Raw genomic sequence first — 60,813 nt, 5'->3', positions numbered from 1 at the left:
ATATGGTTATTCTATCATGTATTCAAACTCGAATATGCTATTCCGTGAATGGGGTTGTTGATCAATACAGTCGGCCCCGCTTAATAGGATATCAACGATTTCATCACACATTATATCCAATTATTCGGGGAACAAATCGCTCGCCAATTTACAACGTTAGTAGTTTTTTTGAACATTGAAAAACTGATGAAGGATAAAATTTTAATAAAGCTTGATCAGACATCAAAAATGAAATACAAGACCACAACAAGTATAATGCCAACAAGGTGGCTGAGAGAATGAAAATTATGTTTAATTACAATGATCAATTGATCACAATACTCAAGATTTTACTTTTCATTAGGAAAGTTAGCACCCTCTATTGGCTCAACAGAGAACAAAAATAAAATAATTAAATGTAAGTATTGAAGACAACTCGAACGCTTGGAGGCTGGAACCTACTCTCAAATGTATTTATGTCAACCTAGTAACACATTTTCATTAATTCCAAAAGTTTCGTTTAATAAAATCATTATGTGCATAGTGGTTGATGTGTATTAACAGTTGACGTGTGAAACGTAATGTTCGATTAAGTGAGGAAAATCGTTGAAATTATTTTATTAAGCGAAGAACTTTAACATTGCATCTATGGAAGAAATTCTGATGCCAGAGGATTTTATTGGCGTATCCGTTATCCGAATAAGCGGGGCAGGGTGTATTCTCCCGATTCCGAAATTTTGTAGTTGAGCATTTATGAGTGTTGCAATGAGCAGTGGTGCTGGCGAGGTAATGATTTTTACCCAATATATACTATGTGTTTTTTCTTTACCATTAAATTTCAGTATGCTACTTTTTTACTGACCCGATTGATTGAAATAAATTCAAAATAATACTTTAATTTCATACAATAAATAAAGAAGTATTGAAATAAAATATTAATGAACTGCGCCAGAAACTTTGTATCATGAACTGTTGATAAATTTCTCGGTGAACGTTTAATAAATTGCTTTATATGCTGTTGATAAAGTGCAAGTGAAACTGTTGATAAATTATAAAGGGTTGAACGAACAAAAAATTGTTCTTTTTTTGTCTTCCTCTCAGCGCACAATAAGTATAGGAAAAAAAAACTGCTTGAATATAAAGCTGAGGTTAACTTTGGAAAGAAAAGTTTGTTGTCAAGAACTGAACCAGGGTCTCTTTTGTATTACGCTTGTAGGAATAAAAGGGTTACGTCTCTTTCGTGTATCGATTGGTTTGATTGCTCGGATCGCCAGATGACCAAGTTTCGATTCCAGTGGTATTGAGAACAAACTTTGTTCCCAAAGTTTGCTTCGGCATGTAATCCAGAAAAGTTCCTTTCCCAGATGTTAACAAATTATCAATAAATTACTCTATAAACTTTTGAAAAATTAATGTCGATAATGAGATATAAAGATTATTGTTGATAAATTAGTGGCAAATTATGTTTCAACTGTAGGTAAAATGTGAATAAATTTTTGTGATGAATTTCTTATGAATTATTCAGTGAATTGCCAATAAACTTTTAAACCATAAACTCACCTACACCACCCAGGCTCTGCCAAAAAACCCGTCAATTTTAGCCATTATCCCATTTAAGGGGCTGGAATTGTCAATAAACTATAGGGAAAGAACTTTTTATCTAAAATGTTATTCCCCCGGGGTCGAACCCACGGATCTAACGATAACTTTCATGGTGGTAGACGAGCATCTCATCACAGCACTACTCGGGCGTTGTCAATGAACTGCTCAGTAAACTTCAATGGATTGCTCGACGACAAAGCTGGATAAATTATCGCGTTCGAATTCGTAGCCTTGTTATCGTGAAATCGACAACGATCTGAAATTTTCATATTATTACGAATAGACGCCTACTTTATCATCAGTAGGCCTGTCTAATGTGAAATATAGGACATTTGATTTCAAAAATCTTCATTAAAAAAAAAACTCTGAAGAGCCTATTCTCTAAAGCAGGAATGACATCCCTTTCAGTCCGTGGACCAGATATGCGGCATTTTTGTCGCTTGCGGTGCCCAAAAACAGGTGATGACCATATGACTTGTATTTTACGGGACATTCCCGTAAATTTGAAAATCCCTAACTTTTTTGAAATGTCCCGTTTTTTCCCTTGATTTTAACAAGGCTTACTTGAATTTTTGAAATCAATAATTAAAATTACAGGATTTTCATAATTTATTAATTTCATTATGATAATTATGAATCTATGATAATTGGTTATAGTAGTATAAATATATTCTTCTTAAATATTAGTAAAAAATATACGGTTTTTTCTTTTTTTTCTGGTGAATTACATTTTAACCTGCTGCGCTTTGCAGTAGCTCTTTATTTCCACCATTAGCGATTTTTCAGCGATAGATGGCAATTTTACTTTCTTTTCGCAATTTTTGTTTTTGGCTGTATGGGCAACTTTACTTGATATTGACAACTGTTTTGGTCATTATTGGCAACTTTCCTATGACAATTTTTTTTGTTGTGATAATTGGTGATAGGCGAGGGGTTGTCAAACTGTGCGCCGCGGAGCGAAGGTTTTTCGAAAATATCCTTTGTTAAACAGCTCTGGGGAGCCAGCAGAGCTCGAGGATAATCATTGAATAGGGGGCACCATAGGCGTACGCAGAATTTTCTCCGGGGGGGGGGGCTCATTTTTTTTTTCTTCTCAAGGGGGAAGGGGTTTACGTTTTTTTCTTGCAAAATAGAACGATAATCTCGTCTTGAAGCCGAGGCTCCCGTTTTGCGTACGCCAATGGTGATGGCACAGGTTGGAAAAAGTTTGAGAACCTCTGCTGTACGCTATAGATACGATATAATATATAAATTTCCCGTATTTTTATATGAGAAAAGAAATGAATATGGTCCACCGAGGCATTTATTCGTGTGCATTGATAATTTTTTACAAGAACACCTTTCACGGGTCGGATAGACATCCCACATTGGCGAGACGCATCTGGTCCGCGGGCCAGAGGTTGTGCACCCCCTGCCCTAAAGGATTTGAAATCAACGTGTATTCAAATTTTTACCGAGCCGATCGCTGTTTCAAATCTCACACTACACAAAAGATGCCATATCCTACATAAAAAAAAAAGTCACTCAATTAAAACCGATAAAAGTTTGTTTTGACTGAAAAAAAACCGCCACTGACACAGGGCAGATCATTCACCCCGACGTGAATTTAAACAACAGCGCGTCAACTTCCTGGTCTTATCGCACTCCCTTTGTTGAAATTATACACGCGATAACTAATTTAATGGCTGCTAATACCCGGGATTAAATATATATCTACACACAACACCGTACTGGGCTATCATCATCATCATCATCATCGGCGTGGTCAGCATTTGAGGAGCACTTGAAAAAAGGGGGATTGGACGATTTATTTCATTTTTTTTTTTTGCTTTCCCCTCCCCTATAATGTCATCCACCCCCGCTTTTACATCCTCTTAAATTTCAACACCTCCGTCGAGCGACAAATAGACAAACGGGATCCATCCTTGATCGCATTCCATTCGGCTGGACTTCGGAAGCATCCGTATTCCCATTGGAGGATGAGTGACAAAAGGCGTGGCTTAGTGACGTTTGCTTTTTTTTTCTCTCTCTCTCTCTTCTCTCTCCTCCTTCCTATTTTCTCTTTCTCTCTCCGTCTCTATACACTTTTTACTACTTTTTTTTTTCCTATCTAAATCTCCCGCTGTGACGTCAAGGTGAGCAACTGAGCAACAACTCTCGGTGAGCGAGATTTTGAGGCTAGGCGATCTGTTGATGTTTCAGCATTTACTGTGAGCGGACGGTTTTTTTTTTCCCCCTCGTACATCAATAATCATTGAGACAGATTTGTTATCTTTTAAGCAAAAATAATAATAATAATAATAACATCGGCGTGAACAAATTAAAAAAGTGATCTTGACCAATTCCGACGAATTATCCTGAAGAAGAGAAGATATTTGATGTTTATCTGTGCATAATCATCAATTTGCATGTTCAAGTGATCTGGAATAATAGTCGGCGACACACCAGCCAGTAAGACAGTAATCCTATTAGCCCGGAGAGAGAGAGAGAGAGATCATCCGTAATTACAATCATTTTCGTTTAATAACTTGAGCGGGTTATCAAGTATCCGAAACTGCTGCACAACAACGGTAAGTACCTAATAATTCCTTGAAATCTGATTCCATGCTAATTCTGGACTTACGCGTAGATTTTGTTTCAATTCTCCAGTAATTACAAGTTTATTCTACTTATTTGTTTGATTCTTCTTTTTTTTGCGGACGAAACTAAAGATAACGCTTTCGTTATGGGGGAGAATTATTTTGGAATTATCATAAATGGATTGTAAAACTTCAGATGTATTCGATTTATGTAATTTTCTACTAGGTCTGGAACGGTACTGGGATGATAATTTTTTTTTTCAAGTGTTTCGCTGATCTTTTATAAACATAATTTAAAAACCATAATTAATTACAAAAATACAAATACAAAGGTCACAAGGATCCAACGGGGTATCCCAATGTGTAATTTTTATAGCACCTCCACCGTTGCACATGAGAACATCCTTTATTATATTTATCTTTAACATATTTTATTTATTTTCTGTTAATTATACTATTTTTATTCGTAACTACTATCTTTCTTTTTGTATTGTTTTTTTCCCCATCATATATCTAAAAATAATTTCACTGAACTATATTTTATAAACCCATTCATTGTAACAACCAGTATGGGACATTTCGTCTCCTTGGTTGCCAATGGAGGTGGCTGAAAAAATTATGCCCATAAAAAATATGGATGCCAAATAAGACCAAAATACAGCAACCCAATGTAAAACCATATATATCATCAAAAAAAAATTAATACTATATAATAGACTGCCTAAAAAATAGGTTATGGTTGTCTTAATCTAAGTATGAATAACTTCTCGCTTTATCCCATCTATGTCTATCGTACTTCGTAAACGTATCAATTGTGTTAGAATTCACGACCCCCGGAGGTGAGCTATTCCATTTATTAACAACCCTATTAGTGAAAAACTCCTTGATCTTTCGGATTCCTCTGGCATCTTGTATGATCGGCAAAAATCTTTATCACACATGAATCTTTAGTGCACACGAAATTTTCCACACAATAAGAATGAAATTAAAGTTTAAAAAAATTTATATAGTTGATAAATTTAAATTCTAATACTGTATATGCATTTCTCAAAAATGCTTTCAATCGATTATTTTCATCGTACATCGATTTAAATTTAAATAAGATAAAAAAAATGTATGTATAATTTTTAACAACCATTGTATAATTCCATAAAGTAAATAGCAGGCTATTACTACTACTAAAACGCACATGCGCCTCGCAACCCTCTTGTAGTAGTAGACCTAAGCTATGTAATCAACACAAATTAAAAGATTTAATTTCGATGATATGCACCCTAGCACGGGGTGCATATCATCAATCAATGCATTCTATAAATTTACTACAAAGAGCCCTTTTAAGATTCCAGCATATGGACTGTAGGATGTGGGGAACGTAACACCCCTGACCGAGGCGTCGGAATTGTTTTGGACCCGTGGATGCTCAACTTGAGTTTCTCGTTAGAAACTTTGATTCCTTAATCATTCCTCTCGCATGATATGAAATTCGGTAGGATGCTCGAACACCCACACCACCGCATTTCACGTATTTTACACATATTTTCAATCGTATATGCTATGCTAAGCCAACACAATGTTTTACAAATCTTATATAGGCCACTTGAATTATTATTTTCTTAATTTCAAATTAGTAAGCCTACTAAAAAAAAAATGTATTGTTAATACTGCACGCTTGATAAAATAAAATGACATTAATGTGATTCGATACAACTGATTTAAAATAAATCAAACTGTTTAGATCAGCGTTTCTCAATGACCAGAGGTGCTCTGCAAAGATGGAACAAGTAGTCCCTAGGCAGACATGAAAACTTATTATTCCTTTATTTGAAACATATAACAAAAACCACGTTGCTTTTGAGAGCAATACGTCAAAATAAAGGATTAAAAAATATTTTTGCTATTTTAGTTTTCATTAAGCAATATTTACTAGACTACCATGAAAAAGAAAACATTTCTGGGAAGAGGGGGGGGGGGGGGTTCTCCACTCAAGTGTCATTGCTTTGGGTATAATTTTCGACATCATTAAAGATAGTAATGTCAGAAATGTATTCAGATCAAATAGCGCGCTCAAAAAGAAGAAAGAAAGAAAGAAAACAAAAACACAAAGAAAATAGAAATTTTTGTGAATTTAGCCCAAGGGATTTTTTTGATGCGATTAACTTATATGTATTCGCATTAGTGTAGGCCTATAGAGTACAAATCTCTTTCTCCGGGTCACCAACGAGTGATAAAATCGATCGTTTTGCTTGAAAAAGTGCAAGGCCTATCATCATAAACGTTTAAGACTCACTGATTCCTCTTTTTTTCCCCCCAAATCTTTCTCCATTTGTATAACCTATCGGTGAATCAAATCAAAGAATCGACGTTATATGGGAAATCGCTGTTATCACAAATGCAAAGTTTCCCGACGTGCTCGAAATTTGTAAAGCGCGACTTTGATGATTACTGGCGAATTTTGTTTACGGATATGATTTTTGAATTCCATCGTCAGATCGATTTTATTAGTGATTTTTCTATATTTGATTATTGCACTATAAATTCTTCCTTTTCTTCGCTCTTCATTTCACTAGAAAATTTCTTTCTTCTGGGTACAATGAGCAATTTTTTAATCTCCCCTTTTCCATTCACTATAACATTTCTCCTATAATCACAGCAAAATATGTGGTTCGATTTAACATGAAAACAAATAAAAAAAATTTGAAATTCTATTTATGAGTTTTTATACTCTTTGGCCGGGTCTCTGCCTCACATTCCAATAAAACAAAATAATTAGGAAAATGAAATAAAAATATTAATAATTTGAAATTAATATTTAAATTTTTAGTAATTGATTATTATTGAATGATTAATTTTCCGACAGCCGTATAGTGTTGATGATTTTCTCAAATTTCTAATTAAACCTACAATTGACACAGCAGAAGCCGTATCTTTTTTAATGAAGTAAGCTCTGCTTTTCAGTAGGTGCAAAGTAAGGGGTGTAGGAAAAAGTGTTCCATTGAGAAATCAACTTTAAAAATATCCGAACTTGTCAATGCTAAAATAAGAGGATTTTAACGAGGCGAGGTATCTCGTCGATGCCGCTTAAATGGTTAAGTTGTCTGTGGCTTATGGAGAAACACAATCTCAAAGGTGCCCATCCGCAGCGAAAATGCGATCTCAAGGGAGTTGTTGTGTAAACCATGTTCCATGTTTGGATGTGAAAAGAAAGACCTGTCATCTAGCATTTTAATTTTTTTCTTTCGCTTTAAGCACTAAGTTTTTTCCCCCACATCGATTTGTGAATCCTTTTATAAAATTAAACCTTTTCGCTCCAGAGCTACATTTAATAGCTTTAAATGGTTCTAATGATTATTTTTCAGGTTAAGACTCGAGGTATGCGTAAGGGTAGACCTAACACTACACAAATAGTCCAAGTGAGGATATCGACTAAAATTAATTAATTTTTTTCTTAAAGGGAATTTCGACATACAATAAACACAAATGAATAAAAAAATATATTAATGGTTAATTTTGGCTCAGGTTTGAGCCAAAGGTTATTATAAATAATAATTGTAAGTATGTAATAATAACTTATTAAGTAATAAGTAAGAATTTTAATCGAATATTTTCAACTGATAATCATTCATAGCAAACGTATTATTGGTAACTATATAATAATAATTGATGGTAAAAAATATATTTATTCTATTCATTTCACACATCTATCTACTGAATGGATGTGAACAAACAAGGAAATAGTTTGAGAAAGGAAGGTCGCCCGAAGTAATTTTTTAACTTGGATCTTGTCTTATTTTTTTTAATTAATTATTTTAGGTAAATCACTGATTTCGAAACTAATTTCGATGTTCATACTGTTAATTTTTTTTTAATTTTGGAAAACTCCCAAATGGTACTGGTGAGGAAGGGGAAGACGATGTTTCCCGTATAAGAAAAACGCTGTTCCCAGCGGAGACAGTGCATTTTGGTCTGAAACTCCCATCTAACTCAGTTTGAAACTGAAATTATGATGTCCCCAGTTTTTTATTGAATCGATTTGCATATCCCCATATCAAAATATTGATCCGAAATTTTTTTTCCATAGTCACTTTTCTGAAATGTTATGTAGGCTTATGGGAACATAATTTAAGCCATCTAATCGGTTTAGTCAAATTGATCAAGTTAAATTGAAAAATTTCAATAAAAATTTTAATCGGATTGATCGAGTCGATTAACTCAACTGAAATTTTTAACTGTGATTAACAATTGATCGATTAGCTGACTCGACATATTATAGGCCTACCTATGAAACAAAAAGTATGAAGTTGGTTTCGAAAATTTTTACATCTAACAGAAAAGCACATGGTTTTAGCAAAAGAGCATTTAACTGACAAACCTGTGAAGGATATTGATGCCAGCACCATATATCATATAAGCAATATATAGAAAATACTTCCATCATTATAGATAGAGCAAAAATTTAAACACAGAATCCGAAAATTTTAAAATACTTGGAAATATAAAAATTGAAATATTTGTTGTTTGGTCAATTTCCGAACACCATTCCTTTGAAAAACATTTTTGCACACCCAGATTTACTCATTGAATTCTGTCTGCTAAGTTACAATTGTTGTAAAAAAATTTTGTAGTTGCAAAATATAATTTCATTCACAATTCTTAGTCTACTTTCTGTGTGTGTGTAAGAGCTTCCAAATTATTATTTTTTATCACTTAGCTCTGAGATACTGTATAGAGAATTTAGAACTTCATAAAATCTAATTAACTAAAAAATTTTCACGATTAAAAATCGGTATAAATGCCAGGAAATATTAACTTGCTCCACTGGTCCTATGATTGAGTGCATTGTTGGGGAAAAAGGTCGCAGTCCTTTAATCATGAAGTTATTCATTTATTTTAACATTGGCAATCACGGATAATGGGTATTTTATATTTATAATCTTATTATCTCTTTTTATCTTCACTTGATAAATTAAGTTTCAATATTTTTTCTATCAAAAACTCAGTTTTTTTTCATGATTCATTTTTACTCGTGCAGTATATTTTATAAATGGTCATTCAATAAAATATACTGCACGAGTAAAAATGAGTCATGAAAAACTGAGTTTTGATAGAAAAAATATTGAAATTTATTTTATCAAGTGAAGTTTCAATTAAAAGAAAATTAAGTTTTGCTCTGCACGGGTACAATCGGACACAGATTTAACGCCACCATCTATTTTGCATAATTCTGGCGGGCACTATAACAAATTTACGGTTATATCGAATCTCTGTTTCACACGTGTAATGCCTACAAATGGAAGATTTGTTCACTGAAAATTTCTGAGACTGAGGGGGTTTGGCGCGACATGGAGGAAGGAGGGGGTGCTACAGTGGGGTTCGGTTGTATCGGGTCTAGGTCAATTCGTCGCGATCAACTTGTCGCACGACAATTCGTCGCAATCAATTTGTCGCAGCGTCAATTCGTCGTGCTACAAACTCGTCGCGGTACAAATTTGTCGCAGAGTCAGTTCGTCGCGGTACAAATTTGTCGCAGAGTCAGTTCGTCGCGGTGAAAATTTGTCGCAGACTCATTTCGTCGCGGTACAAATTTGTCGCAGAGTCAGTTCGTCGCGGTACAAATTTGTCGCAGAATCAGTTCGTCGCGGTACGAATTTGTCGCAGAATCAGTTCGTCGCGGTACAAATTTGTCGCAGAGTCAGTACGCCGATCAAATAAATTTTCAAAATTAAATTTTCACCGTATAAGCCGCACTCCCGCTTTCTGGCGGGATCTCCATTTCTCGCAGCGAGGGGCGTTGGGCGAACACACCAAGATGATAAATTACGATAAAATAAATTTTCAAAATTAAATTTTCACCGTATAAGCCGCACTCCCGCTTTCTGGCGGGAACTCCATTTCTCACAGCGAGTGGCGTTGGGCGAACACACCAAGATGATAAATTACGATAAAATAAATTTTCAAAATTAAATTTTCACCGTATAAGCCGCACTCCCGCTTTCTGGCGGGATCTCCATTTCTCGCAGCGAGTGGCGTTGGGCGAACACACCAAGATGATAAATTACGATAAAATAAATTTTCAAAATTAAATTTTCACCGTATAAGCCGCACTCCCGCTTTCTGGCGGGATCTCCATTTCTCACAGCGAGTGGCGTTGGGCGAACACACCAAGATGATAAATTACGATAAAATAAATTTTCAAAATTAAATTTTCACCGTATAAGCCGCACTCCCGCTTTCTGGCGGGATCTCCATTTCTCGCAGCGAGTGGCGTTGGGCGAACACACCAAGATGATAAATTACGATAAAATAAATTTTCAAAATTAAATTTTCACCGTATAAGCCGCACTCCCGCTTTCTGGCGGGATCTCCATTTCTCGCAGCGAGGGGTGTTGCGGGAACACACCAAGATGATAAATTAGGATCAATGCCCATCCCAAAGCACAATTTGCCTAAGGGGTCATTCAAGTATTACGTCAGGATCGGGGAGGGAGTTTCGGATTTGTTGACTTTTGATGGCGGGGGGGGGGGGGGGTTGAAGGTCGCTTACGTCATCAACCACCCCTTTTTGAAGATATGAAATATTCTAAGCTTCTGGTGAAATTTTGCTGACGGGGGAGGGGATGGGGGTCAGTGTTTTGCTGATTTTTGCTGACAAGGGGGAGGGGGTCAAAAATGGCTGAAAATCTGCTCACGTAATACTTGAATGGCCCTAATTCACTATTGAATATGTATCTGCCATGTAGGGAATACATCTTTGAGGAATTTTTTACCGACAATATATCTAAGGCTAGCATTACACTATGAAAGTGTTCTAAAAGTCCTTTTATAAAACTTGAAAAATTCAACCAATAAGATTATCGGTTGCATTTGCTCGAATGTAACCTATGAACTTTATTGGTTGGATTTTTTGAGTTTTTAACTTGAGCAACTTATCCGGTGCAAATTAAATTTTGAAAATGTATGTGATCGCAATTTATCATCTCGGTGTGCGCCCCAACTCCCCTCGCTACGAGTAATGCAAATCTCGAGAGAAAGCGACAAGTGTGGCTTATCCGGTGAAAATGAAATATTAATTAAATTAAATTATTAATTATTTCAGGTTCTTGTGGAGATACTGTAGTGGTTAATGTTGGTGGGAGTCTCGATTCCACATGGGACAGATACAAGTTTACACTTAAAGACAGCCTCCGCTGTACTGTAATTTGGGGAATATCATAAACACCGACATTTTTTTACAGAATTTTAAAATTTTATCATAGAAAAAATGATTTTTTTAACATTTACAATAATTAAATAATAAAACATTAATATCAATTGTAATTTTAATTTCGATGTAATTTCGATGATTTTTTTCGAAATGACAAAAAAAAAAATTTAGTAAACTGTGTGCATTTCTTGATGGAAAAAAACTTTTCTTCATGTTTATTTTTTCACGTATGAGACAAAAAAACCTACATACAGATCGCGTGACGAGTTGACTCTGCGATAAATTGACGTCCCGACGAATTGGTTACACGACAAATTGTCACTGCGACGAATTTGTACCGCGACGAATTGGCTCTGCGACGAATTTGTACCGCGACGAATTGGCTCTGCGACGAATTTGTACCGCGACGAATTTGTATCGCGACGAATTTGTACCGCGACGAATTTGTATCGCGACGAATTGGCTCTGCGACGAATTTGTACCGCGACGAATTGGCACTGCGACAAATTGATGCGCGACGAGTTGAGCGCGACAAGTTGATTGCGACAAATTGACCGGCTACGGGTTGTATCTTTAGAATAGTGCTTGTCAAAGTATGCGTCGCGGCTTCTAGGGCATCACCAACCTTTCTCAGGGGTGTCGCAGCAAGCTGGAGATATTGATTTTCTTTCCTATTTATGCTTTGGAGTGGTTATATTACATGGGAAAATATCTACCAAACTATTCTGGGAAGCCGCGGGTGAACCATGAATTGGGTAAGAAAGTCGTTTAGCCACTGCTTTAATTGTGCAATGTGATAAAATGCTTTATCAGACAACACATTTTTACGTTTTAAATTTTTTTTAGTGACATTTTTTAATGAAATTTTATTTAACAATGTTTATCATGGAGAAATGCGTAATTTTGAAACTTTATCAACGCTCAAATAGTTACAGAATGTTTTAATGAATTTTCCCAAAAAGAAAAACAATATGAAGCACATGCACCGGGTAAGCGTTATAGTAAAATCAGCGATTCCCAGACGGTATGCCATAAAATTAGTCAAAGATACCATCAGTCTGATGGTAGTCCCCAAAATATCTGATGCCATGAGATATTTTGGGGACGCAATGATATTGAAAGTAATAATGAAGCTGCAATTCCAAACCGGTGTCTCACAGCAATTCAAGCTGCCACCGAAGTTCTTCGATACCGGGCAGGAGTGGCTACGAGAATTAAAATATTAAAATGGCAATCTCATTCCAAAAACGGTATTTTTGCAGTAAAAAGTTTGGGAATCCCTTGACAAAGCATTTACAGTCAAACCTCTCTTTCTCGAAACCTATTTTTCGAAAAACTCTATACCTCGAAAAATAAAATAATCCTTGCATTTGCAGTTCTAAATCAATGCGTTTTCATCTCTCTGTCTCGAAGAAATTTTCGAAAAACCCTTTATCTCGAAGGCCAAGCCCAATGATGGTAAAAAGAAAACACGAATATTCCTTTCCTTTCGGGTAAAATCTAGCTTTTCTTCGGAAGTGAAAGAAACTGATAGAAAGGGTTGGTTATTCGTACAGTCCATTGTGTTTGATGTATCTTGTCAATCATAGACGATACTATGATTGACGGGGGGGGGGGGGGGGGTTGAATGAAATGTGGATAGCTTTTTCAGCATAGCAAAAAGTCAGCCAACAGAAAACATAAATTTGCTTCACGAAAGCTGCGGATTTGGAATCAGTCATCTCAGTGATGATGATGATCAGATCTGGTGGGCTCACTTGAATTTCAATGATTCTCAGAACAAAACTGAAGATGAAATTTCAGAACATTAGGACATGCGTTTTTAGTAATGTCCTGGACTACTAAAACACTTGAAGCTAGAAATTTAATTTCCCGATTTTGTGGAAATAATTTGCGACAAACTTTCAGCACCTTAACTGATACCGAATATATGGACGACTCGAGTAACGAAAATACACCGAAAAATGCTCCAGAGGAATAAGAAAAATGCTAAACAAATGCTGTGAAAATGCTGCGTCGTTTTCTGGGCAAACTGAGATAAAAGGGCTCGAAATATTTGCAGTTCTTGCTGGTATAGATGAATTTGTGAAGGCTCAGAGCTCAAAGAACAAAAAATATGCATCAATCCAAGCTTACGGATTATTTTAAATAAAGTGTTAAATAAAATTTTAATTGTAAAAAAAAAACCGAACGTATAATCAGTGTATTTGCATAGTGTGATTGAACATTTTGAACAATAATTTCGTTAGTATGTAGTAGTAAATATTACGGTATTTTTATAGTTTTTATCAATCGAGTTTTTTGCCATTTCTGGCGTGTTTTTCCTTTCTTACTCAAGAGAGAGAGACAGAAAACTCTATTTCTCAAGACCTCATTATCTCGAAATTTTTTTCAGTATCGTCAGTTTCGAGATAGAGAGATTTGACTGTATCCATATATATTAAAAAATTTTCATTGAAGTTTCACAGGAGGTCCTTGTTAACTTCACTTTACTTGAATAAATCCGTCTCCCCAATATTTCCTAAACTTTTTTTAGGAAATAGCTTAATGTACGGAATTTTGTGTCAATTAATAATCATTACATTTTCATAAGAACTTAACATAAATATTACTAGTACATATTTTTTGTGGGGTTGGTTTATTTGATAAAAGAATGCTTAAAATTCGACTTTTAAAATACAGTTGTTCAATAAGCAATTTATTTTCAATTCCAGTAATGGAAATAATCACAATTGTTTGAGACCCATGGAAGACCTATGCACGCCTCACGAAACACAGTTTAAAGAAACACTGTCTTACTCATCTCCAATAGAACTTTTTTTTTCTTTACCGGATGTTAGCGTAAAGAGTTATTGCACATCCTTATCAGAGATTTGCATATATTTTCACATTAATGTGTGAAAAAGAATGATTTAGCTAAACGTTTATGCATTAATTTCTGTGATTTCGCCGTGTGTACGATGATATCAATACAGATTTCAGGCCATCTCACAATTACAATAAGGTTGAATCCCCATAATATATATAATACAATAAACTAACATCAATTGTATAATAAAAAAGGTATTTAGTGGGGCGTAACGCAAGCATATATGTATTAAAAAAAGCGTATGTGAAGTAGGAAATACGCTTTGACACATTAAAAAGTGGGGAGAGCGTTTGTTGAAAGGATCAATAATTTTTTTTTTCTCACGCATTGCGAACGTGTGAACATCGATAGTTAATTAAATGTATCCGATTATAGACAGATTTATGTTCCGTTACAAATGGGTGCTTGTTCGATGTGGTCCATCATTGAAGATAATTTATAGCCTCTACTATACGAGAACCCATCTTTCAAATAACGGCAATTTGGGAATATCGCGCTGTATCTCTTTGCATAAAAACAGACTGCATTTGAATCATTCTGGCAGTCAGTGATGAAATTGTTCAAGATAGGAGTTTTTGAACCCTGGGTCCTTTGAGAGATTTCAAGGGGATCTGTGAGCTTGGATGAGAAAAAAATTAACTAATTAAACAATTACATTGAAAATTATTTCGTATAGGGGATCCTTGGCTTTCATTTTATTGGCACGGTGTGGGGGGGGGGGGGGGTCCATGGAACACAAAAGGTTAAGAACCCTTTGTTTAAAAAAAAATCGAGCTGCTAGTCAATTGACTGAAATGAAATCCGTTATTCGTTTCCTGAAATTTGATGCCGATCCATCGCTTTATAGCGATCTGAACAGTGCAAATGTCATGAAATGATGAAAAGCTCCATTAATGGGCGCATAGGCGTACGCAGGATTTTCCCAAGGATGGGGAAGGTTAAAAATTTTTTTTTCTTCTGAAAAGAGAGGTTTTTACGTTTTTTTTCACTGCAAAAAAACACTATAATTTCGGCTCGGGTACGGTTAGACCCCGCCTCCCCTTTTGCGCACGTCAATAAATGGGTGAGATTTTTAAAGGAATGTTATAAGAACATGTGAATAATGCTGTTTCAAAGGCACACGCAAATTCATCGGTAGACAGCCGCTTCGAGAATGGTTCCTGGTGCATGGGGCCGCAACTGGATGCTCGGGCCAAGCATGTGATTTTGTGACACCGTGAGGTTGTAAAAGCGAAATGAATTAGAAAATTCGGTGCTCTCAGTGAGTGGTCTTGCTCCTGGGAACAGAAAATTCATCTGCCCCTCCCAGTTACGGTGATGAACCTGGTTCTCTTGGTTATCTTTGAACAATGTTGTTCGTTTGTGAACCTTGGCAGCAGCCTACTCATGCCATTCACACCATATATATATAGGTGTGACGGGGATGTTTATCACACTTTTTACCTTTCCAGAAAAATTCTGGTATATAATTAAAATCAATCCAAATATTTGACGTGTCTACGTCAAGTTTGAACAATTGGCATACAATGAAAAATTGAATTTTCTGGATGTTATGCCGAAACTTGTATTTGGAAAGAAAAGGGATTTGTGTGTTTCTCGTCCGGGAGTCGAACCCGGGTCATCTTGCGTAACGAGCAAGTGCACTAACCATGCAAGAGGGAGCCTGGTATGCAAGGGGAGCCGGGCTCGATTCCCGGAGGATAGAGACACACATAAATCACTTTTCTTCCCAAATACTAGTTTCGGCATAACATCCAGAAAATTCAATTTCTTATTATGTTTCGGGCCGAAAAAAATACCGTCTTTTAATACAATTGGCATATACTAGAGCTGTTTTGCGAATATGCAAAATCACTCTTTAAATGAAATATAAATTTTTGAAAATTTCTTGTCAAGTGTGACAACCAACCCCATACACGGGGCAAGTTGTCAAAGACCATGACGTACGTTGTTTGAAATCCCAGGTTGCGGTCTCCGGCCTTTATGTACCACACTGGACGCACGTGCAATTTTTCTCCCTAGTCATTGGGTTCAGCTATCAATTTTAGTCAAATGGCTTGTATGTTGCATTGAGTTGATGGCTGTCTTCATGGGGAGAACGACGCGAGGGATTCGATACTTGCGAGCACAGGGCGATCGCTATAAATATTTGCTAACTTTTCCGACACAACTATGCCTCTTTTCAGGTAACGGGAGTAAGGTTGTTAATATCAGTCGGGAGTTGTTAGCGGTTCTATCTATCTATCTGTCGCACAACATTAATTATATATTCACACTCATTATAAAACATTGAAAGTGATAGAACTAAATTAGCTTTATGAAACTGATCACGAGTTTTACCTTGTTCAACTCTATTTTATTTTCAATATGCCCATCAGCCCATCACATTGGGGGAAAAAATTGAAATAATTGATTACTTAAGTTTATATAGTTTTTTATATATCCTATTTCTTGTGCTTGTTACACTCGAAAATTATGAGTAGTGATAATGTAATTAAACTTCAGTTTATCTGAATTTTACTTTGTGGCAGCTTTTGAATAGTAATTTTGTGACAAGCGTTACCACTTGTACACACACAGTGGTGTCTTAACAGAAAGTGGGGGTTAGGGTACAGCGGATCCCGTACTGCACAGGCTGATATAAGAGAATTCAGCCAAATTATTGAGAATTTTTATTAATACACACACATGCAACTTTTTCAATAAATGAATTCGAGGGGCTCCAATGAAAGCTCGGGGCCCCCATGCCCCTTGACTCACTTTTGAAATCAACGCTGAGAGAATGTACTAGATTATTCCCTGAAATCGCGTAATTTCTCAGGCTACATTGAAATAAATTTTATAAATTTTCACTGTAATATAAACTACTATATATTCCTTCATTTTTCATATATATTGAGAAAAATCAACTGAAGGTAAACCAACACACTCTAATTCCCGTAAGGGTTAAGTTGTCACGTGAGAAAGCTAACCTCGTTTCGTCTGGGACAACTAGCCCCAGATCCACATGGCTAAAAACTTAATCCAAAACAATCTTTTTTGTTAACAAGGAAGTTTGCAACTAGACACACTCGATCAATGAAGGGGCATGTCATTGAAATAAAACAAAAAGTGAGGCAATGAAAATTACTAATCTCCAGCTAAAATTCAGAAACATCTTTCTAAAACTTTACGAAAGTGTGCTAAGGAAACGAATATACTATGAAGAAGAAGAAAATCCCCTTAATTAGATGAACAAAGTGTACCATTATGGACATTGGGCACCTTGATCATTTGATCATTTTTGTCGCACCGCGGTCATTTTCTGCACACGAGGGCTAATTATACCGGGACCTACAATTTATTGCCGATTCCGAACGGCAGGCTTGTTTTTCATACTCATCGAGACGTTGGTGCGCTAACCCCTCGATGGGGGACTCCCTGCGGTAGCAATTTTTGCTGAGGTCAAGTCGCCGTTTTTTGTTGTACCCCTGTGTCAGGAAAGTTTTCTGACAAGGACGAACTGGGTATCGAACTCGCGACACCTCTAAACATCCTTTGGCACTTTAGGCGAGCATCTTATCGACCGGGCTACCGCGCCCTCCATAATAGATAAATTGTATTGTGATAATTATCACAATAAATACCCAGTCCCCCCCCCCCCAACTCCACACATCTAGTGATGAAACTCTCTGCCAATCTTGCCGTCAAGAAGCTAATAACAAACCTTTTTTCCCAGGCAGCGGGCAGCTCAATCCCTTGATAATTCTTGCCGTATAAGGCCGGCATTACACTTTAAAAGTTTTAGAAAAGTTATTTTATAAAACGTGAAAATGCCGCCAATAAGAGCATCGGTTACATTAGCTCGAATGTAACCGATGCTCTTATTGGCTGTTTTTTTTTTCAAGTTTTGTAAAAGGTATTTTATCAAACTTTTATAGCGTAATCCCGCCCTAAGATACAGAATGTGCACAATTTTAACGAAAATAAGTCTTTTTGCATGCAAGAGCTGGCGATAGACACTGCATTTGACAAAATTATGAACGCGTACGAAAAAAAAATATTATAGAATGGTCTTCACACTAAAAATAAGCAAACGTGAGAATCCGTGAAACTAGGCAAACTCGATTAGAACAATATCGAAGATTCCAAGAAATATTTTGGTTATAACCGAGATGTCGTTACAACCAACGTTGACGTTTTCAAGACCCTTTATTTGACGAAAAATATAATCGGAGGCATCAAAACTTTGCATGAAATTTTTATTTCCTTATGATTGCGGGGGGGGGGGGGGGTGTGACCAGTTTGACTGAGCAAAATACGGGAAAATGGGATAATTAATACATGACATTACCGCTTGTTGCGAAACATGATGCCAAATGTCGACGAAATTACCAAATATTTGTTATAACCAACACCCCCTTGGCGGGAAAAACAATGATAAAGCAAATCTAAATGAAAAAAACCCGGCATATGAGATGAATATTTATAGTTATATTCATAATACAATTTATAAATTATGTAAATTACCTTCATTCATGATTATAGTAAATATTGAAAATCGAAGCAAACTTCGTTGAAAAAACGGGACATTTTTTTAAAAAATGGTCGGGAAGGAAAAAATACGAGAATGCTTTTTATAATGGTCAGTGAGCAAGTCGGAACGTCAAACATATTGTTTTCAACGTTAGGCATAAATAGAAAACAGACAAACATTCAAAATGGACGCGATCAGCTCTAAGCTTAGGAATTTCTTAAAGAAAAACCATTGAAACTAAAAAAAAAACCATTTGACAAAAAAGTTGTCGTTATACCCAAGGTGGCTGTTTTTCATCAACGTTATAAGTAAGTTTCATTAACATTACTCTCTGTGGGAATCAGTCCAAACCGCCATATTGATGATATAGCCGATGTGCCGTTACAACCGAGGTCGTTTTAACCGAGTTTGACTATTTCATAATATACTCCATATCTCTGTATATCTTTTCACTCCCACCATACTCTACCTCCTAACCACATGTTTTGATTCGATCGGGAATTTTTTCACGTTTTCCATTTTCGTAATTTCTTGATGTCACTGAATTTTGAAAATATCCGGAAGTAAGCTTATGATTTCTGTTGCTGTTTCTTCCGTGTCTTGACAAGCTTATTTCCGGTGTCTCCTCGATCGGATCGAAATGTCTCTGGCGTTTTCTTTTGAGAAACAAATGTCGTGTGTCCAACTCGACGACGACATACACGACCTACGACCTTCCACTGGACACAAATGAACTGCTGAAAGAATGAGCAAATTGTCAAAAAGGATTTCTTTTTTTCTTTTCTCATTACAAGACGGACTTTTTCTCCTTGATTGTCTTTGGTAGGGGGTTCTTTTCTGTTTCGTATCCTTCTTTTATAGTTAATGGTTCCAAAGCACGAACTTTGCTGCTTCAGCTGTACATTTAATATAGTCAACTAAGTTTCCATTCTTTATCATTTTCTTTTCTTTCTGTGGCAACATTTGTCACTGGATGCCATCACTTCTTCGTTACATTGTAATCTTCGAGGGAGGACAATGGCGTCTACTTGGATGACATGGATTTCGTGATGAGAGGATAGTTCACAAGCAATATAGCAGCGTATACGGGAGAACGGAGGTTTAGAGGAAAAGAAATGAATGCGTCCTTTGAGAAAAATAAAAAAAAACAAGTTTGAAATATTACCATTCATGGACGGTTTCTGATAAACATGGAACTTCCGGGCCATTGGCCATGGTCTGGGAAGTACATTTCTCAAATTTTTATCTCTAGCCATGATGAGGCCTCTTTAGAGGTGTTACGTACGATTGCGCCAAGTTGCTCGATACATACAGTTTCAATATCTTAAATAACGATAAGTGCATGTGCGGCAAGAGCGGAAGCCCATTGCACTATGCTACGGAATGTCAAAGAACAACACAATACCACCTGCTGCAGCCATTTCCACAGCTAGAGAAAAGCATGGCTTCAAAGAATGGTGCGGGATGAAAAATCACTCAAAAAATTAAAAGACTTAGTAATTTTCCTCGAGAATAATGTAGAGTAGCTTCATAATAAGACCGCACCATCTAGGTGCTTGTCCATTCATGAGAAAACATTGTGAGCAGGAAAAAGCTTCAAACGGGAAATATTAATGTGTATTAGCAAGAACTAGGACCAGGAAAATAAGTCCTACTAAGAGGGAGACATTTTCTAAGAGGGAACGTTATAAGTGGTATCTGCTACCATACTCACTAAGAGAAACAAAAATTATCCGATCCCCCCGTTTTAGTCGGTGGTTTCCAAATTGGGCATCTCCAAATTTTGACAAGTTGAGCTGAGAATACCTCCCAGAAGTTAGAAGAAACCAGAGTTCACTAGATTTATTCACTCATTATTTTCATGAGAGCCAAGGGAGCCACGGACGGTACGGTTAAGACCCTTTGCATTAGATGCCTTTGCAAATAGATAATGAATTCCTAATTCTTTCTCAGGGTTGAATCTCTTCGGTATGAGAATAAAAGACAAGTTTGTGAAAAATGAATAAATAGATATAAGAGGTTATGCATTACTTATTTTTTTTTGCATACTCGAATTTAAAAAAGATAAGAGCTTGAAACATATATTTTCCTAAAATTTGGATTAATGCAACGTACTGTATCAATATGGTACAGTAGCCTACTATGTTTAAAAAATTGTATTTGAAATTTTATATTGATATTACTATTTTATATAGTATACATTTGACGTATAATATAACGTAACTGAACATGAATTTAGAAACACGCTGTGTTTCTAAATTCATGGGACAAACTTTAACACTCCTAAACAAGCAATTTTAATCATAGAATGTGCGGTCGAATCGCAATAGCAAAAAGGCGGTAGAGAGGGTTTTCAGAGCGTGCACAACAGCACTTCACTAAAAGCAAATATCATGGATTTGCTGCTTAAATGCAATCAACCATTCGAGGGTGCAGGGTATTGTAATGTGGTGAACCTTCTCATTGTGCAATCTGGATAATGCAAATTCTACCGCATGTCATTATACCGCTTATTCATTGTTTTGGCCCATAACCTTGCTGGCCCTGGCGCACCAAATAAAATACGAACTCCAATCCATTCCGAAACAGCATGTGCACCCTCGAATGATTAGTAGCATATCACAAAAAGTTCCTCAAATTAATTAAGTAACTATAGACATATTTGTTAATAATAAAAATTACCTTTATCTCCAATTGTAGTAAAAATTATGCCTTAAATAATACGCTTCCTTAAAAAAACGGGACATTTTTATAGGAAAAAAAAGTGGGAAAGATTCAAATATATATATACGGGAATGTGTCTTGTGTACTCAACTCAATGATCGAGTTGGGACTATCGCTACACTTCACTCACAAATTGAAATATAGATGGCAGCACAAACAATTCACACACACACACACCACTATATAGGCACTCAGAATATTAGGTACACACACTTACACTTCCGGCACAACTCAATCGATAGTAAACTGTTCATAGCAATAACCCGGATTCATGCTCGTTTAAAAGACAGATCAAGTCAAACATGTAATGAATCTTTTTTTTTTTTTTTTTTTGAACGCTTGAGTATGAATAGAGCAGCAGAGAAAAATTGCCTCAATGTGCAGATCTTGAATTCCCGATATTTTTTGGCAAAACGTTATAGAAATGGAAGCAAAACCGACAAAAAAAATTGCCTTTATATCCAAGGTCCTCGCGTTTCCATAGACGTTATAAGCATTCTCGGACTCACTCTCCAACAAGTCTCATACGTTATTTTTAAAAAAAGATCCTTCATCTCTTTTTTTTCTCCGGAAGTCATCAATCCATTTCTAAAATATCTTATCAAGGAGACAGCTTCTTCACCCAACCTTCCTTTTTATAACACGTTTCATTGTGCTGAAATGTATCCATTCCTCATCCTCTCTCTCTCTCTCTCACCCTTTTGGTCAAGTTCATGTCGCCCTTTAATGAAGAAGATGAAGCTGTGCTTCTCATCATCATGTTGCGTGATGTTCATCTAGAAGCCGCCTAACGACCCCGGTTATGAGCAACATCAGTGCTGTTATATTGTTATTTTTTCGCTGTTGCTTTTTCATTTTTCTTTTTCTTAATGCTCTTTCATTTTTCTTTTTTCACTTCGCCCATCACTGGTTGTATTTAATATACCTTCAAACCTTAAGGGTCGTTATTCTATGTCCTTATAACCGCTTCTACAAAAAGCAAAGCAAAACTCTTTTTACCTTCCTTGTTTTTTAAAACTCTCTGTTACCACAAGCGAGATACTTAAAAGATATTACTCGTGCTTCGGAGAAAGCCTTCCATACTGTGATGTCCATGACGTGATGGAGGATTTATAGTCAATTGTTGGTACTTGGAAAAAACCTGTTTCATATATTTTTCATTCTTTTGTGTGTGTGTGTGTGTGTGTGTGTGAAGGGGTATTTTGGGATATAGCTGCTGTTTTTCTGCGACAACTGGACATTAAAATTACGTGCTCTGGTGCTCGGTTATGAAGAGCAACGCGCATATTTCTTTCTTTTCTCTGCAATATACTTGGACATTTGATGGGCAGTAATAAATAAAAGATGTGTTTTAACACTTGTAAATAAGCATATTAACAATTCGGCTTATCTCCGAGGCTTATTCTTCTCTTAAACGGTTCGAATGCCGGCTGAATTATGGGAAATAATTCATTCGAATACCGTATATATTATTATTACCGTAAATATATTTTATTATTACAGCGGAACTCTGTTAATTCGAACTTTTACGAACTCCCAGTTTTCTATATAATTTAGTGTAAAAATTTAGCTTTTAATTCGAATGTTTTGGGTAGTTTGAAGTTGTTATACAGAAAATCTTTAAACACAAATAAAAGCTTGGAAATATAATTCAGACGTAATTTTGGCACACTATGGAGGCTGTTTTTTTAAATCTTGACTTCCGGTTTGAACTGCCATGCTAACATTCTGTCCGCTGAGCAACGTGTTAAGAAATGTGAAGCCGGTGCTGAAGGCGTTTGATGAATTCAATTTGCTTTTTTGCATTGCATTTATTGGAACAGTTAGGACAGGCAAACAAAACTGCTCAGCACTGTGGATGGAGGCTTTGTTTCTTCGTTTCCCGTCACAGTCGAGGAGCTGTATATATGTAATTTGTATATATTGTGTATTTTGACCATTCTAAAAGCTCTCCCACTTCAACATGCCAGCTTCTTCTTCTTCTTTCTTGCCCACAAGTCTTTTCCACATTTCTTTCGGAATCCCAGACTGTGGTCTCCTTCTCTTATGTGCCACTGGACGCACGTGCAATTTTTCTCCCTAGTCATTGAATTCAGTTACCCATTTTTGTCAAATGACTTGTATGTTGCATTGGTTGATGGCTGTCTTCATGGGTTCTATCTATCTATCTATCAACCGGTGCTCCGTGTGAACTTCCAGGGGCTCCGCGGCCCCTCGAGAAAAATAAAAAACCCAGTAAATTTGAAAAAAATAATTATTAATATTTTTGAAAAAATAAAATAAAAAAAATGAAAAAAAAAATCTATATATATAAAATGGATTTTCTGTGTGTATGTTCTCTATACAAATCTACAATTTTAGATCTATCGTCACCAAATTTTGCATATATACCAAATGGGACCCGACTTGAACGATAGGCTACTTTAAAATTTCGTCAGCCCAGGGCAAATGCCCCAAACGGGCAAAAAACTGTCCGGCAACAATCAGACGTGTATATGCCTTTACAACGGTTTGTCACTTCTTTAATCCTGTTAGTATATGTATAATAGTTTATGCCTTTATAATGGTTTGCCACATTTTCAATATACTCTCAGTAATGAGGCTTTTTGAATAGACGTCATAATCATCATCAGCATTAGTTTGAGGGTCAGGCCAAGGATGATTCCCATAGAAATCTGTGTTAAAATTGCCGATTTTACTGTAGAAATGCGGAAATTTGGTGGGGTTTTCCACCCCATCAATAATTTTAAAAGTTGCATTTTATCCTCGATTTTTGAAATATTGAGTTCGCTTAGAGATATACGGAGCCCAGGAGATTAAATATGAAGTGATTAGCCAGACCTACTTTCGAGTTCGATATTCATGCAATAACATTGATTTCAACTTTTTATTTACAAATTACTCAAGCATGAAAATTAATGTCTCCGTATTGTCTTTTGATATTTATTTGCATAAATTCATATAGTTTAGGATGTTTTTAAAATTAGTTATGGGCCCCGTAAAGTGCATCGAAAAAATTCCACAGCTTTAATTAAGCATTTTTGGAAGCTGAAACAGGCAGAAATAGATAACTTGAAGTTCAGGGGGGGGAGGGAATCAAAATACCTAACACCCATAAAAAAAAAGGGGGGGGGGACTATTCATTTCTACGTTTCTTTAAATTTAGATTTGTTTATTTCATGAGTCGCGCAGGACGTCGCCATATTGGTTAACTTAGACATGGTTTGCATGTCCCTCAAAGAAAGAGGGAGATATCACGTGTTTCTAACAGCCCCATTGAAGAAAACCCGGGCAACGCCGGGTATTATAGCTAGTTATTAATATTTTTGAATAATAAGTCAGAAACATTGATGAATGAATACAAAATAGGTGTCCGGGGCTCCGCCATAGATAGATAGATAGAACCGCTCACAACCCCGGACTGATGCAAAGCACCTTACTTCCGTTCCCTCAAAAGAGGCAGAGTTGTGTCGGAAAAGTTAGCAAAGATTTATAGTGGTGGCTCCCCTTGCCCCGTGCCCGCAAGTTTCGAATTACTCGCGTCGTTCTCCCCAGGAAGACAGCCATCAACCAATGCAACATACAAGCCATTTGACAGAAATGGGTGACTGAATCCAATGACTAGGGAGAAAAATTGCACGTGCGCCCAGTGGCACGTAAGGGCCGGAGACCGCAGCCTGAGATTCTGAAAGAAATGTGGAAAAGACTTGTGGGCAAGAAAGAAGAGGAAGAAGCTGGCAAGTTGAAGTGGGAGAGCTTTGAGAATGATCAAAATACACAATACACAATGTGGGCTCCGCCATAGAAATTGCATACCGGAAAGGGCTCCGTGGGTCAAAAAAGTTTGGGAACCGCTGCTTTAGAGGGCTTTTTTCCCCATAATTTAATGCCCATTTTAATATTGTTCAGCTGGAATGCATCGAGAATGCGGACGACTTGATATACGAATCACGTTGTTCAACCTATGGATCAAGGTGTTCCATTCAGAATCTGAAACTTTTTGCGGTCATTAAGAGTATGGAAAGTATCAGAATATATCAGTTGCATAATACGTCAATTAAAATATATTTCCTTGATGAGCCAAATTTGGAAAACAGTTTCGTAACTGATTATCGTGACCTGTTTCCGTTGTTGAGGTTTTGAGCATGGAAAAGAAATTCTGCAGTGATGCCGATTCCAGAACAGCGGAATGGTGTAGCAGCTAAGATAAATTATTATAATTATCGATTTTTTTTTTAAAATTTGAGAACGTTTCGTAACTGATGGTCAAATTTTAATAACTGATAATTATTATCCTGCGTGAATAACGATGATTAAGTTGCAATTTTTAGTCATTTTACGGATTCGAGATAAATGAATTGGGTAATTCCAACTTTTTCCCAGTGTTTTTGGGCTCCGAATCAACCAAGTTCGACTGTATGTATAATTTATCTCAGCTGTTGATTCCTGTTCTGGAATCAGCATCACTACAGAATTTTTTGACCATGTTCAAAGCCTGATTTACGGAAAAAGTTCATGATCACCCGTTACGAAACTGTCTTCCAAATTTTGTTCTTATGCTCTCAAGACAGTACACTTTCATCAACGTATTACAAAATCTCAACTTTCCGATACTTTCCATTCTTATGAGGACGACAAAAGATTCAGATTCTGAATGCGACATACCTTGATCTATAGCAGTATTTCATAAAGTTGTAGCGCCGTCATTACAACTTTTTCCGGGGTGGGGGGCAAAGAACATGTACTCAATGTATTTATAATTATATATATATATATATATATATATATATATATATATATATATATATATATATATATATCATTTTTAGTGTTTCTTCAAAAGCCAGACCCCCGACGGGCCTGTAAAGTTGCCAATATCACCACATAAGTTGCAGTTTGTAGTCATTTTACTAATCCAGGAAAAGTTAATTGAATAATTCAACATTTTTTAGTGGCTCTGTACTTCGAAGTAACTAAGTTCAATTGCATCACTAAGGGTATTTTTTGTACAGAAAAAATAGTTACAATTTTTTGTCGATAGAGGGCGCTGTACGAAAGCAAGTCACTGGAAATAAGCAAATCAGAGTCCTATAAAATGCAGGGTATACAATCAACAGTTCATGTCTGAATTTTCCTGTTAATGGCGCTTACATAAGGTTTTCATTGTGATGTTGACATTCGTGGACATTGTTGACACTATTGGAGAAGTTGTTTTATCTCAGCCACGAATCGTCGGCTAAAGCTTTGCATACGTTTTGGAAACAGAAGAGATTCTGCGAAGGAATTCTGATATCTGCTTTTCCGTAGCACTGTATTCTGACAAAAATTTGAAATAACTTTTTCTGCGCACACACAGAAAAAAAGATTCCCTTTCTTGAGAATAAATTTTCGCCATTTACCAATTTTTATGAATTTTTTAACTATTTACGAATTCATCGGACAACCTGTGCATTCCAATGTTTATTCGCTCACTGCGGCGCTTCCGTCCACCTGAGACTTTTTTCCGATAAAAGTACGATACGTGTAGCGAATTTCTTCAGTGTGCTTGGAAGCATTTCGGCCGCGCACGTGACCGCAACTGGGGGGGGGGGGGGACATTTTTCTCAACTCCAATTAGATATTCAACAAGAAAACATATCTATTCAGTCTCGCGTCTTAAATTGATGATCAATACTATTTAACGTAACATATATTTATGTATATGTCACAGCCCCTACAAAACAGAGGAACAGGGTTTTAGTGTAGGCCAACGGATCTCGACATTGTTATTTTTTAATTCATTAAGGCCTATAAGCAGGCCGAAAATCCCAGCCTGATGGCTCTTCTCCGGGATCCGGGACCTACGCTTATCGATAGAATAGGTAAAAATAATACATCTCTATTACTTTAATATTTTATCATTTACACTCTTACGACGCAAGTAATCTGAAGTTGCAAACTTGTATTTTAAGTGTGTGAATATATGTTGTAAGTTTTTAAATAACCTAATTTACGAACGAATCAAATACTTTAATTAGTGGGTATTTTTTACTTTTGGTGCGAACTCAAATACAATATAATAATGCGATGTTCCGCTCAAAAATCACTCTAAAATTGTCTAATTGATGTCATAATGCGATCTTAAAACATTGCAGCGTCTGCAGATTATTTAGTGTTGTAGAGTCGAATCCCGCTATAACGAACTCCAAGAGACCGGAGAAATCACTTCGTTATAACGATTTTTCGTTATAAAGGAATCCCAGGTTTTTGCATTTTATTCCTATGTAAACTTATCTGGAGGATTAGAAAAGTGTTCGTTAAAACGAGATTTTCGCTATAACGGTATTCGTCAAAACGGGATTCGACTGTAATAATACTACAAAAAAGTTTCCAAGGAAATTGTAATGGGTTCATTGTATATTGGGGCTGCTGATTTTAAAACTGGTGTTGGTTTTGCCGAATCGACTTTATTTTTTGAGATAATTGCATAGGCCTACTCTCAACAGTGTGATTTGTATGCTGCTTATGTATTAGTATTGAAATTTAAATTTTCACTTCACCCCAAAAACGAGAGCAAATATGACAAAACTAATGCCAGATTCGCAATCAGCACCCTGTAATCAATGAAATATCTTGGGGAACCAAAACGGTGTTCAGCAGTGTAATCTTATCAGGTGTGATTTTGGGAAAACGTTGAGAAATTCTCTCTTTAAAACCTTGAAATCCTTACAATACTTGAAAATTCGCTCCATTTGTATGCACGTTTATGTTCTTAATCACCCCCCTACCCTAAAATATCTATAGGGGTCATTCAAGTATTACGTCAGCGTCGATGGGGGTTTCGGGTTTAGTAACTTATGATGGGTGGGGGTGAGAATAATGTTTACGTCATCAACCACCCTTTATAAAAATGAGATATTCTTAATGACATTTTACTGGGTATACCAAAAAACGAGAACGTTTCGCTAGTTTGTGGGCGCAGTGGTAAAGATGCTCGTCTTCCACTATGAAGGTTACCATCAAGGTTCATGGGTTCGAATCCGGGCATAGAACATCAGAAGCAAGTTCTTTACCTACCCAACCTAGGGCGACCACCGATGGATGGAGCCTTCATTTCCCCCACCCAACTCCACTGGTTGGAAATTGCTGTATGGCGATATATGACCGGAGTTGGTGTGCGTTGAAGAAGTTTGTGGGCACGTGAACTAACATTATTCCTATTGATAAGTCTTCTATAGAACCACTTTTGCGATCTCTAATGTCCCGCTGATCCTTCGAGCTGGAAATGTGTCCGGGCCGCTTAAAGTGTTCTAGAAATGTGTAGCGGGCCGCTTAAAGTGTTCTAGAAATGTGTAGCGGGCCGCTTAAAGTGCTCTGAAACTGTGTCGCGCGTCACTCAAATGATCTGTAATTATGTCGTTGATCACTTAAATAAAATGAGAATGTCCCGCGGGTGATTTGATTGATGGAGAACTGCACTGCGGGCCACTTAAATGCACCAAAACTGGGCCACATTCCACATGAGAGATCTCTAAATGTGCCACAGACAACTTAAGTGTTCTGGAACTGTGCCGTAGGTCATCACTCAAGTGATCTGAAAATGTGTCACGTGGCACTTGAATACTCTGGAATTGCACCACGGGTCACTTAAGTGATCTGAGCCGCCTTAGTATTCATTTCCACCAGAATTAGGGTTCATCAGATATCCCCGAGGGCCACCACAAGTTTGGCATTTGTAGCTTAAAGGGTGGGTCGCCTTCCCAAATTTACTAAATACTGCCTACGGGAAAAAACTGATGTTTAATACATGTTATTACTGATGGAAATATTTGCCGACTGGGGCAGTATATCAGTGTACAGTAGTTGCCCCCCCCCCCCATATTTCCGGCCCTGAAGCTCAGTGTCATAAAGTTCCTTTTTTTACATTTGTGTTCCACCCCCTCAATAATCACAAAGTGGACAAATCGTGGTTCCCCTCAGCCTTTCCAACACCCCCTCTTCTTTAGGGGGTGTTGGCCTTTCTTAACACCCAGATACCTTATTTACTACAAAAAATATATTTGGTGTATGTGTATTGTTTCACTTCTACTATCGTAAGTTCGGGTCGTCCGCCCCACCCACCCACTTAAACCGCGTATAGCTATCAAAGGATACTATTACCACTTCTCTCACAAAATTGCTCGTGATTACGCGAGCGGGATATTCCCGAAACTCCCGTGGAGAAGGACTTGGCACGCGGTTCGTTTTCCTAGAAAATTCATAATAAAGAGACGCGTTATCGCGTTCTGCAAGTCATGGGCGGAGATACGGGGGGCATGGGGGAGGAGGAAATACGCCCCAGTGTCAAAGGTGGAGTCCACTGATCTAATGTGTGTGTGTCCATGAATTGACATCATGCCCGCCCTCCCCAGACTTTTAAGTCTATCTCCGTCCAAAGTCGCTTGAAATGTCTCTTCAGTGATGGTAACTAGTGGGAAATTTCCCATATTCGTGGGAAAAATTGGCCAAAATTGGTCCACGTGGAAAATTTCTTGGCGTTTGTGGGAAATTTTGAGAATTCATGAAACAAAAGAATTTTTATTGAAAAAAATATATAAATGCAAAACACACACACACACAAACAAAATGATTTTCTTGTGTAAAATACTTGACTGCATATTTCCACCGATGGATGGCATCGCAATCTTCGGAATGTGTGGGGAAATTTATTCGAAAGGGAAATTTTTTCGAGGGAAATTTTGCGTGACGAGGTTACCATCACTGGGTCTCTTAATGCAGCTTTGATCTCCATCTAAAAGTGTTCAACTACAGTATGAGTTAGTGTATCTGTATTTTCTAGGAATTGTCGTTGAGCATGAGCGTGGGAAAAGGTACAAGCATTCATAATAACTACACTTTGATCTTAGCCAAAACGCCGAGAAGCGATCATTCATAATAACTGTCACACAACATATTAATTGGTCACAAGTTTTTGGTGAAACTTCGGTATGGCATACATACTGTGTGCCTCTCGGAATCATTTGATGCGACGCGCAGCCTCAAACCTAATTTTGTAAAAATTTCGAAAGCGGCACATTTCCAGATCGATTAAGTGACCCGCGGAACAGTTCCAACTCATTTAAGAGACCCTCGATATTAACAGACCACTTAAGTAGCCTACGGCGTTGTTCCATATCACGGAATTAAGTGGCCCGTGACATGTTTTAAAATATCAATGAAGGGGCCCCGCACTCTCTTAGATGTTTATTACCTTTGTGATACGGGCTTTTCGCTTTTCGAACGGGTGTGTGTGGGGAGGGGGGAGGGTTGAATCGAGAGCAGGGCAGGCCTGGCTTTTGAAAATACACTAAAAATGATATATATATATACACACACACACATTGAGTACGTATCTTTGCTCCCCCCCCCCCGGAAAAAAGTTGAAATGACGGCCCTGAGAGCAGGGGTGACCTAAGCGAGGGTGCAAGGGGGTGTGGTGCACCTGATCGGCAGGCTGTAGGGGGGGGGGGGGTAGCCTAAGCTTTTGTGTAGACACAATTTTTTTTACAATTTTAAAATAATAAAATTTACACTTTACCACGTGCTGTCACGCTTTTCTCTCTGAGCCATACTTTGACAACAAGAATGTCGAGAAAACTTGAGAGGACAGACACGGCGTGGAGTTGTAATACTAGAAACAAGAATGGGATGGTGGATCTACCACACGGGTCAAGTGTGCAGTTTGGTTCCCCCCCCCCCCCCTGTAATTTTTCGGGAGCGAAAAAGGAAATTATTTGTGTTTTCACTTGTCCAGCGCCTTGAGCACCAGAAACCTCTCGCACTTCCCTAGTTTCCACTTTAGGTACCTCGAAGTGGATATTTTGGCCAGGGGCATCCGAACAGTATGGAACCTCTCGGCGCTCGTCTTGAGCTTTGTGTAGAATATTTCGATTTCTGAATCAATTTTGGGGGTGCTTAAACCCCATGCCACAAATTATCGTGGGTGCTCGAGCACCGAGGGGCTCCGACGCCACTGATTTTGGCATAACAAGGTTTAATTGTATTTTATGCCAATAAACGGGGGGGGGGGGAAAGGGTGATAAACTCTATCTAGAGTCACCATCATGAAGAGAACACGGGGGGTGCTGATTGTCGCTGGTCATCCCGTACATACGGGACTCGAGCGCGTACGCAGGAGAAGGAGGGTGCATTGCATTGTTTTTTCAGAAATTATTGGGGGCGAGCTCAAATAGCCCTTAGGGGGCTCAGTCCCTAGGTTCTAATGACTATGACCATATCTTCTTCCTGTAGTCACGGCTCAACCCATGGTACCAATTCATTTTATTTTTTCAACGAACCTGTGCTTACAAACTGCTCAAAATCCAGTGCAGATAAAATAATCCCAGATGAAAAGATTCAAATTTGATCTTATTTGCGATCTGGACCAGCGCACACCGCATTTTTACTGGTGAAATCCTGTTTAACTCCATTTATCCTGTTTTTTCCCAACTTTCCTCCGTTAGTTAAAATCGAATATCTGAGTGAAAATTGCACTCAGAAACATGGATTTTTTTTTTTTTTTGGCATAACGAGAGACGTTACAACTGTCTAATTTGGTTTGTGAGAATAGGGCGTCCGTACAAAAGGTTAACACTTTAATTTTAATAACTATACATACAGCCCCTTGCGGAATGAATGACGTATCTGACGTATCTGCATACTTTTCTAGTTGGAAATACGCCAATCGTTCGTATTTCCAACGTTGGAATTTCGACGAACAAAATCGTTGAAAATCAAAATCACGTTCTATTGATACATATCCCGGGAAAAAAAATATTTATTGCATTTTTGACACTCCCACTTGCTTATTGACATGATCCGTATACAAGACATTCCATATATAAATGTATATATATTTAATATAACGTGTGATCTTCACGTATTCCCAATAGGTCAGCATGTTCTATCCAGGGAATTTGATAGCGTTAGTCGTAGATATACAATATAGCCAATATAATGTAATCTTATGTCTATGGTGTTAGTAGACATCAATCCCCGCTCTGGGATTAGTTATTTATCAGGAATATTGCCTTTCCCGACTTTTTTTCCGAAAAAAGAATGCCCTGTTTCTTCATAGAAGCTTACATTGCTTAATGTTAATCTTTTCAGGGCCATCATTTCAACTTTTTCCGGGGGGGGCAAAGCACATGTACTCAGTGTATGTATGTGTGTATATATATATATATATACCATTTTTAGTGTATTTTCGAAAGCCAGGACCCCCCCTAAATGACGGTCCTGAATCTTTGCTAGAATCGGGAGTATAGGTAATTTGCATAATTCATAGATTAGGTTATGACAGTGGTTCACAAATTTCTGTCACCCACTGCTCCTTTGCTATATTAATGGTTCATCTGTAGCTCCCAGAATAGGTTAGTGGATATTTTACCTTATAAAAGAACCACTTCAAAGCATAAATAGGCACACAATTCAGTATCTCCAGCTCAGCGCGACGTCCCCTAGGAGCCACGACGCGCTCTTTGAGAAACACGACATTATGATAATGAATACGAATGCAGCATAAATATTCATCTCGCATATTTTCTGCGAAATACATTTCAACTACTGCAGACTTGCTTCAGAAGTGCATTTCTCGCTAAGCGTTACTAATACATAATTGCGACAATTTCGCCGACAATTCGCAATGTTTTTGGCGACAATTGGCGCTGTCCCGTATTTATGCTCTCAATTTCCCGTATTTTTATCGATCAAATATGATCACTATTCTTCATGATAAAATCAAAACTTTATTAATTGGCATTATGTGATTGCATCGGATTATATTTTGCATCAAAAAAAGAGAAATATTTTTCGACAAAATATCGTGGAATCTTCGTTGCAACCAAGTTTGACTGTAATTAAAATTTTCTACCAAATAATCAATGAATTAATAAACATATTCATTTACACTAGTGATGGGCAAATTACGGCCCACCGGAGATGAAAAAATAATAGGCCTATAGGATATTTTTTTCAATTTCAGTGTTTTAAAAATAATTCATTTAAGGAGGGTGATCTTTTTTTTCCATACGGGAAACATAGTGGTGAGAATTTAAATATAAACTTCCATTTTTTTGCATATGCTAAAGTTTTTAAATCGAACACATGGTGTAAATATGCATAAAGTTATTAAAATAGACTTATTTGCATTTTCACAGTTGTAAAGGATAAATCATTCTCTCATTTTCAATGGAACCTGTAGCAATCTTCAGAGCAGGGCCGTAACTAGGATTTTTGCCGCCCGGGACAAACATTTTTTTGTTGCCCTCATAACTTTAAAATTCGTTAATTTTGCAACGATTTTCTTTATTCCCACCTATAATTGCCGCCCCCTAAATTTAGCCGTCCCGAGCAGTTCCCCCTCTAGTTACGGTCCTGCTCCAGAGTATACAACGCATCCCACCACTTATGTCTAAGTATAAAAATTCCAATTATGAATCAGTGTCCGAATACCGGCACGCCAAAAATTTTTTTTTGACCCGTTCATAAAAAAAGTTTGCTTATCACTGCTTTTTACACCTTTTTGAAATAAATACTCTCCAGCTAAATCTATTCTCCAACTCAGATCTCCTACCGGATTAAGGGCCATCGATACGTTACCGCTTGAATAGGATCAATCGCCCATTCCTAAAAAAACAGTTGAAACTATTTGTCCATCTTCGAATAGCACTAATAATAGGTCATGATGAGTTTGCGCCATTTTCAATGGGGGGGTATTTTCAGTCTCCAAAAAAAGTACACTGACTTGCTTATCAGTGGACATCGAAATCTCGAATTCACATTCACGCAGAACAATGGCTCCACCGTTGTTCACAAGAGGGTGGACAAGAAAAAAAAATTTAAACAGGAAGATAGTCACATCCGGGAATGAACCCACAAAAGTGGTGGATCTGTTTTCTGGAGACCGCTGTTTTCTTTCGCCCCTTTGTAGAAGTGTTAAAATTGACAATGACCACATTCGGGGAAACCCCCTCGTGTTTTCCTGTCCCCTCGACCTCGAGTCGTTTTCATTCCCAGGTACCTGTCCTGATGTACCTGCTATAATACTGTTGAAGGACCAGTATCCCTCTCTGCCCCTCCAGTCAGCGATTCATACACAGTTGAATCGTTTGTTCTAGGAAAAAAAGAAATTGGAATATCGCTTGTAAAAAAAAACAGCAGCAGCAACCACTCCTTCTACCAGCATTATTTGTTGTATTTTGCCTACTTACCACCACTGATTGACTGACAATCGGGAGTGGACCTCCTGCTAATACGAGGGTGGGTTCGTAATAATTGTTAACAAGAGTCTTCGACAGAAACGTTTAGTAGATATCGCACACGCACGTCTTGTGTGGGCAGCCTAAAGAGAGGATAGAAATTACTGTATGAAAGTAACCTGTTTGTGTGTGTGTTGTCCCTCCTTGTTTAATGTGCATTGCTCTTACATTGATTTTACTTTATTAAATGGATAACGGTTGCGTTTGTGATCTTTGCCTAGAATCCACTGTGTGGCAGCATTTGGATGACATGTCACCCAGGACGGGTGCGGGATCAAGCAGTTTCCTGTCCTACGCAGCAGTTCGCAGTGGTAACAGTGCAACGCCGTCCGATATGTCGTCCCTGCAGAGCCACCAGCCCGTCACTTGCAGTCCTTACGGGTCGAGCCACGTAGGAACTACGTCCATGGTCAGTCCGCCGTCTGGCTGCGGGATGCCGCCGTCGTCGTTCTTCCGGACTAGTCCGTATTCGGTGGGACCTATGGCCAATGGAGGACATTTCGAGAGAATTTCTTGTCATCCGTCTTTGGGATATCCAGGTGAGTGATCGTTTTTCATGCACCTATGTTTTCGGTATATAGAGTGAAAGTCTTCTATTTAACGATATTATTCTTTTATGTAGAGAATTTCCCGTAACGTATCGTGTAGTACAGTATAATGTAGATCAATGCTCTTCAACTGCTAACTAAGCAACCGCGTGATGGCTACTGGTTTGCGGACCGGTGCCAGTCCGTGAGAACTTTCTGCTGATACGCGAGAAATTTTGACTTATTCTTTGACTGAAATTTTGACTTATTCTTTGACTGAAATTTTGACTTATTCTTTGACTGAAATTTTGACTTATTCTTTGACTGAAATTTTGACTTATTCTTTGACTAAAATTTTTATTAAGGCCGGTATTACACTATGAAAGTTTGATAAAATCCATTTTATAAAATTTGAAAAATCTAACCAATAAGGTTATTGGTTACATTCTAGAAAATGCAACCGTTGACTTTATTGGCTGCATTTTTCAAGTTTTATAATAGGACTTTTATCAAACTTTTATAGCGTAATACCGGCCTAATATGTATAGGAGCCTACACATAAATTTTTGATTCAATATTTAAACATTATACCATCTCTTATGCTGGCTTTTATTTGTCTTTGCCATGAGCATATCTGCGAATCATTTTTCCTATTTCTAGTTTGCCCATCCGTAAATTATTTTTCTGCCATTTATTTATTTTTTGCCAGTCAGCATATTATTTCTTTCCTTTACGATATTTATTTCTGGTTTGCAAATTGTTTCTCATTTATTTTTTGCTGTCCAGAAATTATTTCGCACAATTATTTGAAAGTTTAAATTATATTATTTATAATTATTTGCCAGTCTACAAATTATATATTTCTCCCATAATTTTATTTTTTTATCAGTCTGCAAATTATTTCTCTTTTTCTTCCATTTTTTGCCGGTCCTCAAATTATTTCTCCCACTATAATTTTTTGCCGGTCTACGGATTTCCCTCCATTTATTTATTGTCGGTCCTCCAATTATTCCCTCCCAATTGTTTGCAAGTTTTATTAATTATCAACAATATCTACAATTAATTGCCGGTCCAAAAATTATATATTTCTTTTCCATTCATTTTTTACTGGTCTGTAAATTATTTCTCCCATTTTCTCAGGTCAGTCAAATTGTTCAAAAATTTTCCCCGGTCCGTAGTTGTAAAAAGCTTAAAAAACACTGCTGCAGATAGTCAAATCGAATGAATTCCATCAATAAAGATAAATCCCCTTATAACGATAATTTTCTTCGGTCCCTTGAAAAACGTAATACAGGAATTTCATTGTACGTACGAATTTCATTTTTCATTTCAAAGTTTATTTTCATATTTGATAGTTTCAAAATTGAACAGAGATACATGTATTTGCTGATGTAAGAGTAAATTAAGTCCACACGAATACAGAAGTGGTGTTAAAAAAATTAATATATATATTAATGAAGTTTTGGAAATAATTACTATTATATATCCAATTGTTATTAATTTTAAAAATGTAATTATCGAATGAAAATTTTTTTATTATAATTTTTGGTTTTATAGACTCTTACGTGTATAATAAAAAATCAATTTAAAGATTAAAAGATGTCAGACATCTTTCCCCGCCCGGGAGGCTACCAGGGCAACACTTACTAAAGAATTTTCAAGATAATCCTATTTTCTAGTGGGTGTTGACCAGGGCCCTTTCTCGCAAGAGCAAACGGGGAGTGTTTCCGGGGCTCATAAATTTTTGGGGCCCATTCGGATGATAAAATTGACATCTTTCGATATTTTGATTTTTTAATAACAAATATTTTTAATTCTTGGTTGTCTTGGGGGACGAGCCGTTCTACCCCTGCGTACGCCTCTGACTAATGGAATGTTATATAAACGAAGAGTCTCAAAAAATCTTATTTACCCAAGCCCTAAATTTATGAGTAACAGGTCCTGGAAAGGGCTTTCCGTTTACAAAGTACCTGTCAAAGACTTCGGAGCCTGTTTCATGAATTTCATAACATGATCATTTAATTATTATCGGGAATAACTGTATTCGATAGGTATGAAAGTATATTGTTTTAGAGGACATTCAAGTACTACGTCAGCAAATTTTTAGCAATTTTAGACGCCCCCTCCCCCCCCCCCCCGGTCAGCAAAAAACTCCGTTAGCTTTGCCTCCCCAGTTCCTAACGTGCATTGGGATCAGAGATGTGCGCTGGCGGGGGGGGGGGACACGAGCCCTCTATGCACTGCCCCCCAAGACGATCAAAAATTAATTTTTTTTATTCAAAAGATATTTAAAAAAAATTAAAACTTCTGAAGAATGGTACAAAAATGGGTACTGGAGTAAGCCATGCTAAAACACGTATTTCTTTAATATTGATGTTCGCACAAAAAAGACTGACTATTTTAGCATGTTTTGCAATCATATTAGTTAAATATCTCTATAGAGGACATTTGGACCATTACCGTCGTTCTAGGTAGAACCAGGGCCGTCAAGATCATCATAGGCCCCCCGGGAAAAGTGATTATTCTGAGGTTGTACCTGGCAAATTCTCGAAAATTTGAACCAGTTCTCATTTTTATGAGGCCCCCCGAGGCGTGCCCGGGTTGGGGCCATGCGTTAAGACGGCATTGCTTCTAAAGGTCGATCTTGCTTACGTTCCTGTTGAAAGGCGTCACCAATTCGAAAATGAGATAGGCTTACTGAATTTTAGCTTGAACTTAGAATTAATATAGGTTTTTATGATAATCAGGAGACTTGACTAGTGCCAGTTCACCAAAGCGTCTGAAAAACTCGGATTGGTGCCTAAACATTGGTACAAATAAAAAAAAAAATCCACATTTCTAATTGTGATTATTCACTGAGATATTTCAATTCAAACAACGGAGAAAAGTTGGGAAAGAACAGCAAAAAACGAGGATAAGAAGCGTCCATTAGTTTATGCCGCCCTTTCCCAACTTTTCTCCGGTTTTTGAAAATTCAAATATTTCGGCGAACATTGCACATAGAACTGGAATTTTTTGTTCGCATCAGGGGAACAACTTTCCGATTGAGTTTTTGAGGATAGGGTGTAAATATAAACAGAGTTAATTTCCATATTTTAATAACTATAAAAAAAAATTTTCAACATGAATGATGTATCGGAGTTCTACACATTATTTGGATAATTTTTCCAATTGGAAACATGCCGCTAGGATCACAATGGTTCACCAGTAAAATGCGGCATAAAGGGGGTATTGATCGAAATGCACATTATTATGAGAATTCGAACCGTCTCGGATTAGTTATTGAGACGTCGTTGGTCAGAAATCGTATTCACTCTACAGTACAATAAATTCTTTCTCGATGACCACCGGATATCTTGGGAAATGGGGGGGGGGGGGACCTGTGAAAAATAGGTATATCATTCACAAGGACCTATTCAAATTTATTCCTGAGAGAAATTCACGAATTAATCCTCACGTTCAAGACCATAGAAAATTCTTTCAGAAAACTCGTTTTTTTTATATCTCGCCGCCACCAGAACTCTCGTGGAGGTCCTCGACAGTGGAAAAAAAAAGGAGTGAAAAGCTCAATCAGTCCATAAGTAAATTTGCATCCTGACGGATTGGGACCCCATTGTGTGTCGGGAAATTGGTTAGGCGGTTAAAAGCGTGGTCAGGCATGTCAAGAAGGGTAGATAAAGTTGAACTTTGAAAATAAAGAATCAAGTTAAGCAGATACTGTTAAGGGTTTATAGACCACCTGGACGATAGATTGAACCACCCCCAACTCCTTTATCCTATTTTTCACCGTTGTTGATGTACTATGTAGCACCTGAGGGAGGTCGCGGGGACCCCCCTCTCGTATATATCCACACATCCATTTTTTTTTTCTTGTAGGGTTGTGCACCTACTGCGTAGGAGTTGATGGGTTGACTACCGCATCCCCAACTGCAAAACCTCGCACGCAAAATAGACACGTCTGTCGTTGGCTTTTCAATTGACACTCAGTTGCGGACGGTGCTGTTGATCCCCTCACTAGGGGGGGGGTTTTTATAACGGGGGATTATTTTTGGGTCTCGCACTGTATGTACTGTTACACACAATGTTTTATTTGCTCTGGATATTCCTATGGGCAACTGTTGCTTTTTCATTGCTCCTTTTTTCATTTCCAGCAATCGCTTCCACAAAATTCCTGTCTCTAATTAATGGATATTTTGCATAGAATTTTTTTTATCTTAAGCTTCGATTAATCGTTCTATGATCCAATTATTTAAGACCCGATTTTCCTACCACCCAATCATGGATAATATTTTTGGTTGATATTATTTGAATAACTTTCGATAATTGATTTACAGAGAAAATACAGTAAAAAATTTTAAGTAATTTTGAAACCTCATCATTAATGTTTCTTATAGTATATCCACTTCCATTTTTTTTTTTTTGCTATTCATTGGTAACTTCTACAGTTTTATCCTTGTAGAACTTGTGTTTTTACGTGCTCAATTTATTAAGCGCAGTGATTTTGAACTTTGAACCTCCTTTATTAACCAAAGTTTTTGAACCCCCCCCCCCCCTTCTTCACCTTTACCAAAGCCCACAACATCCGGAATGCTCACAAAAATTTTGTAAATAGCGTAGAGCTCCATATACTATGGGCTTACCTTCTTATACCCATTAATCTTTCTGATTTTGGATAAAAAAAATTCAACAAGTGCATTCCAAATTAATAAAATACAGCTTAACGAATGTCGTTTTTAGGTGTTTGTAGCATTAAAAACAATTTAGTGGTTCGGGGCATTTATAATTTAACGTTTAGAGGCCAGCGGGATTTAAATTTGGAGTGGAATAATTCGCGTGATATTTAAATTGTTAGTCAAGTTGCTCATGCGATCAAAAATTAAGCCCTTTAACTTTTTGTTACCACAGATTATAAAATTTAATGAGTTAATAAAGTTACAGGGCCTGATTTTCCCATGCGCAAGTGGGGCATGTGCACCCAGGACCTCTTAGAACCCCAAAATTTAAACACCGTATATTGACTAACAAAGTACGTTTAACCCTAATGGCGGGACCATTTCACCCACATCCTAGAGCAGGGCCCTAGGCTGGGATCTTCGGTGGGCTTCCATGTCGGACTTTTCGCGGACACTTCCATAGTGAATTTATAGCGTGAAAAAAACAAAAAATTATGATAATTGTTCCGAGCCCTGTCAGCCCCACCCGTGGGGGGGGGGGAGATTAGATTTTATTTTGTGACACTGTATTTTCACTCTCAAAACTGGTACAGGGTAATTTTTGAATGCTTTAGCCTTATGAACATTTCATAAATTGGAATCTTACTTCTACGACTCACGGTTGATGAGATAAAGACCGCATTAGCACTTACAGGACACCCTGTATATCTCTTCATTGAACTAATGTGTTAGGAGTTGCTAGAGAAATATCAATAAATATTAAGACCAAAAAAGACATTCAATGTCCAAAATAGGACCTACCCCAACCGGAAATACAGTAAATACGCAGCAGCTGGGATCGTTGCTCACAATATTATCATTACCGTATACTCATGTCATATAATTAGTATGATCTAATACCAGCTGTCTATTGATTGACTCGTAAAAAAAAACCAATGAATATAAAGGTGATTATCAGGAATATAAATGTTTTAGCAGATATCAATTAACTTTACTGAAGACATTGTTATTCTTGGTAAATATACAGTTATGCTGCTGTAACGATTATTCCCGTAGCGTAAAGCACAACCTGTTTGCTCCTTCTGGGAGTTGGTGGCTGACCAAGCCCATCTCTATTATCGATATTACCATCTTACATGACTTTAATAGTAAATAGATGAAAGAAAGAAGAAGGGGGGAGGAAAAAAAGGTCTTTATATAATTCTATTAGGCAGTATTCCGATCGCGGTCAACAACAGTTCTGTGATAACGATCTCTCTTAATTCACCGTGTACCTCCCTCAACGCAACAGCAGCCTGTCTCCTACAACATCATGTACTATACGTGAGTGTGTGTGGCTCATCCGGTCTTGGTAGAGAACCTTGTAATTACCCCACGGTGATTTTTTTTATTTTTATTCCGTTAAGCTAGAGTAGGCATTTTCAACCTGGTGCTCAATGCCTGTGCCTGATTTCGAAGTTTGAAAGACATTTTGATTGACACTGTGATCAAACGCTCTCATTCATGTGCATTCAAAGATGCTGATTTAACCCCTTTAAATATTTCGAGTTGCCATATAGGTGCTCTTCTGATGACGGGCTGAAACGATGTTAGCGAGTTTGAAAAGAACCCTCCCCCCAAAAAAAATTAAAATAAAACCGTTCTCTCAATTTTAAATTCTGTCTTGAATTATCATCGATTTGCATTAGGCATCGCAGAGCAAAGATTTTTCCATGTTTTGACTTTTGACTTTACAGTGGATCCTGCTTATAGCGTTCACACTTGGAACGCTTTCTCCTTAGAATGACTTATTTTCTTAGTCCCAACGCTTAGTTATGACCATTTCTCGTTTAAAGCGTTTTCCCGCTGACAACGTCTTTCCTTGACGGTTTTTTGAAGATTGTTATAAGTAGAATGCACTGTATGTAAGAATGAGATTAGGATTTTTAAAATATCTTGCGGCAACTCGTGTTCAATATTCAAAGATTTTCCGTAAATCTAATCACGGTGACATTTACGGTTGGGAATCACTATGCTATAATTTTGTAGAACAAAAAATGCCTCGTCGGGGAGGGAAGTCCGACGGCACAGTGTCTGGGAATCACTATCTCAGCGGATGCGATTAGAATATTATCGGAAAACATGAAGCTTTTTATTTTAGTACTAAAAATTTAAGCAGCAACATTTTTTAATGCCTTCATATGTTCAATTGATGCATCTCAGCCTGTATATATATATAATGTTCAAGATATTTTTTTTCCGAAAAAAAAATGTAAGGATAGTGAATGATTGTAGATAGACACGTGCGGATATGTCATATTTTGTGGCTCTGGCGGACAACGTTCCCCATTCCTGTGTATGATCTCCGTTTTTCCTTTATAACGAGAAAACTATAGAAAAATTCCGACATAACGAGTACGACTTACAACGAGAATCTCGCTATAATGAGTGATTTGTAAGAGATTGTCAAACAGCTAATGTTAAAGATATAAATATATTCGGTTATAGGGAGGTCAGAATTAGGAAGCATTTACTATAGCGTCCACGTATTTTCAAAAATGCCAGTCTTTCCTTCTCTTTCTTCGAGAATCGAACATGATGACTAGAGCCCGGAAGTTCAGGCAGAATGCCTTTTTTTCGCCTATTTTCAACCTTTTTTCTTTTGTGAAAATGGCCTTTTTTTTAATTTTTCTGCAATAAATGCCTATTTCGATTCGTGAATTTTAGAGTCCTTATTCTGTAGAACTGCAAAATAATTTTTGTTTAAAATCTCCAATCTTTAGTACCAATCGAGGTGTTCGATCGATTGCCATCAAAATATAAAAGTTTAAATTTTCGTATTCCCGCCGACAAGGCGATTGCCCTCAGTCGGATTTTCGTCATGGTAGGTGATGGAGGAGGGAATTTCAAAACTTCCGAAATGTTTTGTATTTTATCAATAATAATATAAAAAAATTTAGGTGTAATATTTGGTTAAGAAATTGGAAGAGCGATGTGTTGATGCATGTATAGATGAGAAGAAATGTTTTTACTAGCGGCCTCTGCTGCTGAATTAAAGCATTAATTTCTGAATTGATGCATATCGTAGGAATATGATCTCTTATTTTTGAAAAATGGATGTTTTAAGTCCTTATTTTTGATGAAATTTATTATAATTAAGCTCAATTGAGAATTTTGACGCAGTCAAATACCGGTTAATATATTTTTGTTATTTTATTATCGTGCACAAATTTTATTCCGTTTCGAGATAGTTTCGATTTTGTGCGTAGCGATTTTTTTAGCGTCATCTATCATTAAGTTTAGACATCATTTTCCAACTTCACACGCGTAAAAAATTCTGTGGCCATACTTTTTCAATTTTTATCGTTTTTGTTTTATCTGAGAAATCAATTTCTCAATAAAATGCGGAAAAAGGGGAGGGGGCAGATATATATTTCTCCTGATGCATGTATAAATTTTCAAAAATATCATATAAATTCATATATCATATTAAATATTTTCAAAATATATTAAATTTTGACCGGACATACATTTTTATATGCCTATACCTTCGCATGAGTTCAACAGAGACGGGTGGGATGAGATGCGTGATGATTTCATTCGACCTTTGTCGCGTCCAGTGACTAACTTTAACAACGGGACCAGAAGCTGAAAATAGTTTCCGAATGATTGAAAAAATTGTGAAAAAATGAAGCTTCCATGAAGGGAAGTGATCAATGATATGATAATTGGGAATTTTTTAATTGTTTAGTTGGTCGGCTAAATTTCTTTGATAATGCTAAATTCTATGTAAAAATTGCTTTAAGAATAAGCTGCTGTTTCACCAAAAATCTGTTTCAAGTCTAGAGTTCAGATCATTCGTTAATATTAGAACGAAATGATATTAAAGGCGTTTAAACGCGGAAAAAGTGAAAATTTTCTACAATTTCATAACCTCGCAGAGCAAAAATTGGAAATTCGTTTATAACGAGAAGTCCGTTATAACGACAGATTTCCCTGTGATTTAAAAAAAACCTGTCGTTATATCATATGTTTTACTCTATAAGTCACAAGCCATGTTCACACAAAGTTACTTAACGCTAGCAACAACGCCGTAAGCTGCCAGGTTTTCTATGTTCATATGCTGGAAGCATTAACAAGGTTCCAAGCAACCTGGAAAGTCAGAGAAATAAAAAATTGGTCATGAAAAATGTAAAATATTTAGCAAAAGTCATGGAAATATGCGAATATTTGATTGGAACCCCTATTCGGGGGTTCCCAGCAAAATCGGTTTCATCATTTCGTTAACTTTCCCTGACAAAAAACCTCCGGAAGAAAGAATTCAAAATCGTAACCTTACAAATCTCGAGTTTTTGGTTAACATGATGGTTCCTGTTCCCAAGAACCATCATGTGACTAACGCGTTGACATGGGTTATACCAGTCGTATAATAGTACCAAATAAAAATGTGAAAATTTATGACCGATCTGTAAGACAACTGAACATTGTTTTACTGTGGAAACGCAATCCTTAAATGGTACCCATAAAAAAAAGAAGCGTGTGTGAGATTGGTAATGAATTTCCGAAGCGTGCCACGGTACGCCATTTTAGGGCACACGCCATGGAAGAACGTTTGCAGCGTTACTATGTCGAAATAAACGTAACACGAAACGAGCTTGTAGATTAAATTCGAATAATATTTATTTTCGTACAGACTGTATTTGAAAAATGTTACCTCTCCGATCACTGAGCGTAACCCTCCGAATATATTCCCACGGGTATTAGAACCAATACTCGAAAACGACGCCATTTCTTTCTCGTTCCATAACCCCTTTCAAACATTTCAGACCTTGTTAGTGGGAAATAAATGAGTTTAAACGATAAACGCCAACAGCTACAAGAAGAAGGAACAGCTTTCGGCCAATTTATTATTTGTGAGTAATGTTTGGAGTGGATACGCCATCATGCAGAGATTCTCTGATTACGACACAAATATATATTTATTTTCTTCTGATTTGTATATTTCCTCCTACCGTAAAAAAAAAAATGTAATGATTAATGATGACTTCTTATTTTGCTTTCCTCTTTGAAGTTTTGTTTTGAAACCCTGTGCACATTTTCATCTATAGTCGCCTGGTACATTCGAATAAATAGTTTGAAAGAGCAACTTGAAAAACGATCGCGTCCAAAATTGACACTGGCGGAGGGGGGGGGGGGGGGGAGGTGCGCATCAAAGCAAACCTCGGTGCAGGTGCTTTCAGACACGGTGGACCAAACTGAAACTTCCCACGAAGCTCGCGGGCCACCAACGCGTGTAATTTAGTGATATCTCAATAGAAAGGCCAACGGGGGGCCCCCAAGTTTAGCAGGAACATAAACAATTGAAGACTTTCATTGTTATTCCGAAATTATTTCTTTTTGATTAATTATAAATTTTGATTAATTCTGAATTTTTTTTTCACAAATTCTGAATTTTTTTTCACAAATACTGAAATTTTTTGATTAATTGTTCTGAGATTGATTTTAATCTGAAATCACTTTAAATGATTCTTTATTCATTTCAATAATTCCAAAATTGTTTTCCTTCTCAATATATAGAGCATCTTGAAAAATCACTTCTTTCAATAATTATGCAGTTATTTTTTCATAGACTGAAATAATTTCTATCAGAAATTACGAAATTATTTTTCTCATTCATTTAGAAGTTATTTTTTCACCAATTCTGAAATTATGTGTTTCAAAAATTCTAGTTATTTCTTTCATTTATTCTAGAATTAATCGTTTTTCAATGTTTTCAACCATGTTCTGAAAAGGATAGGCGGGCCAAGCTTCAAGCTCCGAGGGACAAATGTGGCCCCGCGGGGCATGCGTTGACGAACCCCCTGCCTTAGTGTTTAACCCTTTTTCGTTCATGGCCCCCATGGCTTATCCGGTTACCTCTCCACTCTTATCTAGGGTGAAGAAATATTAGGTCAATCTCGGTACCCCTGGAAGAATTTCAATGAGCTTTCCTCTTAAAAGGGTTCTATGATGGTCCGTCTCAACATTCTGTGGCTCCGTTGGGCAAAGTGATGTTCTGTGGAACCCGTACTTTATCTGGTAGTGTAACAACTTGACATTTACAAACTTACTCTCGAAAATCATAGTACTGTACCAGATCTCATCATGTATTGAGATTACTTAGTCTTTCTAATTAGACGGAAGTCCCCGGGCAGTGCTTGGATGGGCAATTTCGTAATGATGGACCTGGTTCCATGGACGGCTCTGCTTGATTTTGAAAGTAGTCCCATTTCCCCCTCACAATATTTCACTTGAAAGCTTCATTTCATAAAACGTCTGCATTTTTTTCAAATATCTCATTGTGTCCTTCCCCTCCAACTTTCTGTCATGACTGCTCTTCCATGTCTTTCATTTTATTTTCACCTGTACCTTCATTAGAAATATTCTAGGACAACAAGGGATTATATTGCTCCAAGCCGAGAACCACGGCCTTGGATGGATCAAAGACGTTTTGGATAGTCAGTCAAAGTTTATTTAGTTTTATTTGAATTAATTTTCAAACCCCCCCCCCCCACGCGTACATTTCGAGGCCTTGGGGAAATGCACCAATCTCCTATATCAGCGTTTCTCAAAGAGAGCGTCGCGGCTCCTAGGCGTGTAACCAAACTTTGTCAGGGGCGTCACGGTAAGCTGTCGATATTGATATGTGCCGTGGTCGGTGCTTTTAAGCGGCTCTTTGTTAGATTATTCTGCAGATAGAAGTTGAGGATGACAAGGGAGACGCGGCTGATAAAAGTTTGAGAACCACAGTCCTATGTGGAAATGAAGAACAACAGTTGATACATATACCATTGAAAATTATTTCGCTAGTTTTTGACTAAAAAATTGCACTCGCTAATTTTCTAACTCAAAATTTTCTGCTAAAAATATTTCTTGAATTCCTATGAAAGAGTTCTTTAAATTATCGTAAGAATGTACAACTTTAAAAATACATGTTTTTTCAATTACATTAATTATAATTTTTAGAGTTTTTATACATTTGATCGTCGTAAAAATTATTACCATTTTCCACTAACTTTATCTCTTTATGGCCAATTCATGTTAGATTAATTGAACTAGCATCTTCGGTTTCAATTGCACAGGCATCTCGTAAACATTCCACTAAGGAATTAATGTTTAGAAAGCTACTGAACATCTTAAATGAGCCCGATTTCCGCATGAGCTAGCCAATTGCTCCAATAAAAATGAAGCTTCCAAAAGTTTATAACATTTCTTCGTCATTTCTTCAACTTAACATTTTTTACTTCAGCCATGGAGTCCCAACTCCTTCCTCGCCTTTATCATAATGTCTATTTTGCTAAGGGCCCCGTCCAGTTTTCTTGTATATTTTCCGGACTCACTTTAGTCCGTTGAAACTACATTAAAAACACAAAACAACAAAAATGATTTTCTTCCTGGTGATTTTCGGAGTATAAATTTGGGACATAAGGGAAGAAATTTATGTATTAAAATTTTCTAAATTAAGTTCAGAATCTAATACCTTTCCAGAAAAAAAAATAGTGCTCTCAGAAAAGAATATACACATTTTTTTAAATTAATCGAACAAAATTGTGGCTTTTATCAATCTTGCAGAAGGCCAAACTTCTTTAAGCCTTTGTGCAGTCAAATATTTTAGCCTCACTGCTTAACGCAACGACTAAAAAAATTTAAGAAAATACAACAATTTTTTTTTTTTGTACAAGCCAATATATTTGCACCATACCATAAATTTTTTTGCTCTGTGCTATTCATACCCCACACAGCCATGAGTAAGAGTAAATATTCTCTGTCATGATGGATCATTATTCCATACGAGTTAGATTTTAGTAATTTGAAATACGAAAAGAACGTGTAAATACAAAGCAACTGACGTATTAAATAATACGTGCTTCAGCGCAAAAAATCAAAACAAAAAAAAAATATTATTTTGATGACCGGACACACGTACTAAACAGCGGTTTTTCTTCAGTAGGTACGGATGGAGGAAGCGCATAGAATTTCAGTGATAATAATAACTACAATGGTTTCTTCTTTTTTTTTTCACTAATGTGTAATTGCCCGGCGTGACCGACGCTGCAGAACGCATTTCAAACAGCGTTTATACTTTTTCTCTATTTTTTGGAAATTCGACTCTCTGCAATATTAGCGACGATAACAATAATAATAATGAGAGAGAAGAAAAGAGGTGAAGCTCACGTGCGCTCACCCTTAGATCGACTCTAGATAGCTAACATTAAAAAAAAAAAGATAATAATCGGTGTCCTTTTTTCTAAGCGTGTCCGAAGTACAGACGTACGTATCACTCAACGGACCGTACAGGGTGAAAGAAAAGAATGATTTCCGGAATAATTATTCGCGGTGAATATTGTACATATTACATTGTAAAAAAACCGACTGCGAATTTTATTCAAAAAAATTTCTATCGCTTTAAGATGGTGACTGAAAATAAACTTTTGAATCGGAAATATTTATCTTGTTTTCCCCAAGAGTATGCGAGGCTATGCTTAAGCATTTTAAAACCAAGTTTGGAAACAGTTTTGCAGCCTCCTGCAAGAAAGAGACGACTAACATTACGAAAGTTGCAAATCCCCCCCCTCCTCAACCCCACGTTTCAGTTGAAATTGGTTTCGGTTTCGTCACAATAACATTCTGGCCCATCCCGAATGTAACTTGGACAGAGAAGTTTTGTACTGTTCAAGTCATTTCCTCGTTTACTTAAATTAATTTTCTTCGTAAAATCAGCGTATTTTAACCCCGCTCTACGGCCAGTATTCTGCTGTTACACCCTCCGCACTTGCCCAAGTCCGGCGCTCCATACGTCATTCATGCCAATATGGGTCTCGCGTTGTCCACGGGTTATTTCGGACTTAGGAAATCATCGGGTCGGGTTGGTGTAATCGATGTTAAGATGCTGCCGCATACCACAAACTTGCGCAGCAATGGAGTAAACGCTGTTTTGTTGGGATGACTGGGTCCGGAATCAGTCGTAACCATGTTAGAGCCAATCAGTCCGTAAAATGTCGAGCCTTGTTTCGTCATGCAAGTTGCTTGAGTCACGCGTCGTTGGCATTTATGTTCGACTTTTAAGTTTCCTTCAACATAACTTCTTGGTCTTGATCAACAACTGCTCCAGCAAAGTTCTTCCTTATATATGCACTTCGTTGAACTGTCATTTACTTTTTTTTTTGTTGTCCCGGGAGGGAGAAGGTAGTATGTACATATTTTGGAAACTTCACAAAAATAGAATCATTTCTCGACTACTAGACCAGACCAAATCCGCGTGAAAAAATGGAAAAAACAACAACTAAATGTACCGAATTGGAAAGAAAAAAAAAAGACATTTACAGACATTCACATTCAAAAACATTCCATTTATGAATCGGTTACAAATGGAATAACAATTGTATAATCATTTACATAAATTTCTCGCATGTTAACATGCTGCTTGTTGTTTCATTGCTCCCACATCTTTTAAAGGAGTCCCTTTTTTGGTCAACTAAGACGTAGGTTCTCAACCTGGGCCTCCCTTGTGGTTCTGGGATAATCTAAGGGGGCCACTGGTGAAAATCAGATGAAGGGAGGAGCCACGACATGTGATGACGGAGGCCACAGAGCTGTGAAGAAATAGAGACGAAGAATAAATTATTTGTTCTTTGTCTATGCAAGAAATAAAGTTTTGTAGTGAAATATATGGAGGAGGAATGTGTGACTGCTTTCAGAATCCAGCAGAGCTACGCATATACAAGGACTATCATAACCCGTGGGCCTAACACAGGGCTTCATCTCCAAAGGGGGGGGGGGGTCTACCTGAGATCTGGGCCTGTTGCTCTCTATCGTGAGACTTTTTAATGGGGAGATCGGCTTGCATTCGCGCCTCGAAGTTGGGAGCCACAGAAAACCAACTTCAGCCGACCGCCACTGGTGCCGGTGGAGTTTAAACCCGGAACCTCGCGATGCGAGTCTGTCACTATGACCACTCGACTACCACAGCGGTTAAGAGATCCACACTATAATTTTCAAATGTAAAACAAATATGTGATCATCTACTTCCAGCTAAATGTGGTGCCCCAAAACTTGGCATGCCATGCACATAACGTCTACAAGAGGGAAGCTCAGTGATTTCTAGCCCGAGTCGATGTGTCGGAAGGTTAATTTACTGTGTAGGTCCGTTGGATCGTTCGTTGTATTTCACACACTGACCTATTTCTCTCATATAATTCATCTCTTGGGAAGAATCATCACCCCAAGATGATCTTACTTTAAAATTTTTGTTTATTATAAATTTAGTTTTGATTAAATTCAGTTTAATAAGTATAAAGGGTCTTGCTCTAGGGTGAGGGTAGCGGGCCCTGGAGAAGACGGGGAGCTAAGAGAAAAAAATATTGTCCAAAGGGGGACCATGAGCTGAAAAAAGTTTAAATACTGTAGCAGTGTTTTTCTCAACCGGGAGCCACGTGGCTCCCTTGTGATAGGCTTACTGGGATAATTTAAGGGAGCCTCGGGAGAAAAAGTGGAAGGAGAGCCATGGCATTTAGTTAAGGGGGGAGCACGTAGAGTTTAGGAAAAAAATATGTGAAGAACTGAAGTTGAGTGAAATATGGTGGGAAAAAGTGTGGTTACCTTCAGAATTTAGCAGAATCGCCCTAATACTAGAGCAATCTTAATATATGAGGCCTATTCAGGCATATACCGAGATGTCCGTGTCAATAAGGATGGCTTACCTGGTGAGACTTGGAACTACTATTACTTAACCAAAATTTTCACCTCGTACACATTCCTCTGTAGAATTTCTAACGAATTGATACAGGGACGTGTTGCGTGTGTGGAAATGCATTGCCCTAACGCAACGTTCCTCAACCTGTCTGAACCCAAGGACTAGTGAAATGTCTGAAACAATTTGACGGACCACTTGTGTCCCGTGTTTCAGGATTACATTCCTGTATTTTTGGTTGTTCTGACTGTTTTATTCCTTTTGTTCCGTTTTTCAAATAATGCCTATTTGAATTTGTAATACAGTAAAAACTATTACAGTATTTAATATACCGTATTTGGGATTCCAATTTTCTGCATTTTTTTGAGGTGTGGTGAACTTCAGTATGAAAGTACAATTTTTATTTGAACCTATGTGAATATAACTAATATCAATTAAAACAGCTGAATAATTTTTCATTCAGTTAGAATTGAATTGTCTGTCTACTGTTTGAGAAACACTGCCCTAAAGTACTGTATTAATGTTGTCAAGAATTGAGCTTATTTCGTGTTCTTGCTGGTGCTACCATATGGCCTCCATATTTTGAAATAAAGATGGTAAGTGCTCGAATTTCTCGTGTTATGTGAGGATCATGTTGATGGTCTGCCTGCTCCCTGTGGAGAGACAGGCTCGCATTCGTGTTTCGAAATTGGAAACCATCAGAAAACAAACTTAAGCCGTGAGATTTGGTGCTAATGTCTTCCGAAATTTAACCGGTAAACATGTAAGCTGTTACTTCCAGCAAAGTATGGGGCGTCTAGAAGAATACCACTTTGCCCAGAAACTCATGATATTAAGATGGTCTTGAATGGAACAAGGGCCAGAGGTAAACTCCCCGAACTCTAGCCTAATGGTTTCGGAGACTGATTTTTGTTCACTATAAATTTACTGAAAAAAATCAGTTCAATACGAAGAAAGGGTCTCACTCCCGCATGAGAGACGGGGGGGGGGGAAATAAGGTCCAAAGATGTGGGGACACGGTGAAAAATGTTTAAGAAACACTGCACTAGAAGATGTCGTGATTTTCTGATGAATTCATAGTGTTAAAATTAGAAATGTATATATACGATCCATCCAAAAGGTCCTCCCCGGCTTAAACACTATCAGCTTCTCACTGTGAGGAGGATGCATATCTTTCAGAAAATAATTAATAAATATCAATATATAAAGGCTGATTTCAAAATGATTAATTTCATTGCTATCTAGCGGTGACTGCTGGAAATTTTGTGGTATTACTTGTATTACCGTACTTCTTGGGGCAAGAGCTGCAGTAAAAATAAAAAAAGTTTGTTCACTGTAAACATCACACTTTTCCAGGAAGAAATATCGCTTTCATATAATTACTGTTTTCTTGTAAGAAATACAATGGCGTAATAAACTAGAGGAAAAATTCCCGAAATAGGCTTTAATGCCACACATCACAAAACGATTCTTTATGAATACACTTTGCTAGCATAAGAAAGTTCAATGCAGGTGTAGTAATGGACTCTCTAATAAAATTTCCCTTCAGTCTGTAAGAAAATATAATGTCGATCCCGCTTATAACGTTTTTGCAAAAACACCAACTATAAACGTTATAAGTGGGAAATGTCTATAAGAGTTATGACATAGTTTTACATTTGCCATAGCTTTTTTCATGTCCTTTTTAATTTATTAACAAACATAACGGAACACAGAGATTTAATAAAAAGTAATTATTTGTTATAATAGTCAAACTATAACAGTTTTTTTTTATAACAGTCAAGTTTCCGCTAAATCTGCATATTACATGTGGCAAATTTTCTTGCCTTTAGAATAAATATTGAAAATTTTCCGGTCTTTTAATTGCTTCTGCAAACAGAGCTCTACATTCACCACCAGCTGCAACAAGTTTTTGTAGATGATAACCAAACTTAGAGCTTTTCTTATTAACTTGCTCTGAGATATTTTGACTCGAACTGAGTTCGGAAAACCTTAACGCATTCACTGCTTCATTTTCTGAAATTTCAAAGGTCATGAAAGCGTGGTATTGTCTGTGAAGTATTAAATTCCAAGAGTGCAGTAGAGAAATCCGATTTTTCGTATCTGAAAAAAACCGCTTTTAAATGCTACTTGACGCTGGCGTCTGAAAATCTGTCAAGTTGTTTGTTTTGTGTCCATGTCACTCTTTTGCTGCTTAATTTTGTATCAATAGATTCATAAGTGGATAAGAAAGACCACCGTTTATTTGTTATGTGCAGTCGTCTATAACACCACTATGAGAAGACTAATTTTTTGGAATCGATCTAATGAGGAAAATTTGAATAAGACCGCAAAGGCAAAATAATCTCTTCTCTGAGAACTTTTTCTAGTTCTTATCCGTCTCCCTATTCAGAGATGTAACTTCGATTAACCTTGTGTATTTGAAGAAATGATAAGGGCAATTATGCTTTGCACACTATTGCTGGATAAAGTGAGACAACAAAAAAAGAAGTGTTCAACACATAATTAAAATTTTTGTTTCTTCACATGAAAAAAAGGTGAAAAAGTACGTTGATTTCAAGGAAGGAAAAAGCCCGTTGTGAATTTTCTGAACGTTGTAAGCGGGAATAGTTAAAAATTTAAACGTTGTATCCGGGAAAAGTTAACATTATCAATATAGGAAAAAATTAAATTAACGGAAATTAGTCGTTATAAGCGAGATCGACTGTATATATATGAAATGTTTGATTTCTCATTTTAAAAATAATAACATGTACCATCAAAATATTTTTTTAAAGCATTTATATCACCTGAAATTAGTGATTTAAAATATGTTTTATGTAAGTAATATAATAACGTTCTCTTGTAAAATCGTTATCGTCCTATAAATCATAATAGCACGAGATATACGAGTAAGTATTGTTTTCTTAGGATCTTTTCCTTCAATCAGTAGCAATGCAATTTATACCTTTAAGCGGCACAGCAGAAACCACAAGATCTTCGAAATTCCATACTTTTCTTAATGAAGTAGGTTTTCTTATGATTTTCAGCAGGTGCAAACTAAGAGGTATAGGAGAAAATGTTGCGTTGAGAGAGAAATCAACTTCCCAAAATATCTGTTCTTAATGAATGCTAAAATAAGCAGCTTTTTTCAGGCGGCCTTATATCTCGCCAATGCCGCTTAAAGGGTGAATCACTTTGGACCTGATGATAGCATGATAATGTTCATAGTAAATTTCTTGGTCACACACATTGCAGTTTTTTTTAAATAAAAATTATTGTGGATATCAGCATGAGCTCTGTAAGCTTCCATTATTACGTTTTTTTTAAAAGTATGCACAGCGGGGAATAAGCCAAGAAATACGGTACTTGTCCTTTCCAATGTATTTCTCCATTTTATCTAATTACAGAGTGCATGTATATCAAAATATTTGAAATGCATTAAATTTTATATTGTTTTAACAGCTTTTGAAAACTTCAGCTTGCTTAATAAAACAATCTTGAATTTTGTAATAGGTGGTCCACCAGCAGGTCGTAAACAGCGTCGGGAGAGAACAACTTTTACAAGACCTCAGCTAGATGTTCTAGAGTCGAATTTCCAGAAGAATCGGTACCCTGATGTGTTCATGAGAGAGAAAATCGCGGAGCAAATAGGTCTTCAAGAACCCAGAGTCCAGGTAATTGACCAAATTTTCTCACCGTACGGTGTACAAAGTTGGATTGATTCATCATTGTCTCACAAGTTGAATTCTCATACCTTAAACGAGAATGTACTGAAAATTGCATTTTAAAAAGCTGTTTCAATGCATATCCCTATTCATTTAAGAACTATTTTACTTACCATTAATTCAAGTTCTTCGTAAGCAGGATCAACCTTTAAGGTGGAGGGTTTGGCACAAGAAATATCTTCTATAGAAATTGTTGGGTTGCCAACCTTCAAAAATCATTCACATTAACAGGAATTAATTAAAATAGCACGTAGAAGGTATATTTCGATATACTTCTATTTTTTTTACGAAAATATTTAGGGAAAAAAAATCAAGTTTCTGTTGTCTTGGGGGGGGGGGGGAGCACGAACTCCCTTTGCTCCTGCCCCTCCCACTTGAGTGAGCCTCTGATCTTCATCTGTTTTGAATGGGCTTCGCCACCGAAACATTCTTCCGTCAGTGAATTGATACATTTCAATAGACCAATAGATTATTTGTGCGCCATATATTATATATGACTAAAAAAAATTAATATATGTATTGATCTGTAATATCAATGGCTATTATTGACTATCAAAGGGTCTTCAACGCATGGTCCGTGGGCCCCATTTGGCTCTCGGAGCTTTTTGCCGTGGCCTGCCAATCATTTTAGGAAAATGGTTGAAAACATTGAAAGGCGATTAATTCTAGAATTAATGAAAGAAATAATTTATAAATCAATAACAAATAATTTCGTAGTCTGAGATAAAAATTATTTCCCAATAAAAAAACTTATAATTGCATAATTATTGAAAGAAATGATTTCAAGATATATTGAATTAAAAATAATTGCAGAGAATTCTACTAAAATAAATAATTGCAGAATTATCAAAATGAGCAATTGCAGAATTATCAAAATAGACAATTGCAGAATTATCAAAATGAACAATTGCAGAATTATCAAAATAAAAAATTGCAGAATCGCTTAAAGTGATTTCGGATCAAAATTTAATTGGAATTAACTGAATTAATCAGTGTTGGTGGTCCGTGGGCTTCGTGAGCCATTTCAATTAGCCCGCAATGTCTGAAAGGTATAATAAATCTCCCATAACGTATATCAATGTAATGTTAAATTTTCTTAAGTGAGGATAAAAGTCAACTGAAAAATCTTTTAAATCTTCCAGGTATGGTTTAAGAATCGAAGAGCAAAATATAGACAGCAGCAGATCAATGGCACCAAATCTAAGAAGTCCAGAGGAAGCCCGCCACCTCCTCCTCAGACCGAATCACCATTGGAATTAGACCCACTTCGATCACCGAAACATGAAATCCTCGATTCGGAGTTGTCTTCGACCAAGAACCTCATGGAACCTCACGCATCTTCCAGCGGCACGAGCCCTGCATCTTCCGTAACACCAAACCAATCGGAATCGTGGACATCCGCGAGCTCATCGTCACCATCTTACACACCACCGAAGAGTAACTTACACAGGACCAGTAGCGTACCGTCAACCTACCAGTACAATGGATATGCCTCCAACGGATGCGTCCAGAGCTCTTACAGCGCTCCTTGTTATGGCAACTCGCACTCGGACTATTACAATTACCCTCCAGTAGCGCAACCTGCTCCGGCTCACGCGCAGTTCTCTTACAGTCATCATCAGATGAGTAATCATCACATGCAGAATACCCAACCCATGGGTTCGAATCGGGATTATGGTAGTTACGGGCTCACTCGGAACGAAGCTACGACCCCCGAAAGTTCCAGTATGTCGACGTCTCTTGGCTCCAGCAGGTTGGGATTCCTATCGAATTTCTATCCTTTGTGAAATTCCGTTCAGAGTCAATGTTTTTGATCGCACCAAAAAAGAAAAAGGGACAATTCACGCAACAAAAAGTGTGCATCGGCTGTGAAGTCATCAGAATCAATTAGGATTCTGAAATAGAATTGAGAGAAATTTCAGTCTTTTTTGCATCTTGAAAACTTCATGAATTTATCATGAAGTATTTTTTTTATTATTATTTACGAAGACTTTTATAGACCTAGGGGAGAAGTTTCAAAGGAAAGAAAAACGGACATAAACAAATATGTATGCGTGTGTTACGGTCATTGTCCGAAGTGTGGGCAGTTCGCGAATTAGTCTGATGGGTCCGCAGCATATGAGAAGCTAGATTTCTCCGAGATTTAGCTGGCTAATACGTGAACTAACCGAACTTCGGACATTGACCATGACATTTGAAACGTGCTTTCAACATGTTCGAATATTTCCCCACGTTTCTAGAGTTCTCACCACTCTAGACAGCCCTAGACTGGCATCTATGTACGCACATATTACACGTCACTGAATCAATTTCTCACATATGTTAACAATGTTATGTGTTACATGTGAAAGACATATCCTATTATATCTCAGGCTAATGCTAGTGAATGGAATGTTTTTTTCCCTCCCATGTGTAAATATTTCAGCAAACTTAACATTAATTCGTGAAATTTTATGATGATTCTTGTTATTGAAAAAGTGTTATTTTTTTCAAAAGACAAAACAGAAACGTTTTTGCCTGTTGCGAATTCTTTTACTTGTTTGTGAACGTCATTCTCTGAATGTAAGAAAATTTTTGTATGTACTTTATAATCAAAACATTTGGCATATTGATTTTTTTTGCTCGAAGTATATGATGGTGGTGTATAAAATGAAATTATATTTATGTGTATATAATTTTTATTTTTATTTTTGTGTTTTGTAATTTTATGTGTATATAATTATGTGTATTATAATTTCAGAAAAAGAATTATGTGAAACAGCAAAAAAAAAATAAATAAAAAATAATAGCACTGTAAATACCATTGAAAAAAAAAAGTTATATAGAAGAGAATAAAATTTGAGTTTATTTGTGAAAACGATTGTGCTCATTTATTTCTCATTGGAACACAAAATTCAATTACGATAAATCTCATGCTGCTAGGATATTGTATCCGAACATCTATCATGAAATATATAAATCAAGTGAATTTCTTATAAAATTAGGAAAATTTGAGAGAAAAAAATGAGGCAATTTATAACGAGTAAAATTTGCTTTGACATTTTTAAAAACATTTTTAAAAATCTTTTTAATCTTAAAAAAAATTTTAAATTTTTTAAAAAATCTAAAAAAGTATTTCAATGTTTTTTGAAGGATATATTTTCAATTCTTTTAACGTTAAATATTAGATGAAACGTTTCCATGTTCACCCTTCGATGCATTTTCATTTTTTCAAAGTTTACATATATTTTACCGGAAGATCCATTTTTTTTTATCCCTCTGAGTGGGTTTCAAGTGCTAAGCTTATATGCAAGCTACTATTCCTCACGAAATTTTTGAAGTTAAAATCTAGGCAGTGTAACTTAGGTAGGTGGCAGTGACGATTTTGGAAAACTGGAAAAAATTGAAATGCATCGAAGGATGAACATGAAAAATTAAGAGGTTAAGTAGATAAATTTTGTGTGCAATCGATAGTTAATTACCGTGCTACCATATTACCGATAGCAATTCATTCCGATAGCGGCGGTTATTTTTCAAAAGTTTATCAGTGATGAAAAATAAATTCTTAAAAGTATATTAGTTGTGCAGTTATTAGATTTGTATTCAGTCTTATTCCATATTTTATTGCTTTATCAATTAAAATATTACCGTAATCTCCAGTAAATGTGTGAGCCACTACATTTTATATAAGCCGCATCCGAAATAAAACTTGGAACGGGCGTGGTTTTTACGCGCAGTAGCTCCGTATAACCCTCGCGTACTTTTCATTCAAAATAATTTAAAAAAAAACATAATTTGAATTAAACTTTGATCTGTACGTTTGATTAAACTTTTGAGTTTCATTTCAAAATTTTTGTAATTTATTCATAACGCGCATTGAATATTTTCCGAGTAAAAATTACTTGTTTTTTAACTTTATTAAAATAGATGTTCATAAAATTTTCAGAGTCCCTTGAAGTTCAAACATGAGAAAAAAAATGATTTTCAATTTGCCACCAGAGCTAAAACGTAACTTTTAAAGAGACTACAGTGTATTAAAATCCACAGCACAAACTCGCATATCACGCTAATACCAGAAGACTATTGTGGATGTTCCGGATAAAATTTTATTATTAGTCACCGTACATTTTTTTTCCAATAATGTCACAAGAAGGAAATTTAAATCAATGGTAATATGCGAATATATATTGCCACACACATACACGTCATGATATTTTTAGGACATTTTTATTTTATTCAAGATTCATACCAATGAAATTTACGCAAATTTTTATAAACAGCCTACTATGTAGTATTTTACTAGTTGTGAGACTGAACTACTAGAATCATCAACGATATTCCCTTCTAAAAAGTGTTCGAATCCGCTTTCTCACCAAGTAATAGCCAGATATTCTTCAGCATTTCACGTTTGTAACACTGTTGGAATTTAACCATTTCGGTACTGGCGATGCTTTTTAATTACCCCCGCAACATCCCGAAAATACGTTGTTGAGTGTGGGTATTTTGAAGTATACATCTACATAACTACAATTACCAGGTGACAGTACAGATGTGGGACTATTAGTATTTTTTTAACATGTTAATTTTTATATAAAATAATTTTATACTGAATTATTGTTTGATTATTTCGTCCCTGTAAAAGTGTTTACTGTATTGTACTTTTGTGCAATGCTACAAAACACTGCTTTTATCAAAATGTTCCTACCAAAAATGAAATGACCTATCAAAATGTTCTTTACCAAAACTTTTCATGATAATTATTTTATTTTTTCATAATGTGGTACTGAAAGGAATTAGAACATAGAATTAACATTGAGTATAAATACTAATGTCAATTCTGATGGATAACATTAATTGATGACATTTCATAAATGGTGTGCCCGAGTGGCATGGTGGTAAGATACTCGTCTACCATCGTGAACCCAAGGGAGGATATAGATAAGATATTTTCCCTAACGAACTCGAGGCGACCACCGATAGACAGCGCCTTCACTTCCAACCCATCTCACTAATGGCAGTAAATTGCAATATAGCGATATGGCCAGAGTTGGTGTTTGGTGAAGTAGTTCATAAAGGGTACCTACCGAGCCTAGGGCGCGCGACCACACCGATGAATGGAGAACTTCATTTCCCACCCAACTCCACCGGTTGAAAATTACCGTATGGCGATATATGACCGGAGTTGGTGTGCGGTGTAGTAGTAGTAGTTCATAAATGTCACTTCGGTGCCACCCTAAATCTAGAGATTTAGGTGAAATTCCAGAGCTTCGGTGTCACCCATAAAGTGTCTTCAAATACTGGCTAAAAATCTTTCCCATCAAACTACGTTAAATACAATTTTTTCCCAAAAACGATTTCCCACCACGCTGGCAACTAGGCAGACGCACCCTTATAGAATCACTATCTTAATCTATAGCCTGACCATGATTTGGCAAAACTATAATGAAAAAATCCTGCAAAATGACTTGGAACTGAAAAAATATATATGTTTTTGAAACTATCTAAAGTCTAAACCGTATCTATCTTGGGTCTTCAATGCATGGACCGTGGGCCAAATGTGGCCCTTAGAGCATTTCACCATTTCCCACCATTTTTAGGAAATGCTCAAAAACATTGAAAGATAATTAAATAAATAAATAAATAAAAAACTAGATGAAGACACACATTCCACTACATATCCAACGCCAAACATTCTTTTTGTGGACCTTTTAATTCCATTATCTCTATAGAAAAAAAGTCTATTATCGGCCGTATATTCTCTCTCTCTCTCTCTCTCTCTTACCAACAAAAACTGCCATCGCAGGTGAAAGGATTGAAGATTGAAACGGATTTGTTAAATTGAGGATTTTAACCAATCCGGGTTGATCGCTAGTCCTTTACGCTGCGATTGTATTTTAAACTGTGTTGGTGAATACGGCCGTAAATTCATCACAATTTGCAGAAATGCTTTGTGTAATCCTCAAATAATTGGATTTCTTTTTTTCAGAATTAGTGCCAGAAATAATTGCAGAATTGGTGATGGAAATAATCTCAGAATCAAATTTTTTGTGACAGAAATAATTTCCGAATTGGTGACAAATAATTTATGTTTTTACTCGGGGCTGTGTTAAGCCATTAGTCATTAAAACACTACTGTACATCACGTCACGTCCTCATGAGAATCTGGATTAGCTTACAATTATAAATATCGCAGTATGACAGTTTGATGAGCCGCGGGCTTCATGAGAGGTTCGATTTCGGCCTATAATGTCTAAAGACTTAAATGGTTCTGCTAGGTTAGGTGAAAGACTCCTGATCTACACTGATTTATTATCAGTCATTAAATGGACATCATTACGTAAAAGATGGTCCAGAAGAGAAAATCACCATATTATTACACAATACGCCTCCTTTAGCGCTAATAATTAGTTATAACAGCGACTCTAAGGCAACCTAATCTGCCATACCTATGGACTTGAAAGAGTTAAATGCC

At 36.8% G+C, this 60,813-nt stretch overlaps 1 protein-coding gene across 1 annotated transcript; it reads left to right on the top strand.

Annotated features, from left to right (window-relative positions):
* The first annotated feature begins 3,705 nt into the window (after positions 1–3,705).
* LOC149082850 (uncharacterized) lies at positions 3,706–57,215 on the top strand. Its single transcript, XM_089236905.1, has 4 exons — positions 3,706–4,151; positions 34,969–35,286; positions 54,151–54,311; positions 55,505–57,215. Exons 2-4 carry the CDS (start codon positions 34,998–35,000, stop codon positions 56,147–56,149), a joined length of 1,095 nt encoding a protein of 364 aa, XP_089093031.1. The 5' UTR covers positions 3,706–4,151; positions 34,969–34,997; the 3' UTR covers positions 56,150–57,215.
* The last annotated feature ends 3,598 nt before the right edge of the window (positions 57,216–60,813 follow it).

Source organism: Pholcus phalangioides, unplaced genomic scaffold, assembly GCF_987345545.1.
Source record: "Pholcus phalangioides strain wild (caught in Gottingen) unplaced genomic scaffold, Ppha-v1.0 ptg000009l_1, whole genome shotgun sequence".
Taxonomy (NCBI): Eukaryota; Metazoa; Arthropoda; class Arachnida; order Araneae; family Pholcidae; genus Pholcus; species Pholcus phalangioides.
The sequence above is the reverse complement of the archived record's forward strand: the minus strand, read 5'-3'. Positions and strand labels throughout refer to the sequence as shown.

Bases quoted from the DNA above. Each gene is read 5' to 3' on its own strand.
- LOC149082850 (XM_089236905.1), top strand. From the start codon at position 34,998: ATGTCACCCAGGACGGGTGCGGGATCAAGCAGTTTCCTGTCCTACGCA. The intron at 35,287-54,150 runs GTGAGTGATCGT...ATTTTGTAATAG, and splicing joins TCCGTCTTTGGGATATCCAG to GTGGTCCACCAGCAGGTCGT. The intron at 54,312-55,504 runs GTAATTGACCAA...TAAATCTTCCAG, and splicing joins TTCAAGAACCCAGAGTCCAG to GTATGGTTTAAGAATCGAAG.